This window comes from Malania oleifera, chromosome 8 (assembly GCF_029873635.1).
Source record: "Malania oleifera isolate guangnan ecotype guangnan chromosome 8, ASM2987363v1, whole genome shotgun sequence".
NCBI classification, from domain to species: Eukaryota; Viridiplantae; Streptophyta; class Magnoliopsida; order Santalales; family Ximeniaceae; genus Malania; species Malania oleifera.
The window spans coordinates 5,858,429-5,925,872 of NC_080424.1; the positions used below are offsets into that span (position 1 = coordinate 5,858,429).

The window sequence follows — 67,444 nt, forward strand, 5'->3', positions numbered from 1 at the left end:
TGTGTCAGATCATGCAGTTTTAAATACTATTATTACACTTTTGTGACTCGGTCGCCACACATTAGTAATAGTATATTTCCACTTACTGAACGTCGACTCACCCCATTACTTTAACATTTTTCAGGTGAGTCAGTTAGGCGAGCAAATCAAGCTCGCGCATAGAGATCACTTTGTCACCCTAGTTATAGGGTAAGTTTTGTGTAGAGTTTTGTATTTTTGGATAGTTGACATTGGAAAGAGAGAGGTATTATATGATTGTGGTTGAAAATACTGAATTCTGGTATTATATATGCATGTATATGTGGTTATGTGATTTATATTTTCCACTGCATAGGGATGCACATTATATTCGAATATTAAAGTAATTTGTTAATAAAAAAAAATTAGAGAAATTTTGAGGACGTTACAAAAAAATATTAGGAAAAATAAAAAAAAATATTAAGGAATCCACATTTTTATATTTGGTTATCAAAAAAATTGAGAAAAAAATTAAATTCATAAATAAAAATTTAATTTTACAAATCATTAATATTTGAATTCTCCTAATTTTTAATCATATTTTTAAAAAAAATTATTTTTAATTGTATTTCATATCAAAAAAATATATAATAGAAAATAATTTTTTTCTTTCTTTCTTATTATTATTATTATTATTATTATGATTATTATTAATATATATATATATTCAAATCATTGACTCAAACCACCCTTAAAATATCATTTCGAGGAAACTAGGATGGTTGCATTCACGGAGGGGGATGCCTCATCTTGCATCGTACTGCGAAAAAATTTTTCTGCACCATGCATTGACCGGCTCACTCAAACCGGAGAGAAGAGGACCTCACATTTATTTGGAGGAAAAGGATAAGGCCAAAAGGGAGAGAAATGGGGACTCAAGGCTGCAATCAACCAACCATTCAACGTCAACGCCAAACTTGAAGCTCGGGGAGCGCAGGCTGCAGGGTGCAGAGACTCGCGGCCAGTCTTCCTTCCGCGCGCGACAGTGAGTATGTGCAAACTCGAGCGCACGGTCACAGGACCACTCGTAGGCCCGTTAAATTTACGCGTCCACGCTGTGAATCACGCCGGCCGATTATATTTAGAGCTAGGACTGGTTACTCTCCCTTCAGCTGCTCTTATGTACTCCACGCTCCTGCTAGCTAGCTTTGAAATCCCATATATAATATAATACAGTGGTCCATTCGCTCCAGCTGGATTCAGAATCCCATAACATGTACATTGGTCTATTGGGGTTCGAGCGTATCTAGATTGAGCCCAATATGCAGCAAATGCTGGTGTGGGTGTCGATGATAATACTATTATCATCATTGGCGGCAGCAGGGTGGAAGGGACCGATGGTGATGGAAAAAAAATATAACGAAAAGATTATTTTTTTCTTATGAAAAATAAAATTACTATATTTCATTAAGAAAATATAAGTATACATGATTGATATTTACATCTATAAACGTCAAACTTAAAGTCAGGCCGACTCTTCACAATATGGGAGCCTAGGTGAATGATTTAATTAGAGACCCTTTGTATTTTCTTTTTCCTTTTTCGTTTTTCATATCCAGATTCATATTTTCTCATTGACATAATTAACTTTCAAAATTAATACAAACTATAAATTGATAAATTATGTAAACAAATAAAAATAAATTTAATAAATCTATACAAATAATAGATTGAAAAAATATAACCTGATTATTATTATTACAAATCGATTGGCGAACGAGACCTTAGAGATATTGAATTCTTGTCGGATATAACGCTCTAACTTCAAAGCTTCTAAAATCTAAGAAAAAATAGAAAAAAAAAATTCAGAGTGAAAATAATAGACAAATAATGCACAAACATAGAAATCAAAAATTAGGGTTCATGAAAATTATAGAGAATCGGAGGTTCGAAGATGATGAACACAAGAGTCGGAGCAAAAATCATAGAGAGACCGAGAGATGAGAGTGAGAGAGTGTGAGAGATGGAAAGATTTTTTTAGATAGGTTAAGAGAAAGAGATTAAAGTAATAAATAGTTAGAAATATAATAAAATTGTTAGTTGGGAAGTCAACGAGACTTGAAAAAAAAAAAGAATTAAATTGCATTTATTTTATATTTTAAAATGTAATTTCATTAATTTGTTAGTTAGGAGGTCAATATATGGGAATAGAGTATAATAAATAATGTTAATATTATTCAATTAAAAAAATTTGAACCCAAAAATATATTATTATATTAAAAAAAAGTTTGGCCCTGCCTGCATCTCCTCCACACGATCACTCTTCTATCGACCCCTAAAATTTACGCGTCCACGTTGACCCGCCCGGTCATACATAGATTTAGTCTTCCTTCGATTATATTTAGAGCTAGGACTAATTACTCTCTTCGGCAGCTCTTATATACTCCACGCTCCTGCTAGCTAGCTTTGAAATCCCATTTATAGTATAATACAGTGATCTATTCGCTCTAGCTGTATTCGAAATCCCATATACGCTGGTCTATTGGGGGCGAGCGCAGCTAGATAGAGCCCAATATGCAGCAAATGCGGGTTTGGGCGTCGATGATAATACTGTTATCATCATTGGCGGCAGCAGCGGTGGAAGGGACCGATGTTGACGGAATAGTATGGTCTAGGGATGGCTGCCCTGACAGATGTGGGAACGTAACAATCCCGTTCCCATTTGGCACCAAAGATGAGTGCTCCTACAGTAAGGAATTCTTCATCACTTGCAACGACACTTTCCACCCTCCCAAACCCTTCTTAATGAAAGGCAACGTGGAGGTCTTACAAATTCAACTCGAAGGTCACTTGAACATCTCCCACTACGTAGGCTGTGACTGTTACACAAAGGACCAGCGGCAGGACTACTACTTCGATCCTTCGCTCTGGTTGACGCCCACTAATTTTACCGTCTCCAATACCCAAAACATCTTCATGGCCATCGGCTGCGACACGTACGCCTATGTCACGGGCTACCGAGGCAGACGCAAGTACACCACCGGCTGCATGTCGGTATGCGCCAGCGTTGAGGATGTTAGGAATGGGACCTGCGAAGGCGTCGGTTGCTGCCAGGTCTCCATCCCCCCAGGTCTAGACAACATTACCGTCAAGTTATCCAGTTATTACAGTCACTCGGATATATGGAACTTCAGCCCCTGCAGCTATGCCTTCGTTGTGGAGAAAGGTCACTTCAACTTCTCCTCCTACCTTCTTCAAGATCTGAGGTACATAAGAAGGGTTCCGGTGATGCTGGATTGGGCTATAGTGAATCGGACCTGCGCAGCATTCCAACAAGACAGAAGCAGCTATACGTGCGGGAAGAATACCGAATGCTTCGATAATAATATCACCTCCACCTCCGGGGGTTATGTCTGCAAATGCATAGAAGGTTTCCACGGTAACCCATACCTCCCTGGTGGCTGTCGAGGTATAATTATACTCGCCCTATGTACTTTAAATTTAGATTTGTATAAATTTAGGTAAAATATAATATAAAATAATATTAAATTTCACCTAAATTTATTTAAAATTAGTTCGAAACCCTAAAATCAAAGGCAGTTTTATTATTGAGTTTCTTTAAATTTAAACCTCAAAACTGACTCTCAAAAATTATATATATATATATATATATATATATATATGTATACATTGACCCCAAATTTGGAAATATTTAGGTGACCCTACCACCAACATCCCATTACTCTCCACTCAAATTCCTCCTACTTGTGAAGGAATTATCTTTCAATTCAAGTCAGTGAAATGGCCGAGTCATTTGATCAATTCTCGATCTAACATATAAATTAATGATCTAATTAAAAACAATAGTTCGTCCATCTTTTATGTGATTTTGCATGCATGATTTCTCAATACCGGGTAAAATATATTAATGCTGTTGGCATGATGTTTAATTTGATTTCGATCTTCTCATTTCTCAGATATCGATGAGTGCGAGAAGGACAGCCCCTGCATTGATAAGATTGCAGAATGCCACAACTTTCCTGGCTCTTATAATTGTACGTGCCAAGCGGGGTACCAGGGGGATGGAAAGAAAGCTGGAAGTAAGTGTAGTCCCATTCCCAGACGCGACATATTTGAACGGCTTGCCTTGATTATTATTCCACTAGGTAAGGTTTTTCCCACGCCCTTTTTAGTTTTGGGTTAATCACAAAATTTTCCTATTCCCCTCCTTTCAACTCAGTGAACTAATTTAGTAAATCATAGGGTGTACTCCCTAGTAATTTTCCCATCCTACAGTTTATCCATATAACCAACTTACTAAACCCTCAATAAGTAGCACTTAGTTCATATTTACTTAAGTACTTATTTAAAAAGTTTTTTTTTAATTACTTTTTTTTTTCTAGAAAGATAGGTATTTTTTGGGAAACATGTTTTTGAAAAAGAATAATAAGCAATTTTAGATTATTTTTAGATGAGTACTTTTTCAAATAAGTGTTTTTTCATGTAAGTACTTTTTTTCAAAAAAGTATTTTTCTATTGTGATTCTAAAGGATCTCTAAACTAATCGATTCCTTGTAAAAAGTTTACTATGTTAAATAAGTTATTTTATAATTAGATCTATTTGAAATTAATTACTACTAACTGCAAGGCTCTCCGGGTTAATTTGTTAGGTTTGAGCCTTAAGATTTTGATTTTTCACTTGAGATAAGAGATTAGTATTTAAGTGGAGAAGGGTAGACATTATCCCAATGGGTTAACCAAGCATCCGAAGAGCCTTGGACACCATCATTTTCAATATATATATATATATATATATATATATATATATAATAACTATCAATTATATTTTAATTAAGAGGAAAAATTAATAGGAAAATTACATAGATCACTTTGTGGTTTGACAAAAAATCATAAAGATGATGCCAAGGGATTTGATTTGAAGCAAACTCCAACATTCCATCCCATTAAAATCTTATCTAGAATTTGATCTTTTTTCTATATGGTATCTCAGAATTTTTTTACTTTTGAAAATGTTTAATACTTCTCTAGGTCAAATGGGCATTGGTAGCTAACTAAACTTAACCATAACTAACTTAAAACAACTTGATTGATAGAACTCGACTTACCCTATACTCTACCACCTGATTATTTCCATAATTAATTAGGTTTAACCCTTGTGTGAGATTTTATTCACTGGTCACTGGCTAAAATAAAGATTTGTCAAATCTCATGAAGAAGAATATCTATACTTTTAATATTTATACCCTAGAGGTCAAGCACAGGGCATATGAATATGTTTTCACTTATCACACTAACCTTATAACAAACTTGAATTCACTACTTTCTAATTTTTTTTTTCCCTTTAAACAGGCCCAAAGATCCTATTTTTACCTCAATGGAGGTAGGAGTTAATTAAGAATAGGTCTTCTTTAACTCATTTTATCCTCTTAATTATGGGAGCAAGGATGGAGAATAGATCTCTATCAACTCCTTTTTGCCTTTGAATAGCTTGAGGTTCAACCCCAAGTGTTCGTCCAAACATACGGATTAAGAATAAGTCTCCAGCAATCCTTGCTATTCTGAAGACTTGTTAATTGAAAAATTTGCTAAGTATTATATAAATTTCTAGTGTTAAGCATAGATCCTCATTAATACCAATTGCTTTATTTCCCTTAGGTGCTTGATCAATGTGAAATAAATGTGATTCAATGCTAGAGAATATCATCATTAAAAATAATATTCGGGAACATATATTGTAACAACCTCAAATTCCTTAACATAAAATGTAACATAATAAATGGAAAAGTCAACCCGAACCCATGGGTAATGAGAACACCTGTCAATCACAGTGGAAACTTAAGCAGCAGCAAGCGTAAAACCTCAATCACCATCCATAATGCATAATACCAGAGTTTATTACAACATCATAAAACTGTATTTATATACATCCTCATAAGCATCAAAATAACTCTAGGGTCAAATACAAAATAATTTTGACCCTTGTACAAAATCTTAACCTCCTAACTGGGGAATATCACTGACTCAATGGCGGTCACGACCCGCCGATCACTCAGGGTCTCCTGAAAAATTAATTTAGTTCGGGGTTGAGACACTTCTCAGTAAGAGAAAATAAACTAAATACAATTATGTGGCAACATGAACATTTAAGGCACTTATACATATACAATACATTTCATATATCTGTAAACATGCATCATATTATAATGAATCCTCGTATACTTTCATGTTTATTAATAAATCATAACATTCATAAAACATCTGTTATAACTGATAATACTGAAAACATACCCAGGATGATTAGCTAGCTAATGTCATGTATTATCCCCCATAACGGGTTGTACAGTCCGAAGGCGGGACCCGACAATGACTGGTCGACCACTACCAAGTCAAATATATCTGTAAGTACGATAGGACCGCCACACCTTGGTTCGGACTGTCAGGTGAACGTATACAACTCTACACTAAAAGTCACACCGACTATCCATCTCCTACCCCTTTGTGGGGTAGTTAGCACAAGTCTGAACATAGATATATGATCTATATAGCTATGGTACCAAGCTCCTAAACTGAACTAAACTAACATCTGGGTTCTGATAACATATAATACGTGATAATATAACATCTTTCATAATTACGGACTCGTGTCAAACATTTCATAATTACGACCTTGGGCCGAAATCATACATAAATGCGGCCTTGCGTTGAAATCTTACATAAATGCGGCCTTGCGCTGAAATCATACATAAATACGGTCTTGTGCCGAAATCATACATAAATATGGCCTTGCGCCAAAATCTTTTCATATATGTATACCATTCTGAAAATAATCAATTTATCATGCATTTTCAACATCATAAGGTACTGTATTCTTTCATAGTTTCTCAAAACATATTCCATTCGTATCATTGTCATATCATGATATTCTTCCATGTAAACTAATATTCATGCCACACATTTGATGTATAAAACCATACATTACTTTCTAAAATCATACTTCCAGGCATCTTATACATATATATACATTTTAACATAATAGTAGTATTTTTCTCAAACGTACATTTCCTTTGTAATCTAAAGATATAATACACGATTTTCAAAAAATAACTTTTCTCATAAATAATAACAATTTGCATGAAAATGACTGCTTTAATTTATTCCCTTACCTGACTACTGAGAAAGCCCTTAAAATATCATGGTCTAACACCCGTAGGGTTTCCTGATCAATACCTTAAAAATGAAAACTTTCAGTATTAAACTTTAGTATTTTCCCGTGTATATCATTTCCTATAACTACCGTAAGACCAAATTTGGCTTAAAAAGTCTTACATCAACTTAGGGATAATTTCCAACTTACTTCCACCAACGATCCGTTCCGACAGATTTGGAAAGAACTTCCCCAAGAGCATCGTGGTGGCTTCAGATTGTCGATCTGGGGTAAATTTGGCCTGAAATCGAAGAAAGAGAGAGAGAGAAAGCCGAAGGGGAGAGAGAGAGAGAGAGAGAGAGAGAGGAGAGAGTTAGCTTAGTTGAGAAGTTAAAACTCGGATTTTTGATATTTATAAGACTGGATTCGTCGATGAGCCACGTCATTCGTCGACGAGTCCTTCATTAATTTCGTCGACGAAATCCACTCCTCGTCGACGAAATTCAATCTGTTTAAAAACCTCTCTTGGTATTTTCTCGTCGACAAAATTTGGCTTCGTCAACGAGGCCTCTGACAATTCTCCTTTCTGTTTATTATTTTAAATACCATTTTTATTCGGGTTGTCACATATATAGTGTTTATTGATAATGCTTTCTCAAATTCACCGCATTCCGAGTATGTGGTAACATGTTTCTATATAGATCTTCTAGTTTGCATGACCCTAGCTTGATGATATATTAGTTAATGGATATGGCCTTCTCAACTTGGTGAAACTCTCCCCAAGTCTTGATCTTTCCCTTTTATGGCATCCTTCCTAAGAATCAAAAAACTCTCCAAACCTAACTTGAGCAATATCATTGTTGGATATTTTAAAAAACAAAGACTAAGGATAATGAGAGAAGCTAATTTAGAGACCGCAGAAGACTGAATATTATTGAGCAACAAACTATCTATTTATACAACATAATGAAAACCGAATTGTAGAAAAATTTGTTACATGTTTAGTATAACAACTAAGTACCTAAAAATTAGTATGAAGAAATGGTTATAATCCTAAAGAATAACAACAAACAAAACTTATTCAGCTCCTAAAAATTAGCAACAAATAAAACTGATTCACCTTCTAAAGAATAGAAACAAATAAAATTGATTCAACTTCATGGTTCATGCCTGTCAACAATCCTTATATTGGGATGCATTGCCATTAGATTGTCACGACGTGTTGCCATTCTTTTAGAAGATCCAAATTTCCTAGCAAGTTATAATTATTGTTTTTTCAATTGAATGAAACACTGGTTTTGCTTATAAAGTAATAATAATAACAATCATATCAATAACAACAATGGCTCTTATATTATTATTACGAATGCATATGCAGCTTCAAAGCTTGAGAGCAATCCGTTGTGTAAGCCAAGGAAACCTGAAGCTTCCTTAGGACTTTTTAGGATTATCAACAACTCATTCTTTCTTAGATCTGCCAAGCGGCATAAGTACTGCTGGCAAATGGGGGTTTTTTTTTTTTCTTTTTTTCGCACCCCCATCCTCTTTATATTTTCTTCTTCTTTTTAACTACTAAGTTTCAACCGGAATTTGGACTATAAAATAAAATCCATTCAATGTTTATATCTGCTACATTTCTTTATACTCTCTGGATGTCAGAACAAAGTTTCAGCATTGGCACCGAAGGGTGTTCATCTGACTTAATGATATTTATATATCTAGGTGTAGGCATTGGCCTTATAGTGGCATTTGTGATCATCACTTGCATATATTTGGGAGTCAAAAAAAAGAAGATCAGGAAGCTCAAAGAAGATCACTTCAAGGAGAATGGTGGTATAATGTTACGAGAACTACTTTCAAAAAGGGAAAGCTCCGCAAGGGAAGGTTCAGCTGGGAAAGCCAAAATCTTCACAGAAGAAGAGCTCAATAAGGCAACCAACAACTTCAGTGAGAGCAGAATTATTGGCCAAGGGGGTTTTGGTACAGTCTATAGAGGAATATTGAAAGATGACTCGGTAGTTGCAATTAAGAAGTCCAAGATTGTGGACAGAGGCCAAATTCAGCAGTTTGTTAATGAGATGATAATTCTGTCCCAAATCAATCATAAGAATGTGGTCAAGCTGTTGGGATTTTGTTTAGAGACATCAGTTCCTATGCTAGTATATGAATTCATCACCAACAAGACTCTATTCCACCACATACACTGCAAAGGCCACACATCTTCGCTTTCATGGCCAACTCGTCTAAGGATAGCAGCAGAGACTGCTGGTGCAATTGCCCACATGCACTCCAATGCTTCAATGCATATCATCCATAGGGATATCAAATCGGCCAACATACTTCTAGATGATGAATGCATAGCAAAAGTTTCAGATTTTGGTGCTTCGAGATTTGTTCCTCTAGATCAAACTCAGCTATCCACATTGGTGCAAGGGACCCTTGGGTACATAGACCCTGACTACTTCCAGTCAGGCCAGTTAACGGACAAGAGCGATGTTTACAGCTTTGGGGTTGTCCTCGCCGAGCTATTAACTGGACAGAATGTGCTTTCTGAAAAGAGACCTGAGAGTCAGAAGAACCTGGTTATGTATTTCATTTCTTCTCTGAAAGAGGATCATCTCCTCGAGGTTCTCGATGAACGAGTGAAGATAGAGGGACATCTTGAGCAGCTAAAGGGAGTTGCTGAGCTTGCGAATAATTGCTTGAGAATGACAAAGGAGAAGAGGCCTACAATGAAGGAAGTAGAGAGCGAGCTCGTGAAACTGATGAGAAATGAGACGTACACGCAAGTTGTAATTGAAAGGAATTCAGAAGATGCGGTGCCTTTGCTCGGTGAACCATTAAACTTCTGCTATGACAGTACATCAGCTGGATCGAATAGCTTGAAGAACCGGGTTATGATGCCATTCCACAGCGGCCGATAATTGACCTCAACAATATAATTACTTCTGCAGGGATCAGTATTATTGCTTATCAGTAGAATCATTCGAGTATTTTATGGCTAAAATTAGCCTGCATAAACCTCTGTGAACTCTTCTGCAGCGATGTCTATATTCTCTTTCAATTTAATCATTCAATAAAGCTCGCTGACCGAGTCCAAGCTTACCAATTTGTGAAGCCACACAGGCTTCGGGCCCTCTTTCATTTATCATGTTTGTAACTTGTAGAAGCCTAACTTATCCAGCATTTTCTGATCTCAAAAAACCTCCAACTTCGAGGAACCAAAACTAGGTGTCATGCTGCAGGGACGCTTGATGGCTTTCCTTGTAGTGCTGGTGTCATTTCCCAAAGCAGTATCACAAATACTACACAATAGATAAGTTGGCTTCTGTCCATTAATGGCAACTTGAATTCTTCTCAGGAAACAAAATCTTCTGTCGATTGGCAAGAGGATGTTGCTAACTGAACTTGAAAGATTTGATTGGACAAGAAATTAACAGAAGAATTTATTTTTCCGATGCCAGACAGGAAATAAATTAGGCAAAATTTTCAAACTACAAAAGAAAAAAGAGGACATGATGTCTTGCTTGATCCTTGATTTACAGAAATAATTTTCAATTTATTTTTCCAAATTATAAAGATACCAAGAACTGCTAGACCTTTTGACAGAATTTTATTGGAGGGGAAAGACAAATTACAAGAGATGTTACATGGCAGAATAGCATTTGGTATCACCAATGGAAGGTAATATATCGGCATGAATGCATTTTACAGTCCCAACTATAACTATGCCTGTTAGGCAGCGGCTCAAATTTCAGGAAACTCATCCTTCAGGTCAATACTGGGCAGCTACTCTCAGTAGTGTTTACAAGATATCATTTCTGCGGCCCGAGCTGATTAACTCTACAGGAGAATTACTACAGGAGACTAAAAATTTTATATATAGAGCCAATCGCAAAATCCTGTGTTTTCTCCCAATTGGTGGAGTCCGAGGTTGTATTCTCTGTTGTCAGTCAAGAGTGGTAAGTATAATTTATATCAGTGCTTCCTTAGACTTCAACTAGACGTTTCCATCGGCCGATAGCTTTTGCTTTAGCTCCATGGTCGAGGAAGAGGATGTTGTCGCAGCATTGGTGCCTCTGGAAGGAGATGAAGGGGGAGTGGGAGGCTTCTTGGGCAGCATTTGTTCCCAGTTTGCCTTGGGCAACCTCGATGCCTCCGAGAGAACAACGAGAGCAAGAAGGCTCAAGAACAAGCACTTGTGCCACCAAGAACCTAACATGTTGAATACAGGAGAAATGCCCAGAACCCTCCTTTAACTTTCCAATATTGTAGCTTTAGAAAGAATGTGGTAGCAGACACGTTGAGTATTGTAAGGAGGCTGCCAACTTGTTTGCTTGAGGAAAGATGTGCCAATGGCAGACAATGGGGTATTTGATAATTCTGAACTGTTCATGGCTAATGCTGTTCCTCTCATTTTCTAATGGAGTAGGAACCTCTGTTTGTGAAAGAAGGTTAAGGAATTTAAGGGATGCTGTCATAAACATTGGACCACACTGTTGTCGCTTTAATCTTTCTTCGACTGGCAAGAAATCTTTGGTGTCATACTTGGTAAGGTGTTCTAATTACTAATGCAACTGGAATAATGTGAAGGTAAATTTAGAAACATGATGCCAAACAGGCATGGATGCATGCAAACTATCTTATGCATGAATTCAAACCATCTCTAAAGTGAATCCAATGAAGCATGGCTGAAGGTGGCTCCCATCTAAGCCCTCCCTTTTTTATTCTTAGACTTCAATCATGCGAACGTGAGGAGAATGCACTTTCCATTATTTTCAGAACATAGAAGACAGACAAGCCTCATAAAGTAAAATTAGTGTAGCAAATTCTAAAGAGTTTAGAAGAAGCATCTTGACACTTTTGTCTACTATTTTGCCAACAAAGCGAAAGTTTAACAGACACAAAAAAGGAAGATAATGGTTATCAGTAGTGTCAGTGGGATACTGTTATATTTTATGAAAGCCAGTGATTTGAACACTGCTTCCTTTGATATCTTGCAGGAACACTGCTTCAATTCTCTCTCTGTGTGTTTGTTTTTTTTATTCTAAAATTTTAAGCATTTTATTAAGCAAGAAAAAACCCTGCAGAATTGTACAACTCAGACTAGCTCTCTAAGGGGAAGTCCCAAAAGGCCAAAACCTAAGAAGAAGCATTACGCAAAATAAAATAAACAAGCTGGTAAAAGAGCTAAACCTGTCCAACCTGAATTATAGTAGTCATATCTTTCTATTCCTAAAATTTGCAAGCATTCCACACTGCTGAAATATAAAAACTTAAAAAAAAATAAAAATAAAAAACTGCATGTGCGCCATGTTATAGAAATTAAAATTGGTTAATTTATTTTGGTGAATTCCAATATAAAAATTGACGTGCTTCAAGAAACCTAGTGATGATTCATAAGATTTTTGAAACCTTCAGGAGGTCTCGCAACATCTTGCTGAAAGTTAGATTTGTGATTTGAATATATCGAATTTTTTTTGTCAAACCACAACTAAAATTAGTGTCTTTTGTTTTATAATTCTCTTATATCGCGTTACAAAATGCATTAAATTTTATTTGATCCAAGCAACAATGGAAGGGCAGGCTGGGATTTTCAGTTCTTAAAGCTTTTCATAAAGCAGAGGCGCTTGTACTTAAAAATGTGAGAAGGGGCCATGAAGCATCATATTGCTCGAGCTATAAACAAATGAGTAAGGATGTCGGATGGAAGATATCTTAAGTTTGTGCAGGCATGTTGGGGACAAGAAGTGTTGGAAGGAGGTGGACTATGCTCTTCTATCAAAGTGGGAGGGGTCCATTCTTCCCCACTCAAATCCTGTTCTGTCTTATTGACTAACTTAATTATACCATATATTTGATGTATAACATAAGTTGTAAGCTTGATGCATGCACCTCTGAGAGTTCTAAATTCTTATGTTAAAGTTTTCATGTTTAAATCTTGAAAAAAGAGGGAAAACAGAAGTTGAAAAATGGGTTATTTGTTGTGTGCTATAATTTATAACTCCATTAAATCTCTAATAAATTTAAAAAGAAAAATTATTAGAACAATGGAGGAAAAAAAAAAATACACACGTGACGCAGCACCCAGCAAATAAAAGAAATTATGAATTTTGAAAAAACAAATTGCCATCAAGTTTCAGTAGTCCTTTTTTTTTTTTTTAATATATATATTGCTTCTGAATTTAAATCAGTCTAACAATGGTGTTCGTAGTCATTTGCGGGTCAATTTAATCAACCTTCAAGAAAAAATATTTTGTTCCTACTAAGATTCAAAACTCAAGTATCGGGCAAGAAGATATTATTGATTATCACTATGGTATTAGTATTAATTGAAACACTTTGTTCATTTAACAACTAGGTAAAACATTCATACAGCAGGGGAGATTACACCAGCTAAAAACATTAAAAAGAGAAAATTTGGTTTGGTTAAAACCAAACCATCGACGGTTTGGTGGGAGTGTAGAAAACCGTCAACGATTTTCAGTTAACGTGGTCGAGTAAAGATAAAATGGTGAAAATGGTTTAGTTAAAAAGTTCAAATCGTCGACCGTGTCAAGGACAACGGTTTCCCTTGTGCTAGCAGCCTATAAAAGGGGATCAAGCTCATTTTTTTAGAAAAAAATCAAATCCTCTCTCTCTCTCTCTCTCTCTCTCTCTCTCTCTCTCTCTCTCTCTCTCTCTCTCTCTCTCTTCAATTTTTGGCCCGGTTTCAGCTCGAATTGAAGAAGGAACGTCAGTTCGGGTTCCCTACTGCGATTCTCCACTGTTTAATCGGAACGATTTCGTTGTTTAGGCTTCCCAAGCACCACTCTAAACCTGGTGTAAGGAAGTTGTTTTTTAGGTTTAATTAATTATTGGAATATGTGGGCCTTGGGGATGTTAAAATGATAAATATTTTAGGTTTTTTTTAAAGGAAAGAGGGCAGCACCTCCATTTATTTATTGATATACCCTCACTTTTTGCGGACGAATACTGTGGTTACAAGACCAACATTGGGAGATTACAGGTAAAAAACATTAAAGGCCTCCCAAAAACAACACCAACAACCACACAAAACAGGACTACAAATCCAAATAAAACTAAATAAGAAACAAATCTAAACAGACCTAACAAGAACAAAAATAATAAAATAAACTAACATCAAAAAATCAAAAATCTAAACCAACTAAACAAAAATGAAGAGGTTGAACTAATTGCGAAAGGAAATGAGACACAACCTATCCATCCAAAAGATACCTTTCAGATAACGCGGTAAAAGATGTTATTCTTTATAGATGACATTGTTTCCCATTTCTCCTTCTCTAGCGAGAAAATCAACCGCACTATTGCAAGCGCGGCAGGCATAGTTTTGGGATCCCCGTAGGCATAGCTCCAGGAAACAGGTAAGGGGAATAAGTTATGTCAGTTATTTTAAAAAATTGTACTAATTAAAATATAGCATGCGGTTATAGGATTATAGAGTATGAATGTCTGAATGATACAAATTATGAAAGTTATGAGTATGGAAATTATAGTTTTACGTATATATACGTATTTTGGGAAAAGCTTGGTATTTGGGATTCAGATAAACCCTCATTGAGTTAGGGTATATGGATACAAAGTTTGTGCAAGTGCGGCAGGCATAGTTTTGGGATCCCCATAGGCATAGCTCTAGGAAACAGGTAAGGGGAATAAGTTATGCTAGTTATTTTAGAAAATTATACCCATTAAAATATAGCATGCGATTACAGGATTATAGAGTATGAATGTTTGAATGATACAAAGTATGCAAGTTATGGGTATGGAAATTATAGTTTTACGTATATATACGCATTTTGGGAAAAGCCTGGTATTTGGGATTCAGATAAACCCTAAAGATGAGTATATTATTATTTTACAGTAGAGAATTATAGTTTATCTCATATAGTAGGGAAATACAATTTTTCCCATACAAATTATTATATTATGAATATCGCTTAAATTGTATGACATGAGAAACGATAGTTTTAAATATAGACTTTATATACAGTATTTTACAGAGTCATGATATCACAAATTTATACAGAACCATGATATTACAGATTTATACATAACCATAATATTACAGTTTATATAGAATCATGGTATTACAATTTATACAAAATCATGGTATTATAATTTATAAAGAATCATGGTATTATAGTTTATACAGAATCATGGTAAAACCGTAATATTTTAAATAGTATTATATAGTATCAGAACTATGATGGACCAAAGATTTATAGAGAGCATGGTACCGTTGCTATACAGTTATAGTAGTGCAGCCACACTTTCAGATAAAGTGTTGGTAAATCAATCGATTGGGCCAAAGAAGAGTAGAGGATCCCCATGGAGTTCGGACCAGGCTAGGTAGGTCAATCGTACTCACAGTTATAGTTATAGTTACAGATATAGACGCAGTTTGACTTAGCTTAGTAGGTCAGCCACGGTTAAGTCTAGTTTACGGGCCGCACAACCCAATTATGCGGGGTTAATTCATGATTACAGTTATCCATCCAGTGAAGTTGTAGTGCCCCAGACCTACCACATGGGGCCCGGAGTGTTATGAGACCAACACATGTCTCTGATACCATTCATGAAGCGAAAATATTAAAATAACCTCAACAAAATATACCAAAGTTCTATACTTACACATGTAGATCCATAATAATTACAACCTCATTCTTCATATTACAAAACTTGAATAAAATGTATATAACATAAAAACTAAAAACATAATTGTTCTGGTACCACTCACAAAACTACCCCGACCTGAAGCTACCTAAGTTTGATCACCTGGATAACTTGAAAAGATAAAGTCAACGAAAAGGTGAGACATCTCTCAGTAAGGAAGAAATAATTTATAATAGTGTGTGGCTGAGTGTTTAATATATAATTAAAATATCCATACAAATGCATTCATAATCCACTAGCAGCCAAAATAACACGCTCAATAGTCACACCATGGTCAACATCTTTGTCATTCAATCACATGTTGTTAGCTTTGGTGCAATCCCAAGAGAGGGGGTGAATTGGGTATTTAAAATTTATCGTCTAGGTTAAACCAGATAAGCAGTATTACTTAACCTAGGGTCTGTCTATGCAAATGTAAACCTAATCATTTATAATATAATATACACGTGTAGTAAGTAAATTGCAGAAATGTAAAAAACACGCACGATATGTTATCGGGGTTCGGCCAACTGTGCCTGCGTCCCCGCCTTTAACTCACAAGCTAGAGGATTCCACTAATAGCTCACTTAAGGGTGGAGCGGCACCGTTTACAACCAGGTCAAGTTAACACAGAGCTGACCTCAACCTTAACCAGGTTAATTAGTGGGGCTGACCTCAACCTACACGCCTTAACAGGACGACGCACCTAGCTTTCCTAATCGGGTCTAATCCAATCCAGGACTATTCCAAGGCTAGTCTCCCTTTTCAGGTCCGTGCCTGGAAAATACAAAAAATGTGTATAAAATTTGTACACGGAAATATGCATCTAGAAAAGCAGATATGTGCACCAATACAGCTCAATCAATAAAGCAAGCACGAATGATATGTAGATATGCTCAGTGCTCTAATGTGTGCTAAACACTCAATCAAGTATGATAATCAATCAAGATCTAGAGTGTGTATCTAAGCAAGATTTGAAACACAATATTCAAATATCACAAAATTAGATCATGGTTTCAAATATGCTAAGCAAGATAGATCAAACAAACTCAATACAATATTTCAATGTCTAAAGCACAATGGAGTTGTTTGAAAAACTAGTTTTTCGCAAAAGGAATTTTGCACACAAAATCTAGGTTTAGGTATCTTGCAACAACAATGCAAGAACCATAACCCTCATAGTCTTCCGACACAAGATTTATCAAATGAAATTCTTGGAAGAACTTTAGGCTATACTCTCAAATAAAATCAAAAAGAGAGTATGAGCTAGAGAGATTACGCACTATAGCCTTATAGAAATACTCACAATGCTTAGAGAAATCAAGATTGAAGAGTATGTGAGTGTTTACAAGAAGTATTTGGCTAATATAGGATTTTGAGAGTTGAGAGAGATTTGCCCTAATTAAGTTTTGCTAATCCTTGCTAATAATGATAAATGAATGGGTATATATAGGCAAGGAGGTATTTTTGACCATTGGGGACCTATTGGGCATTATTAAGAAAGTTTTAAATCATCTTAAAATAATTAACCTTGTTTAAAATATGTTTAACCGCAGTAAAAATCAGGGCAACCCGAGAGGTACGGTCGACCAGAAAGGTTTCGGTCGACCAAGTCACATATGGTTCAGTCGACCAGGGGACTTTTGAACTGAGGGTTCGGTTGACCAGGAGAGGGTGATTTCTCAATTTTCTGAGGTTCGATCGACCAGGACATTTTGAACTACCTGGTTCGGTCGACCAGACTGCTGGGAATTCTCCTGAGGACCCCTCAGTCGACTAGGTAATTGTAGTACAAAAGTGATCGGTCGACCAGATGGTCAAACTTTTGACTCCAGGGGGTTTCGGTTGACCAGGGCCTTTTGAACTACCTGGTTCAGTCAACTAGATGGTCAAAATTTGACCCAGGGAGGTTTCGGTCGACCAGGGCTTCTTGAACTACATGTTTCGGTCGACCAGGTGGTCAAAATGTTGACCAAAAAGAGTTTCGGTCGACCAGGGCCTTTTGAACTATCTATTTTGGTTGACCAGATGTTTCAGTCGACCGGGGCCTTTTGAACTATCTGTTTTGGTCAACCAGATGTTTCGGTCGACCGGGCCAAAATGAACTGACTTTGCTGGTCGACCGAAAGTGCACCATGTGTGCATTTCAGTCCCGTTTCGAAACAAACAAACCCTATTCAAGTGCCTAACAAACATATGTGTAAATGTGTGTGTCCTAGGATCACTTGGGGTCCAATTTGAAGACACCAAAAAAGTCCGGTGTCGGTTGACCTAAGGGAAAACCCTAAGGTCTTTCTAAGGTCCGTGTAGGTACCTACTGTCCAACTAAGTTCAATTTGAGCATACCTACCTATCACGCATGATGCAAATTATTACAAGTCATATGAGTGTGCAGTTCATAATAAAATTACATCCTAGAATGAAGAAACTAAATAATAAATACAAATGCATCACAAGATTCTTCATTCATCGGCACGAACACCGCACGTCATCATGATAAGTCTTTTAGTCCTGAAGCGCGCACAAGGTGAACCTGCATGCAATTCTCAGTATAATCATTAGTACCAAGAGTATTTGTCATAATCAAAACTGGGTGTTACCAATCAAGTCAACACATGCCCACATACATAAATATTTTACTGATAATTCCCGAGAATAGGAAAGCCTACCTGCCTATACAAGTAGATTCCCTCTACTCTAATGCTAACACTAGGGCACTCACCTTTCTCAATATGCCCTTGTGTTATATATCCAGGTAAAATCACTAAGAATAGGGAAGGTCACCTGCCCATACAAGTGGCTTCCCTCTACTCTAGTATCCACAAATAATTACCAGAGTACTCGCATTTCTAAGCAAGCCCTTGAGTGGAGTAATATACTTTACTATAAATACTTAATTAATTAAAGTCACACACAGCCAACAATATCCATTCCACAAAACTCCACACATATATGCATATCGCAATCAATCCACACAGGATAATCATATTGGTTTTCAATCATTCCCACACAGGGTCAACATCCACACAATATGTATTCGTCCACATAGGACTCTATCACTCACACCATACACGTCCACACAGGACTGTCAATTACAACATACATGTCCACACAAGACTGGTCCACACAGAACTAACTAATCACACAGATTGCACGGTCCACATAGGATAAACCAATCTCACAGCATACATGTCCACACAGGACAAATCAAACCACGCAGGTTACAAAACAAACACTCCATTCATAGTAAATAGGTAAACAATCTCCTCATACCACTGCCAATGTTTACCTCCCAATATAAACGCTCATATAACGACCTCCCCATACCACTGTCAACGCTATATCGCAATTTACATGAACCACAACACAAGTCAATAGCAAACCAATCATTCACCACATCCACAGTATACACAACATCAGTATCCGCAATCAACCAGTATATTCAACTAGGCAGAAATCACAACCAAATAATATTCGCAATCTCAATGATTCATCATTCCACAATGCTCGCAATCATTTAATTAACAAAGATGGTTTCAACCAGACGATTTTTCCCAATATAATATATATATATATATATATATATATATATATATATATATATATATATAAACAGTATTTTCAATACCAGCGTGGTTTAGAAAAATTATACCCCAAATTAGTCATTTTAAAATTATTAAAAAGCTATTATAAAATATTTCCCCTCACCTACTCCTCGGGATTCCTGCCTAAAGTCAACAAAACAAGACCTTGTATTCAAAAAATTCCAAATTCCTCAAATCTTAGAAAAATTGTCATATAATACTTCCTATGCTCCAAATACTTTAAAATAATAAATAAACCTTAAATTATTTCACTTACCCTAGTTTTGGGATGTTTCTCAAATTTTTCAATTCGATAATCCGCTTCACCTACATTGTAGAGAATCTTTTCAAGAGTCTCATGGTAGCTTCTGATCGTTGAACCAAGCTAAATCTGGCTCGGAATCGAAGAGATAAGGTAGAGGAGCTGTGGGTAGAGAGAGAAATAGAAGGAAAAATTAAAATCCTCGCTGAAAATCTAATTTCTCCCTATTTATAAGCAGCTTGCCACGCGGACTCATCAACAAGCCCAAGAACACCACTCGTTGACGAGACCGTGATCTCATCAACGAAATTTAGAAGGTGAGAACTTCTCTCGGTAAACCCTCGTCGACGAGACATGCATACTCGACGACGAGGCTTTATAGTTTTCTTGTCGACAAGAAAAACCAGCTCGTCGACAAGCGCCTGTTATTACCCTTTAAAATTTCTTCTCCCCTTTCTTCTATTTTCCCTTTTTCCTTATTATCATTCTTATTATTTTAAATAGTTAAAATTTTTCGGTTTGTTACAGAAGTTTTCATAGTTATATATATACATAGATTTACAAAAGCAGAATTATTTATCATAATTAAAAGTATGTTCAAATAGTTATGTTTTGATTATATAAAACTCATCTGCCACACACTGATATTAACTTATTCTCAATTACTGAAAGGTGTCTCACCCCTAGAAATCAAACATTTCAGGAGATCTAGATAGATAGGCGGAGCGAGCTCCGAGATAGAGGAAGCTATGGTACTGCCCTAGTTTTAGGGTAAGTGTTTGAGCTAGGAGATATGATTTTGTATAATCCCTTGAGTATCTTATGAATTGTTGGGTGTAACGCCCCGACCGCCTACGTAGGCCCGGAGTGCTACTAATCCATTCATTTACTTAATAATTAACATTCTAATATCATGTATGCAGCGGAAAACATAATTATAATCTTCCAACAAATAATACCAGAGTTTACTATTCCTATCCATAATCCAAATTAACTATTCACCACCTGTAATCACATATATACATGTCTCCAAAACATAATCCCCAAATATCAGTATTCACAACTATTCACCTATCTGAAGACTTCAATACATAAAACATAAAACATAAAATATACATCTCAAAATTAACATAAAAATATACCATTTTCTCTTTCTATTTCCCAAAAATGCTATAAAACCTTGAACTCTCTAAGCTTGATCTCGAGGAAATCCTAAAAAGATAAATTCATATTCGGGTGAGACACATCCAGTAAAGGAATAAATAATATATTAAAACAGTGTGTGGCTAACATGAGTTTATATAAATATCATTTTAACAACATTTTCAAAACGTTATCATAAACATTGAAATCATTCTCTGAGCCTACCAAACACATGCAAAAGATTTAACCCACGAGATTACCCAAGGATAGGGGAGATTACTCGCCCATACAAGTAGCACCCCTCTACTTTGATACTTAGGTAACCCTAAGGTCGTTGCTGAAGCATACCAGGGCACTCACCTTACTCAGTAAGCCCTCAAGTGTTAGATTGATCTTGTACTCACACAGTTCAAACAAAAGTTTACCAACGAAGGCCCCAAGGATAGGGAAATCTACCCGCCCATACAAGTAGGTTCCCTTTGCCCTAGTACGTTATGCAGCTACTACCACATCTAAAGTTACTAGTGTACTCGCCTTTCTCAACAAACCCTTAGGCAAAGAGACGCCCCACCCAATCGTAACATGTTCTACGAGTATAGATACTTCTAGTATCATAATACATTATTCTTTCTGTCATTATTCAACCATTCACATATGTTCATGTTCATAACTTTAACATTTCATTTCATTTCACTTTAAGCCATTTTACATTGTTCACATTTCACACTTCATTTTCGTTTCATTCATTTCCATTTTCATTTCATTTCATTACATAACCAGCATCATCTTTCAGCTGTTTTACCCAACATCTTTCAATTGTTTTACCCAGCATTTTGCAGTTGTTTTACCTAATATCTTTCAGCTGTTTTACCCAACATCTTTCAGTTGTTTTACCCAGCATTTTTCAGCTGTTTTACCCAGCATTTTTCAGCTATTTTATCCAGCATTTTTCAACTGTCATAATGTTTTACTTACTTAGCTTGCATCTCATACATTTAACATATATTTGCACAGAATTTACATTTACTCATGCCATAGAATTTATCAATAAAATTCATACATATTCCTAATAAAATAAGCCAACCCATTTTTAGCATTTAAATACTGAAAATATAATTTTCATTTCTTACATAATTATCCCGAAAATATTTCCCACTTTCATCAGTTCATTTTCGCATATACTTTTCTAATAAACAAACTTAAATTCGAAAAAACATAATTTAAATGGTTGGCATTTTAAACCCATACCGAAACATTTACACGTATATATAACACAATTCATTTTTTATTAGATTCATAAAAATTCTGATTTAATATATATATATATATATATGTATATATATTTTCCCTTACCGTGTTTCTTGAATTACGCCAACAGAGACCCCGAAAAATACCTACGGTGCTACCCGGATCCTGAATCAAATATCATAATTCCATTAAATCATCCCTAAATAAAATACTATTTTAACATTTCCTATACCCATAAATTCTAAATAAATAATTATAACATCAAATATAACCAATTTACCAAATTTTCTAAATCTCACTCTCACTTTGGAGTGGGCTTTAGAAAACCTCAATTGAAAATTTATTCACGCCAAAATGACGATGATCACGATTAGGACCCCGTGGTGGTACTTGATCGTTGATTTAACAAAAAATTTAATAAGAAATTAGAAAAAAAGTTGCCTTACCCCAGGAATGGTGCCTACGCCACTCCCACGATAAATCCGCTCCAGTAGAAATGTTGATGGCAGAGTTAGGAATCCAACGACACCTTCTATTTTCCGATCAGCGCTCGTTAGGCCAACGAAACTGAGGAGAGAGAGAGAGAGAGAGAGAGAGAGAGAGAGAGAGAGAGAGAGAGAGAGAGAGAGAGAGAGAGAGAGAGGTGCAGGAGAGAGGGTTGAAGAAAATGATGGAATTGGATTTCAAATTGAAATCTAATCAATCCTATTACATTTAATCTATATTATTTTAATATTATATACATATATACACACACAGACACTTTAACTTATATTATTCAATAACCTTATATATATTTATATATCTTTATTTCAATTTTTTTTACTATTCCTTTTATTTATTTATTTATTTAATTCAATAATGTTTAATTAATTAATTAATAATTGGCCTTAATTTTTTTTGGTGCTATTTCTTTTTATTTGTTTATTTATTACATTAATTTAATAATGTTTAACTAATTAATTGATTAATAATTTTAATTAATTAACTTTTTTATTTTTATTTTTCAGCTTATTACATTGGGATGTATATGTATATGTTTGGAGGTTATAACACTCTGGTATTGTATATAAGGTTCAAGTATTTTACGGTTTTCGCTACATAGATAGTAGGTATTTATGGACAGGATTATCCCTGATACCCTACTTTGGGTTTGGGATGACATTGTGGATGTTATTATCAGTATGAGAATAATTTTATATTTTAGCAGTATGAACAAAAAATTTATATAGCAGAATTTCGGGTTGTGACAATTTGGTATCAGAGCCTAGGTTGCTAGGTTCTATAAACTTTAGTGCACGGAAAGCAATACTATAGTATATGAATGGATCTTGATGAGGATAGGAAATGGGTAGATCAAGACATCAATAAGTCATTGTTGGAGGTTAAGATAAAAATTTAGGTTTTTGTCTTATAGCCTAGAGGCAGGAATTGCATGGCGGTTTCTGTGACTTTCCTGAAATGACGATTTTAGGAAAGCCATGGTAAACTATCGTCGGTCTTTGTTTTTGAGTGGTAATATTGAACCTTAAATTGGGAATAAGGAGGTTAAGTTGATTGGTGGTAAAAAGATATCTTATGGTTCATAGTTAGATTAAGGTATTAGTTGTGTTATGAAGTTAGGATTCTCAGACTATGTTGTTCTATTTTCAGGATGGACCATCAGAATGACAATACAAATATTGGTACGATGCAGAGCCTTCCAGTATGGGAGGTAGAGATTCTGATGTGGTGTTACGTAGCGTCGCCTAGCAAGTAATGGCTGAGATAGCGAGAAATTCAGGGGAGCAAGGCTGCCCACTAGCTCATGAGGGCTGCACGATCAAGCAATTCACTCAAATGAATCCCCCGACGTTCTTTGGAGGAGCTGACCTGTTCATGGTAGAGAACTGGGTCCAGGAGATTGAGGAAACGTTGTCAGTTCTCCCTTGCACCGAGGAGCAAAAAGTATCATTTGCTACCTTTAAGTTGATAGTGGAGGCTAATCGATGGTAGAGGTCAATGAAATTGCTAGAGGAGAAGAGGCAAGTACCTATAGATTTGACCTGGAGCCGCTTTCGGGAGGTATTCTTCGAGCGGTACTTCCCCGCTACTACTAGAAATGCTAAAGCAGTAGAATTTATCAATTTGACTCGGGGGCACCTAACGGTCTAGCAGTATGCAACTAGATTCATTGAGCTGTCCATGTATGCCCCATACATGGTGCCGGATAGGAGAAGAAGGGAAAGAAGTTTGAGGAAGGCCTAAGACAGAGTATCTATAAGCAAGTGGTGGCATTCCAAGTGTAGACTTTTTTAGAGCTAGTGGATAAAGCCACAGTGATAGAGACCAGCCTGCAGAGAGGTGCCAAAGTACAGAGTCAGAGGAAGAGGCCTATGCCTTTTGATTTCCGAGCAAGCACTAGTTAGGGTCAGCGGAGGAGATATGATGCGGGCCAGCGGCTAGTTGGGGGACGCCGAGCCCCTCAGGGTGATCCAACACCTCCTATTTGTACTAGGTGCAGTTAGAGGCATGTGGGGGAATACCGGGTTGGAGAGAATGTCTATTATTGATGTGGTAGACTCGAGCAAATTGCACGGGTATGTCATGGGCCATTGAAAAATGCACCTGTTCCTAATCATTATTGGGGAAACAATCAAGCACCCCGAGGCAACCAAAAGAGGAACACCACCCTGGCATGGATTTATGCATTGACACCAAAAGATGCAGAGGCGGTTAGGGACGTGGTGACAGGTATCATTTCTATCTTTTCAAATAAAGCTTTTGTTTTGTATAATTCAGGTGCAACCCACTCTTTTATATTTCTGGGTACATCAAGTTATGTGGGATAGAATGTGACACCCTGAACCCTCAATCACCTGTATCTGATACCATAATTAACATGCATGCAGCGGAATATAAATAAATAACCTCAAATAAATACCAGAGTTCTATATAACAACCCAAAAAACGAACACTACAACCTCCAGATATCTGTATCCACAACTAGTGATTAAAACATATCCTAGTACAAATATATCTATATATATATTCAGTATCTCACAATACCCCAAAAAGAAACCACCAAAAACAAACCCAGCCTAGGCCTTCAAGCCCGATTTCCAAAAGAACCTAAAAAGTTGTTAATCCACTTGGGTGAGACACTTCTCAGTAAGGGTGGAATAAATGATAACAGTGTGTGACAAATGAGTTTTAATATTTATATATAAAAATAAACTGCTTCTCATATACATCAATAACAATTGAGAAAATGTATCATTAATAACATCACTGACATCTAATATCATACACACATCCAATATGCACAAGTACATAATTTTTATACAAGAGAAAGTCCCTAAAGATAAGGAAGATTACCTGCCCATACAAGTAGCTTCCCTCTGCTCTAGTACTAAAAACTATCTACCAGAGCACTCACCTTACTTAGTAAGCCCTTAGGTGGAAAATTACCTCGCCGTCAGTATATACATTTTATTATTTTAAAGGGTTTCCGAGAATCAGAATGTATACCCATCCATACAAGTAGCATCCCTTTGGACTGATACCAAGAAACTACCTAGCAGAGCACTCGCCTTTCTCAGCAAGCCCCCGGTGGTTTGTTTACCTCACCGCATGCACACACATGCATTCACAATATGCTATATCATTATTATTATGTTTTAATTAAATTCACACGCACAATACATCCACACAGGAATCATGCATCTTATACTTCATCTTCTAATGTCCTCGGTACGTGGCCCACACAGAGCAACTGCGTACATATCAGTACGTGGCCCACACAAGCACCTATGTACTTCTTATCAACATGTGACCCACACAGGCACCACTACCCACACAAGGTACATAACATAGCCCACACAGGCGCCATTATCCACACAGGATACATAACATGGCCCACACATGTGCCATTATCCACACAAGATATATTGTGACCCACACAGGAACCACTCCGGCTTTCGCGACACGTGGCCCACATAGATACCACTATTCGCCAGTATCAAATCCCCATGACCTACCCGTAGTACATCAGTAGAACAAGCTCCTCAACCTGCCAATGTCCTACCCCATATAAACGACAATATGACGAGCTCCTCGACCTACCAACGCCATATCATGATTTGTATCTAGGCAATATAACAACCTCCTCATGTCATTATTATATTGAGATGCATACGAATAACCACACCAACTAGTTCACACAGTCGCATCAATGCATTACCACACAGGTATCCAACAGATCAATACATTCCCACACAGCAGTCCAACAGATCAATATGTTTCCACCTGCAAATCCAAATACCACAGTAATTCCTATTCAATTTATTAGGAAAATTATTCTCATGTCACATGAATTTAGTATCATATGCAATTATCTCAAATATAAACCTTAAACAAAATCATCATTTTCTAGTACTCAAGTTGTTCTAAAAAAAAACATATAGATAAATAACAAATTTTATTTGCTCGTAAATAACCAGTTCACCCTAACAAAATACGTATATAATTTTATTCCTCCTTACCTGATTTCTTGAACCACGCCTGTAGGGTTCCCAAACTTATACCCGCAGCACTCACCCGAACCCTGATTCAATCAAATCAACCCCAATAAAATATTATTTTAACCTTTCCTAATTTATAATAATTAAATAATAATTAATTTCTAAATAACTCATTTATCCTAATTTTGGGGCTATGCCTACAACGATCCCACGAGAAATTCGTTCCGTTAGACTTGTAGAAAATCATCTCTAGATTCACGCGGTGGTGTTCGATCGTCAATTTGGCTTAAAATTTAAGAAAAATTGAGGTAAGAATAAGAATTTTCCTTACCCCAAAAGATATGCCTGCATTGCTCCTACGACAAATCCACTTCTATAAATATGTCGGTGGCAGAGAATGGAGTCTAGTGGTATTTTCGAATTTTTAATTGGGCAAGAATTCACCGCGAAATCATAGAGAGAGGAGAAGTGGGGAGCGTGAGCTGAGAGAGTTTTTTTTTTTTTCTTTCTTTCTTTCCCTTTCCTTCCTATTCTGTGTGAATCCATTTTTTTTTTCTTTCTTCTCCTCTCTGTTTGCTCCAAAAAGCTTAGCCACTAAGTCTTCTTTTCTTTGTTTTCTTTCCTTTATCCTTTATCCTTTATCCTTTTACCTTATACCTTATTATATAATAACTTTATATGTACTTATCTATATATATATATATACCCAAAATCCTCAAAATTCTTAATTTAATTAATTTTCTTAATGATAATAATAATAAATTAATAATTAATATTTATTTATTTATTTATTCTATTATTTTTTTCTCGATTACTACATTCTCTCCTCCTTAAAAGAATTTCGTCCTCGAAATTTGCTAATCAATCCTTTTACAAAACTCTAAAATTACTTAATTATTAATACACTCCACAATTCTAAGTAAGCATATGAATCTAAAATCAAATCAATCTTTAATATAAAATCATACCTGCTTCTGCACCACGAGCAATATCCTTATCAGCCGGAACCATGGCATACACACGCGCCGAACTGCCACGAGGCAGTGGCTCATTCCACTGGTGCTGATCAGAAGCGGGTGTGTTGTGAGGCAGTCCCTGACAATCTCGGGCCATGTGGCCATATTTGCCACACCGATAGCACTTAATGTTCTTGGTTAGGCATTCTCCCCAATGCCCCAACTTACAACGAGCACAATAGCGAGGTGACAAATCGCTCTGACATCCTCGATCACCTCTATCAGATCTTTGTCCCCCGACATATTTGTCCCTCTTCCACGAGCCCTGTCTGGCATCATCAGAAAAAATGAGAGGCATAGGCCTCTTCCCCTGCTCTGCCATCTTTGCACTCCTCTGTAGACTCAATTCTACCACGGTGGCTCTATCCCCCAGCTCTGAAAAGCTTTGTACCTTCAGGACTGCCACTTGTTCGTGAATTCTCGGTTTCAATCGCCTCTCAAACCACCTTGCCTTCTGGAATTCATCTAGAACCATAAAAGGTGCAAAACGGGAGAGTTCTATGAACTTCGCAGTGTAGTGCTACACAGTAAGTTGCCCCTGAGTCAAGTGGAAGAATTCCTCTACCTTCGCAGCCCTGGTGGTGGGAGGGAAGTACCGATCATAGAAAAGTTCCTTAAATCAACTACAGGTTATATCTGTGGGTACTACCCGCAGTTCCTTTAGCAGCTTCACTGCTTGCCACCATCGCTCGACCTCCTCTGTCAGCTTAAAGGTAACGAAGAGAACCTTCTGTGCCTCAGTGCAAGACAACACTGCCAACATTTTCCCCATTTCTTGCACCCAGCTCTCCGCTACAAGTGGGTCAACACCGCCCGCAAATGCAAAAGGTTTCAGGCGAGTAAATTGGTCAATTGAGCAACCCTAGTTCATAGGTGGACATTTCTGTCCTTCAGAGTCTCTCCTAATTTCTTCCCAAACCTGCCGAGCTAAATCCCGCAGTAGAGTGGAAGTATCGATCTCTCCCACACTGGTAGCTCTTACACCATTCTCCTCTCCAGCATCAACGTCCTTTCCCCTGGAATCCATCCTGTGGATAGAACAAAAGCGAATTTAGAACCTTCATATCACATTAGGTACAGTTATAGAACAATGAATCAATTTAACATTTAAATCCTCAATTAAAACATCAAACAGCCAGCTTATCCCCAAATCAACTTAACCCTCAAGTTCTAATTCTGAGTTCTAGTCTCTTTGCTCAGAAACATCACCGTCAACGGATTTACCGTGGTTTTCTGAAACTGGCCGGATTCATAAACTCATAGAAGTCCATCAAGGGATTTCTGCCTCTAAGCTACGAAACAAAACTCAAAATCTTCTATCAACATCCTAATCTACCCATTCCTATCCTTATCCTTATCCGTACCTATATTTGGGTATTAATTAATCCTAAAGTCTGTAGAATCTATAACCTAATGCTCTAATACCACAATGTGACGCCCCGAACTCACCAAGTGGGACCCGGGTGCCACGTTTTCCAATCACCTGTATCTGATACTATAATTAACATGCACAGAGCAAAATATAAATAAATAACCTCAAATAAATACCAGAGTTCTATATAATAACCCAAAAACGAACACTACAACATCCAGATATCCGTATCCACAACCAATATTTAAAACATAACCTAGTACAAATATATCCATATATATTCAGTGTCTCACAATACCCCAAAAACAGTCCCTGCCTAGGCCTTCAAGACCAATTTCCAGAAGAACCTGAACAGTTGTTAATCCACTAAGGTGAGACACTTCTCCGTAAGGGTGGAATTAATTATAACAGTGAGTGACAAATGAGTTTTAATATTTATATATAAAAATAAACTGCTTCTCATATAACATCAATAACAACTGAGAAAACGTATCATTAATAACATCACTGACATCTAATATCATATACACATCCAATATGCACAAGTACATAATTTTTATGCAGGAGAAAGTCCCCGAGGATAAGGAAGATTACCTGCCCATACAAGTAGCTTCCCTATGCTCTAGTACTAAAAACTACCTACCAGAGCACTCACCTTACTCAGTAAACCCTCAGGTGGAAAATTACCTCGTCGTCAGTATACACATATTTATTATTTTTAAGGCGAAGGTTTCCGAGGATCGGGATGTCTACCTGCCCATACAAGTAGCATAGGATGTCTACCCGCCCATACAAGTAGCATCCCTTTACACTAATACCAAGAAACTACCTAGCAGAGTATTCGCCTTTCTTAGCAAGCCCCCGGTGGTATCTTTACCTCGCCGCATGCACACACTTGCATTCACAATATGCTATATCATTATTATTATGTTTTAATTAAATTCACATGCGCACATTACATCCACACAGGAATCATGCATCTCATACTTCGTCTTCCAATGTCTTTAGTACGTGGCCCACATAGAGTAACTGCGTACATATCAGTACGTGGCCTACACAGGCACCTACGTACTTCTTATCTACATGTGGCCCACACAGGCACCACTACCCACACAAGGTACATAACATAGCACACACAGGCGCCACCATCCACACAGGATACATAACATGACCCACGCAGGCGCCATTATTCATACAGGATATAATGTGGCCCACACAGGCACCACTCCGGCTTCCGTGACATGTGGCCCACACAGGTACCACTATTCACCAGTATCCAATCTCCATGACCTACCCGTAGTACATTAGTAGAACAAGCTCCTCGACCTGTCAATGTCCTACCCTATATAAACGACAATATGACGAGCTCCTCGACCTGCCAACATCATATTATGATTTGTATCTAGGTAATATAACAACCTCCTTATGCCATCATTATATTGATATGCATACGAATAACCATACCAACTAGTTCACACAGACGCATCAATGCATTACCACACAGGTATCCAATAGATCAATTCATTCCCACACAACAGTCCAACAGATCAATACATTTCTACCTGCAAATCCAAATACCATAGTAATTCCTATTCAATTTATTACGAAAATTGTTCTCATGTCCCACGAATTTAATATCATATGCAATTATCCCAAATATAAACCTTAAACAAAATCATCATTTTCCAATACTCAAGCTATTCTAAAAAAAAACATATAGATAAAAACAAATTTTATATGCTCGTAAATAACCAGTTCACCAGAATAAAATACTGATATAATTTTATTCCCTCTTACCTGATTTCTCGAACCACGCCTGCAGGGTTCCCAAAATTATACCCGCAGCGCTCACCCGAACACTGATTTAATCAAATCAACCCCAATAAAATATTATTTTAACATTTCCTAATTTACAATAATTAAATAACAATTAATTTCTAAATAACTCATTTATCCTAGTTTTGGGGTTATGCCTACAACGATCCCACGAGAAATCCGCTCCACTAAACTTGTAGAGAATCATCCGTAGATTCTCGTGGTGGTATCCGATCATCAATTTAGCTTAAAATTTAAGAAAAATTTAGTTAAGAATGAGAATTTGCCTTACCCCAGAAGATATGTCTACGTTACTCCTATGACAAATCTACTTCGGTAGATATGTCGATGGCAGAGAATGGAGTCCAATGGTATTTTCGGATTTTCAATTTGGTGAGAATTTGCCGCGAAATCGTAGAAAGAGGAAGAGTGGAGAGCGTGAGCTGAGAGAGTTTTTTCTTTCTTTCTTTCTTTCTTTCCCTTTCCTTCCTATTCTGCGTGAATCCCTTTGTTTTTTTTCTTTCTTTCTTCTCCTCTCTGTTTGCTCCAAAAAGCTTAGCCACTAAGGTTTTTTTTTTTTTTTCTCTTTCCTTTATCCTTTTACCTTATACTTTATTATATAATAACTTTATATATACTTATATATATATATATATATATATATATATGTATATATATATCCTTATATGTATTTAAGTATACATATATATACATATATACCCAAAATCCTCAAAATTCTTAATTTAATTAATTTTTTTAATAATTTTTAATTAATTAATTAATTAATATTTATTTATTTATTTATTCTATTATTTTTTTCTGGGTTACTACATAGAAACTCAGATATTAGACACCAAACTATTAGTAGCCACACTAACGAGATTAGTAGTGATATGTAGAAGAGTGCTTAAAGACTGTCTAGTGGATATTTAAGGGAAAATGCTACCAACCAATCTAGTGGTATTTGAAATGCATGGATTCAATATGATTTTGGGAATAGACTGACTACCCGCCAATTATGCTAGCATCGACTATCTTAAGAAAGAAGTTGTATTCAGATCTTTTAGGGAGCAGGAGTACAGATTTAAGGGGTCGTGTGTGCGCTCTCCACCATAGATGTTGTCGGCTATTCAAGTGAGGAGACTATTGCTAGATGGATGTCAAGGATACTTAGCTTGCATAAAGAAAGCGCCAAGAGGGGAACTGAAATTTGCAGATATTTCGGTAGTGAGGGAATTTCCAGTTGTCTTCCCAGAAGATTTATCTGGAATACCTCTGTTGGCCTAACAAGGCTTACGACTCTTATTTTGATGATAACAAATCAAGAGAATTTAATATATTTCAAAGTTGTAATGTTTCGAGAATCAAATATTAGAAAGCTCAAGATCAAGTGATCACAAGAGTACATTAAAAACATATAAACAAGTGGTTCAAGCAAAACTCAGATCAAAGGGTGACAAAACTTAAAGTTTGAAAAATACCATGAAAGCTTAAAGTTTGAAAACTATCATGGAAGCTCAAAGAATGTTGAAGCTCAAGATGGACTCAAAACAAGGACATACATGAAGACTTCAAGAGTTGAAGAATTTAGAGTCTTAAGGAAAGTACTTCAAGTGTTTGATTGGTTATTATGTAAACTCCAAGTGTCCTTTTGTTTCCATGGTATTCCTCCGCCATAAGTGAGAGTTATTAATAAACTTGGGACGAGTCCGCTATGTGGGTGGCTTCCGGTTCTTTCCAAAAAAAAAAGCATTGAAGCTCTGTATGAATAATTAAAATCCTAGAAACCATCAAGAACCACCACAAGGTTCTTGGGAAGATTCTCTGCAACCTTGGCGGAGCAGAATTTCAGTTTGAGGTTCCGGGGCACCATCCCAAAACCAAGGTAAGTGAGGTAATTTAGAGTTTTATGGTTTATTTAGAGTATATAAAGCCTAGGAAATACTTAATGATAAATATTATGGTAATTGAGTTGATTAATTTGGGAAAAATATGATAGTTATTCTGAGCATTCTATGGATTGACTAGGGATATGTATATGTATTATCTCAGGGTGTTGGAATCATGAGCGTCATAGGCATGAGTTAGAAATCAATAAACGAGTTCAGTTAGCCAGGTAAGGGAAATATGTTATGCTAGTAATTTTAGAACTTTTTACTAGTAAAATATATGTATTTGGGGATATAAATTCTAGATGATTTAAAGTATGAAAATATGTGTTTCAAGAAAATTATACAGATTATAAATTATCCTTATTATCAAAAAAATACAAATTACACTACATGGGTTTTATCTATTTAATTGTGTAACATGAGTAAATATCAATTCAGTACAAAATTTACACAACTTTTAAAGTATCATTATTTACAGTATATATAAAGAGAAATATGTTTTACAGAATTTATAGAATCATGATTTACAGCATACACACAGAAAGATGTATTTCAATATTTACAGAATACCATGATATACAGATTACAAAATCATAACATTTAGATATTACAGTTTATTCAGATAAGTTATTACAGTGTTATGGTTAAATCAGCTGAAATAGAATCATGGTAAAACTGTAAGATATATATAGAAAATAGTATTATACAATATCAGACTCTGATGAATCAGATTAGATTTCAGAGCACGGTACCGTAGTTATTTCAGTTCAGAGTGCAACCACATATCTCAGATAGTGTGTGGATTTTATAAGTAGTCGATTGTGCCTTGGGAGAGATTGCAGGATCCCCGATAGTCTAGGTTGAGGTGGCCGATCTGACGACAGAGGATTCAGTTGATTTATCCTGATAGGCCAAACAGTGTTAAGTCCCGCTTACGAGCCACACAACCCTGTCATGAGGGGTTAAATCATGACTTATAGTTATCTATCCAGGGAAGTTTTCATAGTTATGTATATATATAGATTTACAGAAACAACAAAAAAACCTATAGATAGTAAAGCATGATTAAATAGAAAGTTTAGAAAAAAGCTGTATTTTAAGCCACATAGATGTGAGTTATATTTTATTTTATTTTGCATGCTATCTCAGTTTCAGTTGATTAAAGTATGTTGTTCATGTAAACTCAGTTGCCACGCACTGGTGATAGCATATTTCGTCTTACTAAGAGTTGTCTCATCCCAGTAATTTAACACATTTCAGATGAACCAGCTAAACGAGCAGATCAGGCTCGGAGATAAAGGGGATCTTGTACTGCCTTTTCTGTAGGGTAAGTGAATGCTAAAAGACATAATTTTGTGTGGATCCTAGATGATCTAGTGGAGAATACTGGAGAGATGTGTATATATATGTTCTGGGGAAATACTGAATTCTGGTATTGTAATTATGGTTATATGATTTTATGATTTCTGCTGCATAGGTGTGTTATCTTATAAACAAGAATTCCTTGGTGCCCACTTTAGGACTGAGATGTTATAGTAGATATTACAGGGGTATTAGAGTATTATGGTATCATAGTACAGATAGCATAAAAAAATGGTATGAATTTTGGGTTGTTACAATCTGAGATACTGAAATCTGCCTCCTGACCATCTTATACTTTCTCTATAAGCTCTACCAACTCTGCATCACTTCTCTGAGCTACTTTAATTCTTTCTTGTAGGATTGGCTGCAATACCAAATTGGCAATAAATTCTTGATGATCGCCCTTTATGAGTTCCACACCGAGCCTTTCCAAATCCATCTAGATCGGATGATGTATCGCCACTATAGACATCGATGCTCCCACTGATTTCCGGCTCAGAGCATCAACTACAACATTAGCCTTTCCCAGGTGGTAACTGATGGTGCAATCGTAATCTTTTATTAGCTCCAGTCATCTCCTCTGTCTCATGTTTAATTCTCTCTGTATGAAGAAATACTTTAAGCTCTTATGGTCAGTAAAAATTTCACATTTACCCCCATAGAGATAATGTCTCTTAATTTTCAGCGCGTAAACCACCGTTGCTAACTCGAGATCATGGGTAGGGTAATTTTTCTCACATTCTTTCAACTGTCGGGAGGCATATGCTACTACTCTCCCTTGTTGCACATCACTATAAATCACAAAACTCTCTTCTCCTGAAGGAATCGTCAACACAAGTGCAATGATGAGCCGTTGCTTCAACTCCTGGAAACTCCGCTCACATTCGTCAGTCCACTCAAATTTTACACCTTTCTTGGTCAATCTAGTCAACGCATCTGACAATATAGAAAAGCCCTCAACAAATCTGCGGTAGTACCCAACCAATCCCAGGAAACTTCTGATTTCCTGCACATTCTTTGGTTGCACCCAATCTACCACCACCTCAATCTTGCTCAGATCTACTGAATACCACCCCTGGATACCACGTGTCCAAGGAAGGTAACTTGCTCTAGCTAGAACTCGCACTTCTTGAGTTTCGCATACAATATTCTTTCCCTCAACAACTGAAGCACTATCCTCATATATTCATCGTGCTCCTCTGAGCTTTTTGAATACACCAGTATGTCATCAATGAATACCACCACAAACTAGTCCAAATACTGGTGAAAGACCTTGTTCATCAAGTCCATAAACACTGCAGGAGCATTTGTCAGTCCAAACAAGAAAACCAAGAATTCGTAATGGCCATACCGAGTCCTATATGCTGTCTTTAGAACATCCTCTACTCTGACCTTTACTTGATGATACCCAGACCGTAAATCTATCTTTGAGAAAATTTGTGTTCCCTGTAACTGATCAAATAAATCATCAACGCGGGGGAGCAAGTATTTATTATTGATAGTCACTTTATTAATTTCTCGATAGTCAATGCACTTTCTTATCAACCTATCTTTCTTTTTCAAAAACAATATCGGGGCTCCCCAGGGCGACACGCTGAGCCGAATAAACCCCTTATCTAATAGTTCGTGCAACTGTTCCTTTAATTTTTTTAATTCTGTCGGTGCCATTTTGTAGGGCGCTTTCAAAATCAGCGCTGTCCGCAGAATTAGATCAATAGCAAACTCTACCTCATGATCAGAAGGTAGTCTCGGCAAATCCTCAAGAAAAACATCTAGGAAATCCCTCACTATCGGGATATCCTCTAACCTCAACTCCCCTTCCAATACCTTTTTTACACTGGTCAAATATCCTTGACAGCCATCTAGCAACAATCTCCTCGCCTGGATGTCAGATAACAATTGTGGTGGGGTGCGCACACATGACCCCATGAATTTGTACTCCTGTTCCCCTGGAGGTCTGAACACTACCTCTCTCTGATTGCAGTCGATATTAGCATAGTGGCCAGCTAACCAGTCCATCCCCAAAATTACCTTGAACCCATGCATCTTTAAAACCAACAAATTAATTGGTAAAGACCTCCTCTAAATATAAACTAGAAAGTTCCTGAGTACTTTCCTACATATCCTTACAGCCCCTGTCGGCATAGCCACTGACAAAATGATATCTAACTACTGAGTTTCTAACCCACAAAATTTAACAAACTCTCGGGCGATAAAAGAATGAGTTGCCTGTGAATCAAACAAAGCAGTAGTTGTAAATGACAATATTGAAATAGTACCTATCACCACATCTCCTGCTACCTCAACATCCCCTGGTGTTAGTGCACAAACTCGTGTCGGGGTGATATTCCTCTACTATCCGCCTCGGGGTGCTTGGCAACCTCCTCAGTGTGTTCTAGAACTGGTGCAACAGCTGGCAATGCCCGTCAATCTCTCCCCATATGCCCAGGCTAATGGCATTGGTAACAAACAATCTCCCACACTCCCCCGGGTGTCTCCTGTAGCATATGGAACAAAGAGGAGACATTTGTCTGCCCTGTACTGCCCGATCTCCCATTCCTTGTTCCGTCCTCCTCTATTATCTTGCCTTATCCAAGGCCCTCGGCTAGACCCTACCTGAAAATATAGAGGCACGAGCCTCTTTCCCTAGCTCTACACTACAGTGCCTCTCTAAAGGCTACCCTCAATCACCGTAGCTCTATCCATTACCTCTGCAAATGTCTAGGCCCGGAAGCCTATAACCTGCTCAAATAAGCTCTGTATTAGGCCCTCCTCAAAATTTCTTGTCTTTCTCTCCTCATATGGCACCAAATATGGGGCAAACTGGAACAACTCAATAAATCTAGCTGCATATTGCTGTACCATCATCGGCCCTTGCGTCAAGTGTAAAAACTCTGCTGCTTTCATACTTCTAACAATAGCGGGGAAGTATCTCTAAAAAAAGATCTCCCTGAAGCGGTTCCATGTCACCACTACAGGTACAAGTCTCTACTCCTCTAGTAGTCTCACTGATCTCCACCAATGTTTAGCTTCCCCAACCAATTAAAATGTCGTAAATAGTACCTTCTGCTTATTTGTACATGGGAAAACTGCCAGCATATCTTGTATATCCTGGACCCAGTTTTCAGCCACGAGTGGATCAGCTCCTCCAGAGAATGATGGGGGTCTCATCCACGTGAACTGCTCAATCATGCAGCTCCACTCCCTTAAACTCCTAGCCATCTCTACCATCACTTGCTGGGTGACGCTGCGTAGTACCACATCGAGGTCTCTGCCACCCATACTGGAAGGCTCTGTATCATTACCTCCAGCCTGTGCACTGCTACTCCCTGGATCCATCCTGAAAATGGTATAATATAGTCTTAGAACTTTATCATCTCAACATCACTTAATATACTCAACAAACTAAACTCATAAAATATTCCTCTATAATCATCCATCTCCAATCCTCAATCCCAATTTAAGATTCAGTCCTACCACTCAAAAACAAGAACGAGCGATAGTATCCACAGTATTTCTGAAATCGTCACCCCAGGAAAATCATAGAAACAACCACAAAACTTCTACCTCCGGGTCGCAAGATAAAACCCTAAATTCCCAATCTAATCCTCTAACAACAACTGACTCATATCTCATCAAAAATCATTCCTATACTCTGGTATTGTATTCCTTAGTTTACTAAAGTATGCAAAACCTAGCAAACTTGGCTCTGATACCAAACTGTGATGCCCCTGATTTTCCTACCATTATTTTTAATAATAAACAAACATCGCATCGGCCATGTTAGAAACTGTGATACCATTTACACATAACCCGACCCGAAGTGTGTACCAGGTAATTAGTTCATCATATAAATACATACCTAACAGCAGAAGTCAATATACATATACCACCCAAAATACAATTAACCAAAGTACTAAACATCCATACACATAAACATATCTAACACATTCCCAAAATCAATCAAAACTCTAGGAGAATCCTCCATCACTAGCACAAAAACACTCACCCTGTCTAATCAGGGTATTAGCTTTCCTCTATCTTGGAGCTCTATCTCCAGGCCTGTCATGGTTTCCTAAAATAAGATAATTTGGGTGCGACACATCTCAGTAAGACAGAAGAAATTATTTACAGTGTGTGGCAGTATGAGTTTCATTATATATATATTTCAATGATAATATCTTCTGAGAAAAATATACCAATTACACATTCTCATAATCATATAGATATAAAACACAAGCTTTTATAAGATTTATTCCCATCTTTCATCTCATTCACATGTAACCCATATTTGTCAGCGAAAGTTCTTGAAGATAGAGGAGATTACATGCCCATACATGTAACTCCCCTCTGCTCTGATATCGTTTGTAACTCTGCCCGATTAACTCGGGTACGACCACAACTGATACTTATCAGGGCACTCACCTTACTCTGTAAGCCCTCGGGCAGAGAGTTTTACTTTACCTTATTTATCTATGTTATTAAACTCATGCACTTTCTTCTCACTTTCAATTCCATTTCATCATCTAGCGCACTACCCTGAGAATATTCTTTCCACGCCATGCTTCACCCCATGGTCGAGGTTATGCTACTCAGAAAATATTTACCATGCCATGCTTCACCCCATGGTCAAGGTTATACTGCCCTAAAATATTCTCCACACCATGCTTCACCCCGTGGTCGAGATTATACTGCCCTAAAAATATTCTCTACGCCATGCTTCACCCCATGGTCGAGGTTATGCTCCCCTGAAAGTATTCTCTACATCATGCTTCATCCCATGGTCGAGGTTATTTCTCTCCACGTTTCATCATTTCACATTTCTCATTCACATTCTAGTATTCACAATTGCAATATTCACATTGCAATTTTCCACATTTCTATATTCACAATTCCAATATTCACATTTCACATTCATATTGCAGTATTCACGTTGCAATATTCATATTCTCATGTTCGCATTTTAGTATTCACATTTCAACATTTTCATTGCAGTATTCATATTTTCATACTCACATTTTAGTACTCATATCTCATCATAATGGTATATATCACACTTCACTATTCACATCATTTTCTGTTTCTTTCTCATCTTTTCAATACCCATTCCATACTCATAATAGCATATATATCACATTCCGAGAATTTCCACATTTCTCAATAATACATATCATATTTTCATATTTCACCATTCATTATAGAAAATATTTCTATAATCATATTTCATATCACGAAATATCACATTTCAGTATTACTCATATGTCACAATTTATCTGATATTTGTATCATAATAATTTCAGACAAAATATCATATTCGCATTTTCATATATAAATTCACCAAGTAATTCTCAAAATACTGCTATAATTTATTCCACTCACCTGGCTTACTGAGATCTCACTAAAATACCCAAATTCCTACTCTCCATGGCGTTCGTAGCCCAAAAGCTTGAAATTCATTTTTCCCCAAATTATTTGACGCAACCTTCAAAATATTAACATTTAGTATTCCCTAGACCCCAATTACTCCAATTTAACATTAAAACTCTAAAATACCTCACTTACCCTAATTTTGGGATGGTGCCCCGAAACCTTAAATTGAAAATCTGCTCCGCCTAAGTTGTAAAGAATTCTCCAACGAACCTCGTTGTTGTGACGCCCCGATTTTTTATACCATTTTTTTAAAATCATATATAATGATTAAATCATACACATCAAACATCACATCGGCCACGTCAACAATTCTGATACCACTCACATGACTCGACCCGCATTGGGTTCCAGGTAAACAAGCATTTTATTTATATTAACCTAACAGCGAAAGACATAATGTACATACCATCCAGAATACAATACTCAGAGTATCAATATATATATACACACATTTCTATCATACCCAAAACAACACAATCCTAGGGGAATTACATCTCCCTAGTCCAAAAAAAAAAAAAAACTCACCCTATATATCAGGGTCACAACTCCCTACTATTTCGGAGTTCTATCACCTGGTTTGTCTCTGTTCCTTAAAAAGTTTAGATAATTCAGGTGAAACACATTTTAGTAAGACAGAATAAATTATTTACAGTGTGTGGCAATATGAGTGCAGTTATAACACCTTTTGCTTTTCAAACCATCAATTCATCTGAGAAAAATACACTGATATATATGCTCATAATCATATATATATATAACATAAGCTTTTAATTCCATTTCCAATCTCATTCACATACAACCCATGTTTATCAGCAAAGTTCTTGAGAATAGGGAAGTCTACCTGCTCACACAAGTAGTTTCCCTCTACCCTAATATGTTATGCAACTAGATATGACTACATATGATACCTATCAGGGCATTCACCTTACTCAGTAAGCCCTCAGGCGTAGAGTTTTACTTCGCTTAATTATTTAGATTATTAAACTCACACTCTTTCATTTTCCATTTTCATCATTCTTTTCTTTTCCATTTCCATTTCACAATCCAGCCCATGAGTGTCCCTGATACCCAGTACCAACATCGTGTCTATAACTCATAGCTGCCCTGAGGATTTTTCTCCACATCATGCTTCCTCCCATGAATAGGGTTGTGCGGCCCGAATGCTGGATTTAACCGCGGTTGGCCTACCCAGTTAGATCAAAATAGAAATCCATCCATGCATCTGTAGTATGACTGGCCAGCCGAAAGTGAAACGACCTGCTAATAAAATAAAATTTTTTTTCCTTTATTTTAATATCCAACAATAACCTAAACAGCGGAAATCCAATCAAATAAAATAAGTCCACATATAATACAATACTAGATTGTCAAATCATTCCATGATATACAAACAACACTGTTTCTCTCGAAACTACCCTTTCTAATACCAAGGGTTTACAAAACATGCCACCCAAAAAGTAATACTCACTCTCAAAAAGGGCAGTACAACAGCCCCTCTATCTGTGAGCCTGTTCCGCTCGCCTAGCTGGATCACCTGAAAACAATTCAACACTGGGATGAGCCAACGCTCAGTAAGACAAAACATGCTATTACTAGTGTGTGGTCATTGACCTATAGTCAGTAAAAATAATCTGAATTAAGAATAATACGAATAATTGAATCTGGAAATGCTGATATTACATAATGTATAATAACACCATCAACTATATTATTTAACATGTCAATCTATATGAAACTACTTTTTGTATTAATACTACTATTTCTGAAAATCTACTTATACTTATAATATCTAAGAAAATTCCCCTAGATGGTTGTATGTCATGATTTAACCCCTCATGATAAGGTTGTACGGCCCGAAGGCGGGACTTATCCTGGCTGGCTGACTAGGGTAAGTCAACTGAACTCCAACAGTCTGATCGGCCCCCTCAATCCATATTTGATGGAGACCTTTCCTGACGTGGGCACAATCGACCTCATACCACTTACTATCTGAGTAAAGTGGTTGCACTACTGAACTGAATATCTGTAGCTACGGTACCGTGCTCTGCTGTCTGATCCATCAGGGTCTGATACTATATAGGTAACTAATATCTATAATATACTGTTTTTACTGTAGTTTCTAAAACAACCATAACCCCATAAAATTTAACTGAAATTTCTAAATAAGCTGACTGAAAATCTGTTTTCTGTATAATCAAACTATTGTCTAAATAACTGTATATTGGGGCGTTATGGTACTGATAAACATGTTATTTTGGAATTACTGAAAATGCATATTTCTGAGTATACTGTTCACTGAAAAATTCATCATTCTATATTGTGCAAATATCATGGTATTTCTGTTAATGACTATAAACATAGTATTCACAAATTCTTTAAATATAGTATTGTTTCTGTTAACGACTCAAGCCACACAATTACATACTAATATTATCAAGTCCTAGAAACTGTAATGTATATATAACCTGAATAGTAATTTGATAAAAATATATAATTCATGCTGAAATCATAAAAGAGTTCCCCAGCATAGCATGTTTCCCTTACCTGACTATTGGAAAGCCCCTTGTGGTATATTGGTCTAACACCTGCAGGACTTCCTACTCAACACCCTGAAAACAACATTTGCTAGAACAAAATATCAATATTTCTTGGCCTACATCATTTCCTACAACTGTCAGAAGGTCAAAATTTGGCTAAAAAGCCTTACCCTGATTTTGGGAAGAAACTCAACTTGATTTCACCGACGATCCGCTTTAGCAAACTTGCAGAGAACTCCACCAGGAGCGTTGTGGTGGCCTCAAATCGTCGATCCGGGAACTTACGGGGCCAAAATCGAAGGAAGAAGAGGGAGGAGTCGTAGGGGTGGAGAGAGAGAGAGTTTATGGCAAATTTCTGCGATTAAAATCAGTTTATGGCTATTTATACTGCGAGGTTCGTCAACGAGACACGTCATCTCATCGACGAGTTCTTAAGTAATTTCGTCGACAAACCTTACCCTTCGTCGACGAAATTCAGAGTAGCGCAAATTCTTCTCTTGAGATTTTCTCGTCGAAGAAGCTCGCCCTCGTTGACGAGGCTCTGATAAATTTATTGGGGTATTTTTCCCAAAGTTCGATGTCGTTGACGAACACTCCGCGTTCGTCAACGAAGTTGACTGCCTCCTTCTGTTACTGTTTCCATTTTTCTCCCTCGTTATTATTTAAATACTATTATTCTTCAGGTCACTACAAATAGCCCTAATCTGGACTTAGAGGGCACAACAGTTCTACTAAACGGCTCAGTCGACTGCCCACACCACACTCTCCACGAGACCATGTGGTTGCACTAACACCTTACTAGCAACGGTACCGTGCTTAATATCACAACTCATCATTAGGTTTTCCATAATCATTCGTTAGGGTTATCATTACCACATACCCGAGATCATTATGCGGTATTGGTATTTCATCAATCATATTTCAATGATTCCATTAAATCTTTTGCACTTTGTAATGTCCACATTTCCCAGTATTTACAATCAGTATACTCAATTCAATCATCCCATTTCAATTTCCATATTTCAATATACACATTTCAGAATTTCACATTCAATTTTCACAATTCAATGTTCATATTGTAGAATTTTACAGTACAATATTTCCCATTTTCATATTCATAATTTCATACTCACCGTTCAGTATTCACATTTCAATGTTCTCATATCAATACTCATTTCATTCACATACTAGTATATATCATAATTCATGTGTTTCATTGTTTCTTAAAATACCCATATCAGTAATTCACACATTCTCATTTTCAAAGAAATTGTTTGTATGTACATATAAATACCACATTTCATCATTTTCTACTAGCATATCAATGATTCTCATTTCATTATTTTCTAAAAAATTACCCATCATTATATTTCACATTTTCAATATACGTCATACGCCACACAACTTTTGTGTAATACTCACAATTTACTAATTTTCAAATAACTCGTCATATTCCATTTCCACAAAATAATTCTTTCAGTATTCTCCAAAATAACTGTTATAATTTATTCCCTTTACCTGGTTTCTTAAATTACACCTGTAGGAATCCTGAAATCATACCCGTGGCGCTCACCCTAACCTTGAATTCAATAACCCTAGTTCAATCCCAACATGCCCAATATTTTGTTGAAATATCATTTTCCTCGTGCATATATAATCAGAAAAATATTTATATATTATTTCTAAAAATTCCTGACGTAACCTATTCTCCTTACCTATTTACTAAAAATGTGCCTATAAGTACCCTAAATCGTCGCCTGTGGCGTTCGCACAAATTCCTGTATTCACATGCCTAAGTTTAATTAGCTCAACCCTGAAATTATAATTATTTAACATTCCTAGATCCACACATTCCATTAATCAGTTAAACCTTATAACAACATCATAATCAATTCCCTTACCTCAACTTTTGAGTGGTGCCCAAGATTCTCAAAACACAATTCCGCTCCGATTAAATTGACGAGGATCGACCCTAGAACCCTGTAGGAGTATCCGATCGTCGATGTGGGCGAGTTTTGAGGGAGAAAATGAAGAGAGAGAGAGAGAGAGAGAGAGAGAGAGAGAGAGAGACAATTTTAATTTCTCTCAAAATGAACTTAAGTCCCCTTTATATACAAGCTACTCCTAGACAAAATCATTGACTGTTTGACTTTTTAACCAAACCTTTTTCACCGTTTTACCCTTACCCAACCTCCGTAACACAAAATTGTCGATGGTTTTCTATGCCCCCACCAAACCGTCGACAGTTTTCTGCGCCCCCACCAAACCGTCGACGGTTTGGTCTATACCAAACCATTTTCCCCCCTTTCTTTGTTTTTCTTATTATTTTAATTCTCCGGGTCTCTACATGTTTGACCTTGAAACTGGAACAAGGCTCTTCTCACAAGAACTTTGTGGAAATCCATGATAAGAAGGACTCCCTATGATCCAAGTGGATGAGCCATATCTACTTGAGAGGTGGAAGTATATGGGAGGCATTTGCCAAACATGATGATCTTCATTATTTAAGGAGCTTGTTAAGCTAAAAGATTTGCTGATTATGCACTATAGGGATAAAGTAAGGCTGAAGATTTGATGAAGCAATGGGACAAGGGTGATCAGTTTCAGTGTTCAGAGGCTTATAACTTTTGAGAGATAAATGGGTGAAAGTTCTTAGGCACAAGATGATTTGGAAGAATGAGTGTGCTCCCAAACACTCATTTTCACTCTGGCTTGTTGCTAAAAGGAAACTACTAACTAGTGATTAAAACAGTGGAGATGGTATTGACAAAACTTGTGTGTTTTATGGTTTAGAGATGGAAACTCTTGATCATTTGTTTTTCAAATGCAGATTGTCTTATAGAGTTTGGAACTCAATCAAGAATTGGCTAGGCTTGACTAGAGCCATGTCTATCATGAAAGCTAATTTGAAATGGTTGATTAAGGAAGCCAAAGGCACAGGTGCATAGGCAGTTGCTAAAAGAGCTTGTGTGGTCATTACAATATATTGTTTGTGACATTTCCGTAACAAAAGAAGATTTGATGGATGCATGACTCTCTCGAAAACTATTGTAAAAGTGATCCAAACCCACACGTTTAGAATAGTTTATGACCAATTCCCCTTCTTCTGCATTTGAGTTGTAGTTAATTTTGGCTACTGTATTTGGGAGTCTTGTGGATGGCCTGCGTTGCCTTTGACTGTATATGCTTTTATCTGGTTGTGTAAGCTTTGGGTCCCTCCCCTGGGTATGCCCAGAGTATTTGTACATATCCATTTGATCTATATGATTAAAATTTTCATAACAAAAAAAAAAAAAAAATGAGACGTTCTATTGAAATACCCAATTATTTTAACCGAATGCCGATTGCCATAATAGTCACCCTTCAAACCAAAACCATCATCACCCACAACCCCCAAAAAAGAGTCATGCCCTGTAAATTCTCAAAGGTGGCTCTGCTCAAGTGATAAACTCAAGTTCTCCTAATTAAATGATAGTTTAGTCTCAAAAACTTTTCATTTGAAATAATATCTTGTATTTAACTAAAAAAGGATAGAAGGATTAATTGAATCTCCAAAAGACCTCAAATATTCAATAATAATAATAATAATAATAATAATAATAATAATTAAAAAAGAAAAAAGAAATTTCCAAAATCACATTCATTTACCCCTGCTTGAGAGTTTAAATTTGTGATCTTAAATTTGTATTTACATTTAAACTTGCATAAATATGAATCTAGACACAACATAAAATTGTATTAATTCTTGTCTAAACTTACACAAATCCAAAAAATCCAAATCCCAAGGATGAAATCCATGCTCCCATATGTACTCACCTGTTGGAAAATAGAATTGCTGGATGCTCATTAAGTGGCATCATCCTTGAAAGACCCGACACATTGCATACCGGCGTACCATTGTTAGAATGATACAAGATGGAGCTAGGCTACCTATTAATCAAAATGATCAAAAAGTCACTTCCCATGGAGCATTGTAAAGTGAATTAGTTCTGGCTAAAATTTTCTGTTTCCTCTTTTCATGATAGTATAGTTTGCAGTTTGCGCCAGCACATTATCTTGGCCTTCTGGGCCTAAAAAAAATTTTTAGTACAGCTGAGAGCACAACCATGGAGATTGCTAATTTGATTTACATTTCAAGAACATTTCATTGATATATCATATAATACGATTTTACAATCAAAACTCTCAGACAGATCTGTTTAATCCAAGGGGGGTGAGATGGAAATAAATATGGTGAAACTATGGGGCATATAAGGACCAATTATATAAATAACATAAATCACGTACAGATGGGCTAGGGAAACACCAAGCCACTGTCACTCCTAAATGCTTCCCGAGCTTGTGAAAGAATATCTAACATCAGCAGCATGGCAACCTCAAAATTTCAAGAGTTCAATTAAAGAAAGCATCATGCTTAAGCAATGGCTGACATAATTGTCTCCGATTCTGCGGGACGCCACATGGTCTTCTGAGCACAAATCAATCCTTCATTGTCCTTCGAGTAAGTCAATCGGATCTCCCAATGCAAGGACCTAACCATTCTCTCCACCTCACCTATGGTCTCCATATTATCCCGCAGAATCAGCTTTCCTTCTGGCCTTAGGATTCTGTCAACCTCAGCGATTACTGCTTCTAATTTGCACCTATTGCTGCCAGGGAAAAAACATATATCAGTAGAATCATTGGAGGGATATTGTCAAAGCTTAAAACTGAGGAGGAGTGTATTAGCAAATAACCTCTTCTTAAGATTTGAGAAGAGATGGTCTGCATGAAGAAGATCGTAAGATCTAGGGTAGGTACTGAAGGATTCACACCAATTGTGATATATCCCAAACAAGCCACGTTCGTATATTATTGGAAGTGTATCGGGTGAGTCAACTGGGACCACATTCATGACCCACACTTTCAAGTCCTTCAAAGCCGCCGCAAATCTAAAAGCATGATGAGGAAGCAGAATCAGAATATATAGATAAAACAAAATTGGAATTAAGCTTATAGCTAGACTAATAGATCAATAGTACATAGCAGCTAAGGAAAAGAAATCTTGGCTCCATTTATTTACATGTAAAAAAAGAATCACAATGCTCATTCACCTATGTTGTTGAGATCCTCTCTAGAAATTACTTTAGAGATCAGTATAAGAAAAAGTAAACTTCACTGCTTATATCACTAAAAATTCATAACTGCAATAATTTACTAAAAGTACATTTTATTCAGTAAAATCATCTCCATCATCCAGAAATCATTTATATGTTTTAAATTATTTGTGAAGTCCAGTCACTGATCCAATTTGTTCCTTACTGTAATTCAAAATTTTCAATAATTGAATATTGGATTCTTATTTTTGAACAAATGAAAGCCATGCTCATCGACTGATGCAAGGGGATAGGCTAGAAGTAGTTGTTTTTTCTTTCTTAATTTGGACACAATGTCAGAAGAAGACAACAAGAACTAAATATTCACACGGCAATAAGACTAAACAACATGTCACAGCCAAAGGACTCTCTAATAGCGCAATCTAATTGGGGGGTCTGCTTTGAAGAAGACAACCCAAAAGTGGGTTCTCCAACTGTCAGGTCTGGTCAAATTTGAAGAACACAGAAAACCTATTAGAAAATCCATTAGATATGTTGAAGGCATTGTTGAAAGCGTTCAAGTTCATGGAGGAATGTTGTTGGAGGCAGAAGCAATGACTCCATCAATGTAGTCAGAACAATGATAATTGTTAAAACTCAGTCACGTAAATACACAAGAGAAACACAGTTGAAAGAGAGGAAGAAACAGTTACAAGAATAAGAAGTCTCAACAGAGGTGGAAGGCTAGTCGAATCAGAGGCTCTCGGATAATGCCCCCAATAGTTTCTTATTCAAAATAAAAAAGTACTAATGGCCAAACTAATTAGGAGTTGTCCTCAATATAGCTTAATCTCCAGTAAAAATAATTTCCAACTCAGAATATTTTGTGCCATATCAAACATGGAGAAACATATTTTACACTGACAATGAATTGTGCCAGGGGTTTCAAGTTGAAGCAAAAATGGAGCCTTAAAAGCAAACAAGAGAGGAGTCAAATACTCCCAATCCATATGGTTCCAGCTCATAATATTGGAATTTTTTTGTTCTATGTGGGCATATGTGACTATTGACAATCAACGGAAACAAAATGAAGAAGGTGCTCAAACACAATGTCGAAATTTAAACCAGGTCTCCAGAACAAAATACCCAGGATAATGAGAAGCATGCTTTTTCACAAAATAAATAAATAAATAAAATAATTTTAAAAATTTAATGAAACTAAGAACTTTAGACCATCCAACACCTCTACAAAAAATATAAATAAGGATCAATTTGTTTTGTGTCAGAACAAAGACCTGCCAAGGTAGCTCCCTCTGAAAAATGAAAACATTAGAAAATGCTTACCCTCCATACAGAGCCCTCATGTCCATGACATTCCTCACAGAAGACCAGCTGATTCCCAAGCCATTCAAATAAGACATGGACACTACACGTTTCCAATGCTCATAGTCAGCACTAAAATCCTCTGGAGCTGATTTCCCATAAACTCCAACCTGCGAACTCTTCAACCAGTAAGGTGGTTTTTCCAACCTTTGAGGCCACTGGTCTGGCCATTGAGCACCACGCTCTGATGCATCTACTGGCACTTTGTGCATGCATGCCTGTAATGGAACATTCCTGAACACACATTCACGGGTATACACTCATAAGCTTTAATCAATGTTTGAACTAAAATGACATCTTCCAATTGCAAATAGCAGCTTTACATGGAAGCACATCTTGTTTGCTTGCATGAAAACTGATTGAAGCATAGGAAATTTATTAGTCAAGATCAGGTGGTGCAGATGCTTTACTATTTCCCACTATTCTATATCCCCACCACTACCACCCCCCCCTCCCCCCCCCCCCCCCCCCCCCCCCAGCCCCCACCCCACACACACACACACACACACACACACACACACACGCAAAATGAATAGTGTGACTGAAAAGCTTTAGCTTACAGCTACACGCGCAGAAAGAAAAAACCAATGTGAGATGGCATTGCACTCCTGTCTTTGGCAGGAGCTCAAAATGATAAACGAGATCCAAAGTGCCACTATGTTTGTTGCAGCAGGCATGCAATTGTAATCCAAGATCATCTAAAAGAAAATTTTCTAAATATGTGAGTACTTATAAACTGTCTTGCTGTACAGATGAAATATGTTCAAATTTCAGCATCATAATTTCTCATCAAATAACTGCATTAGCAAGGCCTTCATAGTTCATAAGAAAGCTATTGTCTCCAAATGCCAATGAAAAATGGAACAAATTAATTTATTTCCATAGGGCATCTCAAAAACCACTAGCAGGTTTTCTTCCACAACTTGTTCTTGCTCCATCCATAATGTTTTCCAAAGAAAACACTCCAGATTGTTGCAAATAAATATCAGAAATGAACCCAATTTACCACTATTACATGAATACACTTGCCAAGGATAATGCAGTACCACTAAAGTTCATCAAAATTCAATACACAGAATTTTTCTTAGGGGATAAAATCAATACACAAATTAAATGAACACAATATCGCCTTTCACTTTTTATTTCAAAGCGACCACCTCTGAAGCATGAGGGTAAGATCAAAGTGGATCCTCCAGCAATGAGTGATAAAAGGAAGTGCAAATCATTATGGCAAAACAAGGACAATCTAGCCATGTGCTTATATCATCCTCCTAAACAGACATAGGATGGATATCAACTATTTGATTAGACCATTTCAAACCTTACTCTTTTTTATAGAAAGACAATTTCACACCTATTTGGAGACCTAAATCAAAGAAAGTGACTTCAGCTTTCACCTATTAGGTTTTAATTAGTATTTTAATGATTATTAGCATAGGGGTTACTTTTAATTATAGAGGCATGTGAGTTTTTAATGTATGGGTTTAGCCATACAACAACAACAACAAAACTAAGCCTTAAGTCCCACCAGGTGGGGTTGCTTATATGAATCTTTTTCTGCCAATTTATGCGATCATGGGCCATTTCTTTTGACAGATTCGGACATATAAAATCATTACTCACAATTTCTTTCCAAGTTATTTTAGGTCTACCCCCACCCCTTCTATTACCCCCCATAGTAACTAACGCACTCTTCTTCACTGACGCACTATGTGGCCTACGTTGCAAATGTCCATACCATCTGAGTCGTCCCTCCCTTTTTTATCTTCTATAGGAGCTACACCCAACTTACCGCGAATATTCATTCCTTAATTTATCTTTCAGTGTCATACCATTCATCCATTTAAGCATTCTCATCTCGACAACTTTTACTTTTTGGATATTCTGTTTCTTTGTCGCCCAACATTCTAATCCATATAGCATAGTTGGTCTTATAGATGTTCTATAAAACTTCCCTTTTAATTAATGTATGGGTTTAGCCATAATTTTTCATAATTCCTATTTCCTGTAAAAAATCATGATGTGATACGTTTTAGTAGGCTTGAGATGAATGAATTGGACTTGAGTCTGATTTTCTCTCTCTCCCCTTCCCCTTTTTCTTCAATTTGATCCCATCAACGCCATAATTTTCATAATTCCTATTTCCTATGAATAATGATGATATGATACAGTTTAGTAAGCTTGAGATTAATGACTTTGACTCGAGTGTGATTTTCCCTATCACACACTTCCCCCTCTTCCCCCTCCCCCCATCCCCTCTTTCTTCCCTTCTGATCCCATCAACTAGTGTAGCTGAAGAATCCTCCCACTTTTATTCTCCTCCTTCCTCGTCACTGATCATTCCCAATGTGTTCTTAATGTATTGAAGCTGAAAGAAAAAAATAATAATAATAATCGATCATCATAACTCCACAACCTAGAACTTTCAACCATTTTGGTACCACCATTGTCCCTGAATACTTCATAGCTACCAACCATCAAGGCCACCATACATCTCACTCGAGGCTTCTCGCTACTACAAGCCCCTGCAATTGCTTTTCTGCTACAAGCCCCTGCCATTGCCGGAACTAGTCTCACACCTGGCGGTCCAATCCGTTTGGTTCAGAACAGATCAACTCACCAGTCTAGGAAAGGGAATAAGACCAGAAATTGAGTGACCCAGGGTCAACCTGGCCAAACTCTGATGACCCAGTCAAACCCGGTGAGTTGCCCAGGTTGACCTACCTCTCACTAAAGAAAAAAAACAGTTTGGTAGACAACCTGGGAGAGAACCCATGACCTCCCTGGTGTAAAGGAAAAACCTTACCAAGGTACCCACCATCAGTTTGATAACAAAATAAACACAACATCTGTATGTCTGTATCCATACACACACAGACACACAAGGACTTAACATCTGATTTTGATGGTCTCAATTTACAAAAAATTTGATTTTGATTTCAATTTAAAGAAATGACGAAAATTTATAATTAATGATAAAAATTTATAGTGAAACTTTGGGAAACATAAAAATAGATGACTATGCATAGTTTGGAATCAAAATAAATTTAGAAGATGCATGCATGACAAGCTTCTAGGGTGCAGGGCATATAAATTGCATATCGCAAAGCAAGCAAGTCATTAAAGAACATTTATAATAATAATAATAATATAATCCAGTTCAAAAATACACTGAGAAAGATTTTCAAAATTAGAATTTGTTGGATAGCTTGGGCCTTACGTTATCTGATCATGAAGGAAATGAAGTTAGGCTTGATGCTGGTTAATCTAAAGTGAAGAAGGGTTGAAGGGAATTAGCGATTTTGAAGTGTTTGGTGAACTATGATGGAAGGGTTTAAAGAGGGGCTTTCTTGGATAACTTCATTTTTTAAATTTTTTTTAGTTTTTTGCTTTTGTTTTTCCTCTTCTTTTTTGAGGCTTTAGTATCCTCACTCTGATTGTACATTCTCTTTCTTAATATATTTTCTTTTATTATTAAAAAAAAAACATATAAAATAATAAGGAGGAATGCTTAGTTAACGACTTCAAAATTCATTTTTCTTTTCAATTTTTTTCCATCAAAACTTGAGCTACAGTGTTGAATTCATTGAAATTTTCAAAATTTCCATCAAAATTTTAAACTATTGAAATTTACTGAAATTCAAAATTTTCAGTCAAAATTTCAGTTGAAAATTTTCAAAAACAAAAACAGAAGTTTCAATCCAATACCTTCCAAAATTTGATGCTTTGATTGAAATTTAAGTCCTTGTGTGTGTATATATATATATATATACACACATATATATAACAAGTGCATCTAAAAAATCTAGTTGTGTGTATACATGCAGATATTTATAGGCACATTGAAATATAGAATTTATCAAATTCTGAACTCTTTCACCTTAAGCCTATTCAGAACTTGAAAAACATTAAAGAAAGGAAAGGAAAAGATGAATGAATCCAAATTTTTCATGCTTGGTTATCAAGGAAACTGAAAACAAAATATATAACAAGTCATATTAACAAAATTTTGATTTTACACATCATTATCATTTGATTTTTCTTAATTTTAAATCAAATTAGAACAAGCTTTCATCATAATGGTAATTGATATTGAAATAAAATATAATAGAAAATGGTTTTTTTTTCTTATTTATCTTGCATTTCCCTTGAAAAAAATCTATAACCCAAACGGATCTAAACTCTATCGTACTATTATTTAGTAGTTATTAATCCATTCAAATTTTTACCCTTTTAAATATTTTTATTGAATCAAAATATTAAATCCTCTCTCAATATTATTTAATATTTAGTTAACTTCTAATGATAATAGTAATAGTAATTACCAACATCAATTTCACCAACATCATCATTAACCCTCTCTATAATACACACAAGTACATGCAAATACATGCATTTGTATATCTATATATACACGTAAATATAATCAATTTGACCCACTAGTCCGACCGACACCAAGTTAGTCATCGGTTTGGGTTCTAAAACCATGATTCTCATGTTTGGTTTATTCTCTATAAAATTGAGATAATAACTATATATTCCAAAAATGTCCTCATGTTGAATATATAACACTTCACAAAAATATAGTTGCTTGTACTTGGTACTTTAGCATAAAATTCAACGGGAAAAAAATACTAAAAACTTATTAGCCATTCAAAACACAATCTCAAAAATTAAAAGTAAAATAAGATTATAAATAACTAAATAAATCAAACAGGCTAATTCAGTAGTGCAACTATTTCTTAAATAACAGTAATGATAATAATCATATAATAAGTATGCAGTTCATACATGTGTGTCAAGCATGTTGTTTAACCATGTGTAGGTCATTTCTTCTCTTATTTTCATTTTTTATTTTGAACCTATACAATTTAACTACAAAATCCAGATGATTGAACACCAACTTACATCCCTAAGATATCAATGCTTCATTTTACCTTTGGTTAGCCAAGCTAATGTTTGGTCAAATAAAACAATACCTAAAATTAAATTTCCAATTCAAGAAAAAACTCTATAGTACAGAGACAGAAAAAGATGTACGTGCCCCTACTATATTTACAACTCAATAGCAGTGAAGATTATTCAGTGGGAGATATGAGGTAATTTATTCTTTTCCCTACTCATCGGAAACTCAATATCAGAAACGACAATTTAAATAAAATGAAGAGAAAACAAAGCAACAGTACATGCAGAGGAGAGTTAGAGCTTGGGGGAAAATAGGTTATAAACAATGAGTGAGTGTATTTTTGGATTTTTTAAAATATAAATAGGGCCTTCTCTGTCAGTTCTTTTTTTTTTTTTTTGGGCGGTTTCCACAGGCTGGGTATCTAGATACCCATCTACTAAAATGGGAATAGAGATGCCAGCACATGAGAGCTTTTGAGAATAAATATTGTTCCAGAGAATGGGATTCCCAGTCAGGAGACATGAATCAAACATATACTGTTCTACAAATACCCATTGAAACCAGTGCAAAGAACAAGACATAAAACACCATGGGATTTTGTGCACAATTTATTAGACTCATGACAGTCATTTATCAAAAGTCCACTGAAGCCATTGCAATGACCATACTTAAAACCCAGAGTTCAAAAAATAATTACCAGGCTGCATTTGGATCATCAGATTTTTCGCACAATGGAGGCTCATTTTGGGGTCTTTTCTCATAGCACTCATTAGAAGTTGGCTTTCTATATATTGCTGCACCCACTCCATTTACTCGATCTTTTTTTACCACCACCAGATCCCAGCACAATGACTTTGTTAGTTGAGACATGGCTGTATTTTCAAATTCCACAATAAGGAGGGGTACCATTTCATAGTCAATCACTTTCATGTCTCTTGAGAAAACAGTCAAGTAGATGAAAGTACTTTACCTTTCCAGATTCCAACATCTTCAGGAATCTTTTGGTAAACTGGAGTGGCAGACCATACAAAGTAACCACCAGGTCGTAAGACACGATTAAGCTCCAATAGAAGCTTACCACCTGCAATTTACCTCAATGAGTTTCTAGACCAGAGGAGAATCTTAAATAAAATGAAACAACATAAAGAAGATGCAAACATCACCTTCAATATGCCAGGGGACCCTACAGCGAGCACAGTGGACAACATCAAAGACCCGAGCAGGAAAGGGTAACCTCTTGGTGCCCATAACAGCAGATATAGCAGGGATACCCCTTTCTAGCGCAAATTGCACCTGGGCTTCATGCTCATCCTTGGGAGCAAATGACATTGCAAGCACATCTCTTTCAAAAAGATAACCTCCAAAGCTGGCTACACCACACCCAACATCTAATATAACACGGCTTCGTTTTCCCCATGCAATATCAGAAAGAGACTGCATTTTTATCCATTTCAAGTATTAATTTCAGTTATCTATATAAAATTACCAACAACTAACTTTGAAAGTCTACATCAAATTTAAAGAAACCCATGATAAGTTTAAAATAAATAATAATCTTTAAAAAATGTAGCAATCTAACATGAAAAGATACACATTAACAAAGAAAAAAAAAAAGTACATGCATGGCCAAGTTTAGGGTCCTTTTGGTATTGATCCTGTCTTCTATTTTTGTTTTCGTATAGCGAAGAAACATATTACGAAAACTTGTTTGTATAGGGATTGTTTGGTATCACTATCAAAAATTACAAAAATGAAAAGAAAAAACCAAAACATAAACTAAAAAAGAATCTAGCAACCTGTATGATTAATATTTATAAAATTAAAATAAATTAAATTTTAATTAAAAATGCTCATTTTTGTCCTCAAATCAAATAATATTATAAAAATACGATTAAAATAACAAAATTGCGAAATAATACACCTTAAAAATACCATAATAAAAATAAAAATATTATAATTATTTTACTTAATTATTATGCTTTCAAATTTTACTTTATAATAAAAATTTTATTACACATGACAATGAAAAATAGTAAAAATATTTTGTAATTGGCACTTTTTTTTTTTTGAAATTATGTATAATTTTATTTTAATTATATTTAAATTCGTATATCTACCAAACAGGCCCTTACATTTTTTGTTTCTGATTTTTTCGTTGGTTTTCAGCTATTTACAAAAAAAAAACTAAAAACTTGATTTTATGGTATTCAGTTGTTTTGGCAGCCTATTGCCAAAATACTTTAATATCAAGAATTAACTTTTTTGGATTAAATCATTCATTATCTACATACTTTTTAATTAAAAGTAAAAAAAAAATAAAATTATAAGGATTTAAATAATTAAAATAAAAATATCCATAAATTTTCAAAAAATTTTAAAAATAGTAAAAGCTATTTACAAATATGTTTACTATTTTTCAATTGTCTTGTACAAAATAAGATTGTTCTTGTAAAGTAAATTTTGAAACATAATAATTAGGTTAAATTATCATAGCAATTTTTATTCTTATTACAGTATTTTTAATTTCAATTGCCTTGTACAAAATGAGATTGCTCTTGTAAAGTGAATTTTGAAACATAATAATTAAGTTAAATTATTATAACAATTTTTATTCTCATTATAGTATTTTTAATTTCAATCGTCTTGTACAAAATAAGATTGTTCTTGTAAAGTGAATTTTGAAACATAATAATTAAGTTAAATTATTACAAAAATTTTTATTCTTATTACAGTATTTTCATTTTTATTATTTTTTACTTTTTTATCTTTAATCATATTTGTTCTTGGTTCACTAACTTTTATAGAGGACTTGTGCTGAGTTCACTAACTTGGTAAAATCTTTAATCAAACCTCCACAAAAATGCTTTCCCATACATAAAATAAAGACTATTTTGTGCATATAAAATCAAAAGAACATTGAAGAATTCAAATGAGCTGTGGCAAGTTGCATGAGAAGTTATGCACATCCATCACAATTTCCCATTTTTCAAAAAATAAAAAATAAAATTGTATCCTTATCTAGGCACTTCAATATCATATGCTACTTATTAGTGGTTTTCTACTGGCATGATCAAAAAACCAGAAAGAAATATGCACATGTAAGCTGGAAACCATCTAAAGAAATATAAATGTAATGAAATGCAGGATGACTGGATAAGTACAACAAACACACCTCTTGAATGAAATCGATGTAGTGAAGAGCACCATGCTTAAACTGTGTTCCACCACCAGGAAAAGTTAGGAATTCACCAGTAACTTTAACCCAATTTTGATGACCCTTAATCTCAGCCAATTTAGTGTGGGGTACATTATAGTACCATATCTGCACGATTATTCAAGAAACTATTTTAACTAGAAAAATAAAATCAGCAATGTTTTTTCATTTGAATTATGGATTTTTGATATACCTTATCCCTGCTTTTAGGCCACTTAATGGGGCTTTTATACCCTTCAGGTAGAGGAACCAGACAAGTGGGGGCTTCATCTGGGCAGTGTCTCTCTCGATGCTCATAGTGCTTTGTACTTCGCAGTTTTCTTATAGCCTGCCAATTGTCAAGACAGGGGATATAGTCTGCCCCAGCAGTAACATTACAAAGCTTCCAACCATAACCTTTTTGATCTTCGGACAAATAAGGTTGTTGTGATTGCTTCTCATTCTCTGATTCCACTGCTTGAGTTGACCAAGCTCCATTTTGAGTGGTAGTTTCATTTAATATTTCTGAGCGAGCCCCACTAGGGAAAACCTCATTTGAAACCTGGTCCTTTTTGCCGGCTTCCTTGTTGCTGTCATCAGTGCCTTGTTCTGAATCCCTGTTTTGAGTTGGCTCAACCTTCTCATCACTCCGATCTTCCACTTTATCTTCCTGCTTACTTTCATCCGCACCCTCCTCTGCCTCTGATTTCTTATCACCTTCATCAGGATTTGTTCCTTTCTCACCTGAGGTCTCTTCTGGCTGCTCGTGTGCATTTGAATCAGCACTATCTCCAGCTTCAGTATTCAAATTTCCATCTCCTGAATTTGATTCACCATTTTCTCTTCCGCCATCTCCACCATCCTCTGCCTCTTTCTTTGCTTCTTCAGTCTCAGACTTCAAGTCCCCATTCCCAAAATTTGATTCCCCATCTTCCCTTTTCATATCTCCATCATTTTCAACCTCCGTCTTGGATCCTTCAGACTCTGTTCTCTCATCAGAGTTCTCCCTCACATGATTTACTTCATGGGGTTCCTCTGCTGTATTCTCAGACTCATTTCCACGTATGCTTTGGTTACCATCAGAATTGTTATCTCCATCAGAATTGACAGTGCTGCTGTCTCCTTTTGTTGCATCCTCAGGTAGATCACCTGAACTATCTTCAAATTGGCTGGAATCATTCTCAGTTATTTTCTGCTTCAGCTCATTTTTAGTTGCCTGAGAGGAAAACTCTGAATTCTGAACTGGAGCTACAGACGATGACATCAACATCCAGACCCCAACTAAACAAAAAGCAACAAATACGACGATAGTAACTGTTGAACAATAGTTTGATGATTTCCTCCCATCAACACGGGAGTATTTGCCCATAGCCATGTTGCCAGGTACAAATATTCCTGAGCTACCTGCTAGAGACAACAAACAGGGAAATGAAGCAAAACAAAACAAAACAAACACAGGAAATCAAATGGCAAAAAGTGCCGCAATGTATTCTTCTTTTTTGAGTTCATTGAGATAGCGGCTAATTGGACCAGATCTACCCAACAAAAGGTAAGCCATCTGACATACCCCATGACCCCATCCCAAATCCAACCCTATCCCATCCCAAGGTTCGAATATACACTATTGAAATAAAGTTAAGTTTCAGAAAATAATTCTAAATGGATAGAGGATACAAAAAGTATAATGTAAAAGTAAAACATTTTTAAATGCGAGTGAGAAGCTTGGAATCAAAATCAGGCATAAATTCATGAAGTTGGACAAGGTTGGATCTTGGTCAGATAAAAACTTCTCCATAAATTCAAAAATTAAATACCAGATCACCGCTAGTTATAAAAAAATCTCCTGATAAGACACCAAATCTAAAGCCACGTCCAGAAATTAACTGCAGACATTAAATAACCCATTCTTAACGAGTATAAATGTCCTATCTAAACGAAGACGATAAAATATAGCAATAACTGTAAAATGCATAAATGGAGCATAAAAGCAAAAAACAACTGTAGCTAACAACATATAGCCCAATTTCATACTTTAAAACGTTTAAGTAGAACAACGAACTTTGAAAGTAGCAAGTAAACCAGATCCATCAACATACACATCAAGATCAGTATCAGAAGACGATAATTTTCCCATTTTCTGTAGAATATTAAGTAAGAGTTGGAACCACTAATTTCTCTGAATCAACACAAAACCCAACTTCGAATTTCACATACACAGATATTTGAGAACGATGTCGACAAAGAGAGGGTTGAGTAGATTGAAAGCGAACCTGTTCTTCGAATCTTTTAGTTGAGATTCGCACTGGATCTAAAACAGAACCTAGGTTTCTTCCGCCAAAACCGATTGCTTCGGCTGTGAAACCTAAGGAGATTTCACAGAATCAGCTGAAATTCAAGAAGACATGGCCGAGAGAGAGCGAGAGACACTGAGAGTCGCTCGCAGTCATGAACTTGAGCTGATGAGACGCGAAGTGCGAGAATGGCGAGCAGGTGGTAGTGGTAGATATCGTGAATATTTTGGGATGAGTAGGGGTAATTTGGTAATTGAAGCAGCAGTCGGCATGATCGAACCAATGGCTCGTCGCCGCGTTACGGAAAAGGCAGCGCGGTGCTTCCGTGATTGTCGCGTAATTTGGGAATTGGGACCCTTTAATTATCATGAGATGACTCAATTATTCAATGTTTGGAACTATAAACTGTGACGGTGGAAAGCAGCTAAGCTAAACTGTGGTTCCCAAGCCACGCTACGCCCAAAATTATACTCGTACCCTTACCTTTTCTAAAATGTCAAATTTATCCTATCGCTAATAATAATTATTTTAAAATATTTTTAATTACCTGTAATCGTTCTAAAATATCTTCATAATTATATTAAATTTATTCTCATCACTATTCATAATTATTCTAAAATATATTTATAATTATCCACAAATATCCCAAAATACCCTTATACTATTTAATTTTTTTATAACTGTGATAATCTTAATTAAAAACTAATGATGAATTACTGAAAAAATATCATTGAAATAAAAACAGAATAAACACAAAATTATTATATTATATTGTTATTAAAATGTTAATTAAAAATATTAACTAATTTTTTGAACTAGACAAATATTTATTAATTTGACAAATATTAAATATCAAATATATTCATTACAAATATTAATTATAAAAATTAATTTAAATGTTAATATGATTTAATAATTATAAAATATTTAAAATGTTAATTATATTGTTAGTTGATTCGTTTGTTAGATAATATTAAAAAACATTCAATTAAAATGTTAATTAACATACATACTAGTTTATTTATTCATTAAAAACATTTAAAATTTCAATTAATAATACAACATAATTTAATAGTTATATATTGTTTGTTATGCATTGTAATATATTAATTATACATTCAAAATATAATTATTCTTATGATAATGATATGTACTAGTAAATGACTCATACGGCATGGCGGAACAAATTGTATCTAAGACTAATGTGATTCAAATTTGTAATTGTGTATATTTTAGAAAATCAATTGCATGTGAGTAAGATAAATGTGCTTGCAAATGCTATGGAAAACAAAAATGAGTATTTTCATTTTGTGAAAACAACCAAACTTGGTTTAATTCATTATTAAAAATTTTAAAAAGTCACTAAATAAAAATTATCGATTTTTAATAAAATTTAGGAAATAGTTACATAATACTAGTCAATTAGTTTATGTGTGGATGGATATGAATGTGGATAGATCTTCAATTTTTCTTTTGTCAAACTTCACAATACAAAATTCAAGGCTCGAACTCTATGACGGCAAAATGCATTGTTATTACTATTCACACCCATTAACCAACTCATACCCACTATATATAATGGATTAGGGCATACATATATAATTATAAAGGGCATCCAGATTATGGTGAAAATTATAATTCACACCCATTAGCCAACTCATACCCACTATATATAATGGATTAGGGTATAGCTACATAATTATAAAGGGCATTTACGAGGGTAAGGGGAAGGTCGTCACAATGTACGCAGTCTTACTCCTACTTTTATGTAGAAGAATTATTTTCTTAGACTTGAACTCATAACCAACTGGTCACAAAGGAGTAACCTTATGGTTGATCCAAGACTTGACCTCGATATAGCTATATAATTATATAGATCATAAAAGGGTTTAAAGAAAATATATTTTCTTAAATAAATTTAATTAAAATTTTTGAAAAATGGAGATTTGCATAGGTCGGTTGACCACTCCTTAGAGGCCAATCGACCAGCCTTGATCTGCCTAGCTTTTAGGTAGGGTGAGTTGATCGTCCCCTAAAGGATTGCAGATCACCTACAAATAATAGCCTTCCCTTTTTATTTTTATTCTGCAAAATGTTATATCACTTCCTTTGAAAAGACTTCCATAAGATTAATGCAAAATACTTAATCTTATAGAGACCTTACTACTTTAACACATTTTCAAATTGTTAAAAATTAAATAAGAACATAAAAATACTTTTCGATTTTTTTTTTTTTTTTGGTTATGGTTAAATTTAAAAAGTAAATTATTTACATATTCTGAAAAGAGGAATCAAACCATCTGAAGTACATAAAAATATTTTAAGTTTTAATTTAAATTTTTTTGAAATTTATTTTAAAAAATATCAAATTTTAGAAAATCAACATTTCAATGAAAGAACTTGATTCTTCTTAAATTCACCTTGAAAACACTGCAAACCTTCTTTTTTGAAAGACATTCTTTTATCAAAATTGCCACATCATGAGTATTTTATAAAAAGAATAATTTTCTAAAAACAACTTTTGATTTTTAAATTAAAAAGTCATAAAACTCAAAAATAAATTTTTTAACCTACCAAATAGTCACATCATGGATAGTGTATTAAAATGGTAAACTTTATAAAATATGGTTTTTGGTTTTTAAGTGGAAAAACCATAAAACTTGAAAAATGGTGTGTGTGTGTGTGTGTGTTTTTTTTTTTTTTTCTTTAAGTGAAAAATTGTAAAACTTTTACAAATCAATTATCAAAAAACATGACCAATAATATCAAATAACATATAAATCTTGAAATATCTTAGATCGTCCGAAAAGATGACTTAGTTTTTGGTTAGACCAATCAACTACTATAAAAAGGGCGATCAATGCTTGCATGATTCTATATTATGCCAATTTGTATACAATTTTTTTTTATCAAAAACAATCTTACTCTAAATGGATTCTAAATTATATGCTAACACTCAATATTATCATGCATATGTAGAAATCAAGCAAGATTTTCATGTCAACTCATATCATAGCAAGTATGCAATGAAAGAATATGACATGCTATTAAACTTGAGATAAATGCTTAAGATTGATTTGAAGATTACTTTCCAATGTAATATACAAGGGAAAACTGTCACCCCAAGGAAATTTAAGAAAAGATAGAAAGATTCAATAACATGGAAAATGGAATAAGCTCTGAAATGAAAATCATTTTATAAACATGCACCAATAGGTGTTGATAGTAAACGTTAAACTAGAAAAATGCTAAAAGTTATAAGTGATGTAATTTGTTGTATTTAAAATAAGTGATATTTAGTTACTTACTTTTATTATAGGGTGCTATGTAATTATTTTTAAATATATTTTAAACTAAAAAATTAAATTTTTATAATTAAAATTTTCATTAATAATTATTTTAATTATTTTTAATTAACATATAAGTATTTTCTATTAAATAAAATAATAAAAGATTACTATTTTTTCTTAAGAATATTCTTATTATTCATGCATATTTAAAACATATGACTATCATATTAATTTATGATAAAAATAATATTTCTAATTAAATTAAAATTTTATTTTATTTAATGTTAATTTAAATTAATAGATGGTTCTTCTTTATTACAGAATTGAATAATATTTCAGTAATAACTAATATGTCAAAATTGTGGAAACAACCTCTTACAAAAAAATGTAAGGTAAGATTGTGTACTATATACCCATTGTAATCCACCCATTCCACAAACCCCGCATACACGGGAGCTTTGTGCACCGAACTATTTTTTTTTTTTAAACTAATATGTCAAAATTTATAATAAAATATTATATGATTAATTTATAATATATTTTAAATAAAAATATTAATATTTGATCATTAAAATTTAATTGATAATTATATTTATTTTTTAATTAATAATTAAAAATTTTAATAAAATATAATATTATTCATTTTAATGAATAACAATCTTATTAGTAATTTATGTGGATACCTCATGATTATCAAATTAATGTATGTTAAAAATAGTACCAGAAATTAAATTAAAATTTTAATTTTAATTTTTTTTAACATTAGTTTGAAATTATAGATGAATTTTTTATTTATTTCAAAATTGAATTATATTTCATTAATAATTAATACGTTATAATACATAATAAAACAATATATGACTATTTTATAACATATTCTAAATTAAATATATAATATTTTTAATTAACAATAATTATGTTAATTTTAATTTTTAGTTATCATTTAAATATTTGTATTGATTAAAAATAACATAGTATTATTTTTTTAATTAATAATAATCTTGTTATTAATGTATATTTTTAGCATATGTTTTATCATATTAATTTGTGTTAAAATAATATTATTAATTAAATTAGTATTTTTTAATTTTTTAATAATAATTCAAATTAATAGATGGTTCTTTTTCTTCTTATATTTTTTCAAATTAAAAAAATAGCAATTAAAATTTCTTATATTCACAAGACTAACCCTGTCTTTGAAAATTTACTTAAAAAATATCGACAATGTGATTATGGAAAACAATTTTTTTTTCATAATAAGTACCTATTACAATATAAGTCAAACATTACTTTTTTATTTTATTTTTTTGATAAAAGTGCTTAGTAAGATACGGAGTCCTTCAAACAAATGCTAAGACTAAGCAAACCCCTTTGCTTTTTTACCTTCCCTATGCAATTAACTCTTGCATGGTCTATTTACAACCATGCAAATTGGAGGGAAAAGAAGTTGGAATTTTGAATTTAAAATTTTAAAATTTAAACTAATAAAATCACCAACTAACAACTATTAATTAGCCCATTGCCTGACAGTGACACGTGGCAATGGTCAAGAGATGTGATACAGAATAACAAACCAATTAAATGAAAAGAAATTCAAAACTTAAAATCTAATTAAACCAGTCAATTGTGCCATGGGATCGGTCAACCGCTATCAAAGTGGCGCCAAAAGTTTTTCATACATGTGCAAAAAAATAGGGAGGATGGGGACTGGTCAACTCCATTAAGTGGTCGGTCCTGTATAATTTCTCTTTTTTCTTCAATTTAGCTCAATTTTTTTATTATTCAATTAAGTTACAAAATATTTAGTTAAAAAATGACTATCGACGCTTATGTTGTGGGATTGCATATTGGGTGTATATACAAATATAAGGTGATATGTTTGGTTGAAAATATATTTCTTTTACATTCTCACATGATATGTTTTGGTTTAATGTATTGTTTGGGTTGTTCTATTCAATTATTTCCGAAAAGGGATTGGTCAAATATAGGAAGTTTTTGTATATAAAACAATGAGTTGAATTAATAAATATGTATGTACGATGATAGTAATAAACAAAGGTTTGGAGATTCTTTTCCAAAATTATGTTGAATATGAAAAAGTAATGCATCTTGCATATAAGACATTAGTTATAGAACAATAATAATGTCAAGCCTTTTGACATTTATAAAAATCCATGTATGCTAAACTGGGTTGATTCTATTAGATGAAGATGTCCATCTACTTCTTTATATTAGAATCAAAATTCTATATAAGCATGGATAATCTGCCATGGAAATTCTTGATTACGCAACCCCTAAATATTCTTACTAAAATTGCATTCGAACCACACAATCTGATCATAGGGGTTAAACATGATGTTAGTCCAAAAAGGAAGGCTCTTCTATAAACATGATGTTAGTCCAAAAAGGAAGGCTCTTCTATACATATTTGTGAATTTATGTAAACGGGGCCAACAACTGAGCCAAAATTAAATATGTATTTTTAATTATATAAGTGTGAGTACTATTTACAAATGTCATTTCAGTTAAAGTTAAATTAATAGATGTATTTTGCTTATACTAAAACTCATGTTGCCACACATTGATAATAATTTATTCCTTCTTACTAAGAGGTGTCTCACCCCAATATCCATTTCATATTTCAGGGCATTCAGGGAATCAAACTTAGCGAGCTTCGGGGTGAGACTTAGATAATTTAGTTTAAAGTAAGTGCTTGTGTAAAAATCAGTAAAGTATGTTTTATGTTTTACGTGATGTAAATATTATTACTAGAAGATACTTATGTAGTTGTAGTGGTTTAGTACTTTTGTATGGTATTTAAAATTTAAAATATTTTTCTCTAATCACTTTAAATTAAATTATGGAAAGGCGTATCGTGGACTCCACTAGGTTCTGGGTCATTAGTGATGTGGTATCAAACACAGTATTATATTGTGTATATTTTTTTTCGGTTCATTACATTCTCAATCCTAAATTGTATTCTTTTTGACACATTCACCCTAATGCCTCTAAAGCTAAATTAAGGGTGATGGATCCTACTCTAGAAAGAAGTAGGAGTGCCATGTGATGACCCAAATATATATATATATATATATATATATATATATATATATATATATATATATATATAATTAAAGCACAATAATAATAAAATAATAAAAATGGTTATTAAGTTAATATCAATACAGAAGTGTTTTTTTTGTAGGATCCTTGACTCCATGTTTGATATCTAAGAAAGACCTTGTCTAAGCGAGTGCTTAGAGACCATTGCGGATCAGTCGCTCCCTGGAGGTCGGCCTGGTCAAAATGGAATTTCATAGGATAAATAGGATAGACACTGTTTGTACACGTAAATAAGTATATATACATAAAATAGTGTTTTGACAGACATAATTTATAGAAATACATAATAAGATAATAATAATATAGGTATCATATGTGGAGCCCACAAGACTATGTGGCGTCCACTTGAGTCCCGGAGCCACAAGACACTATTTATATACGTAAATAAATACATAAAATAATATTTTGACTAATATAATTTGTAAAAATATATGATAAAATAATAATAATATAGGTATCCTATGCGGGGCCCATAAGACTGTGTGGGGCCCACATGAGTCCCGAAACCGTATGGAGGTTTACACGAGTCTCAAGCTATGTAGGATGCATAAAATCGTATAAGAGTTATTGGAGTTACGTACGATCCATTTGGGTCTCGAAGTTGTGTGGGGCCCACAAGACTACATGAGGCCCACGTGAGTTTTCAAAATTTAAATTTAATTTTCGTTCAAAAATAAATAATAAAATAAATAAATACTAAAAGTAGTTTAAAATTAATAACAATGATAATAATAATGATTAGAAAAAAATAATAAAATAATTAATTAAGTAATTGATTAACTAATTAGGTAAGTAATTAAATAAAAAAATATATATATTTAGTGGGAATGGTGGCAAGCACTCCCACATGGTCTCCATCCTTATCCCATACTCAACCCATACCTTGCCCATTCTTTAATTTTTAAAATTATAATTTCACCCAATCTCCCCACGCTTTTATAAATTTCATTTCTTCCCCAAAATTTTCCTATAAATAGGGAGCTCTCAACCTTCATTTTTCACAACAATTTTCCAAGAAAGAGAAGGATTAGTGAGTGAATGAAATTGTGGTGGAGAGAGAATTTTTAAATAAGTTCTCAATCACTCACTCTTTCCGATCTCATTTCTTAAAGATAGTTATTGTGTTTGTAGCACGCGGTAAAAGAAGAAGGTAAGTAAATTTGATTATATTAGTATTTTTATTCAAAATTTATACCCAAGTTTATTTGTAAGTAAATTTTGATTATGTTAGTTTTTTTTATTTAAAATTCATACCCGAATTTATTTTATAAGTAAATTTCAATTATGTTAATCAGTTCCACAAAATTTCCATGAATTTCTTTTTACGCGTATTTAATTATATCAGTTCTATCTTTAATATACTTGCATCTATTTTTGGGTTAAGAAATGTTCTAATCTCCTCGGGTAAATTTTCAGCATTACTTTCTATTCAAAAATAAAATTATATATATTTTTAATACAAAAATTGTGTGACATGAGTTTATTTTTACGTTGCATTTTTTTATGAAAATATAAGTAAAGATGAGATTTTCACGATATTATATTAAATTGCATAAATTATAATAAGATAATTTTAAAACCCCTTATGGCAACGAAAGTTCAAAGTTACAGATGCTCGGTACCGCAGCTTAAAGTTTATACGGATCAGAGTGCACCCACACTGTTTACAGAGTGGTTATTTATGTTAGTGGATTTCTCCTGAGTGCACACCTGGTTCCGGATCAGGACTTAATAAGGAAAACCTCACTTAAAGTTTACGTACGTTGATTTAGTTTGGTCCGCCAGCCAGCTGAGTCCAGTCTTCGGACCGCACAACCCAGTCATGGGGGTAAACATGACTTACGGCAAACAGACCTAAGGGTGGTTTTTACAATATATGTGTATATATATTTAATTACGTATACAAAGTTACTGATGATTTGAAGGAAAAGTATAAGTTTACATGAAAATGATCATTTTAGTGCTTAAATCACGATCTAAAGAAAACGTATAAGGAAAAGTATATGTATATTTATCATTAAATATTTATACAGTTTTAAAGTTAAAAGTTTAATTTAACAGTTATAGTATATGATTATAAAATTTTACTATTATAGTTGATGGTAAAAGTTTTATGTAAAAATTTTTAAATTTATATTTATTTTAGAGACAGTTTTGAAGTTATAATATTAAACATTGTTTTACGAAATTTTTAAAAAGCTTATTTTTGCCACACACTAATAAT

The 67,444-nt window shown here is 34.9% G+C and overlaps 2 protein-coding genes across 3 annotated transcripts; one reads left to right on the forward strand and one right to left on the reverse strand.

The window, feature by feature from the left end:
- Positions 1–2,330: 2,330 nt before the first annotated feature.
- LOC131161652 (wall-associated receptor kinase 2-like) lies at positions 2,331–10,232 on the forward strand. The gene is made up of 3 exons (XM_058117569.1): positions 2,331–3,427; positions 3,936–4,124; positions 8,846–10,232. The coding sequence occupies exons 1-3, from the start codon at positions 2,533–2,535 to the stop codon at positions 10,045–10,047; spliced, it is 2,286 nt and encodes a 761-aa protein (XP_057973552.1). The 5' UTR covers positions 2,331–2,532; the 3' UTR covers positions 10,048–10,232.
- A 35,852-nt stretch (positions 10,233–46,084) lies between these two features.
- Positions 46,085–59,138, reverse strand: LOC131161653 (probable methyltransferase PMT24). 2 transcript variants are annotated; one of them, XM_058117570.1, is made up of 9 exons: positions 58,787–59,138; positions 56,731–57,920; positions 56,496–56,645; positions 54,487–54,757; positions 54,294–54,404; positions 54,021–54,195; positions 48,379–48,651; positions 46,696–46,890; positions 46,085–46,608 (listed from the first exon to the last, which is right to left on the reverse strand). In XM_058117570.1, the coding sequence occupies exons 2-9, from the start codon at positions 57,889–57,891 to the stop codon at positions 46,374–46,376; spliced, it is 2,571 nt and encodes an 856-aa protein (XP_057973553.1). In that variant the 5' UTR covers positions 57,892–57,920; positions 58,787–59,138; the 3' UTR covers positions 46,085–46,373. The 2 variants fall into 2 exon arrangements, with proteins under 2 accessions (XP_057973553.1, XP_057973554.1); XM_058117571.1 differs by having other exon boundaries at positions 56,731–57,923; positions 58,787–59,137.
- Between the last annotated feature and the right edge of the window lie 8,306 nt (positions 59,139–67,444).

Excerpts from the sequence above, each read along its gene's own strand:
- LOC131161653 (XM_058117570.1), bottom strand. The coding sequence starts at position 57,891 with ATGGCTATGGGCAAATACTCCCGTGTTGATGGGAGGAAATCATCAAAC. Across the intron at positions 54,196-54,293 it reads AGATGTTGGAATCTGGAAAG|CCATGTCTCAACTAACAAAG; the intron begins GTAAAGTACTTT and ends TTGAAAATACAG. Across the intron at positions 46,891-48,378 it reads ATGAGGGCTCTGTATGGAGG|ATTTGCGGCGGCTTTGAAGG; the intron begins GTAAGCATTTTC and ends TCATGCTTTTAG.
- LOC131161652 (XM_058117569.1), top strand. The coding sequence starts at position 2,533 with ATGCAGCAAATGCGGGTTTGGGCGTCGATGATAATACTGTTATCATCA. Across the intron at positions 3,428-3,935 it reads CCTCCCTGGTGGCTGTCGAG|ATATCGATGAGTGCGAGAAG; the intron begins GTATAATTATAC and ends CTCATTTCTCAG. Across the intron at positions 4,125-8,845 it reads CTTGATTATTATTCCACTAG|GTGTAGGCATTGGCCTTATA; the intron begins GTAAGGTTTTTC and ends TTATATATCTAG.